The following is a 72,089-nucleotide window of genomic DNA, read 5'->3' on the forward strand; positions in this document are numbered from 1 at the left end:
TGCCAATAAAATGGACAACCTGGAAGAAATGGGCAAATTCTTAGAAATGCACAATGTTCCAAGACTGAACCAGGAAGAAATAGAAAATATGAACAGACCAATCACAAGCACTGAAATTGAAACTGATTAAAAATCTTCCAACAAACAAAAGCCCTGGACCAGATGGCTTCACAGGGGAATTCTATCAAACATTTAGATAAGAGCTAACACCTATCCTTCTCAAACTCTTCCAAAAAATAGCAGAGGGAGGAACACTCCCAAACTCATTCTATGAGGCCACCATCACCTTGATACCAAAACCAGACTAGGATGTCACAAAGAAAGAAAACTACAGGCCAATATCACTGATGAACATAGATGCAAAAATCCTCAACAAAATACTAGCAAATAGAATCCAACAGCACATTAAAAGGATCATACAATATGATCAAGTGGGGTTTAATCCAGGAATGCAAGGATTCTTCAATATATGCATATCAATCAACGTGATACACCATATTAACAAATTGAAGGAGAAAAACGATATGATCATTCCAATAGATGCAGAGAAAGCTTTGGACAAAACACAACACCGATTTATGATAAAAAACCCTCCAAAAAGTAGGCATAGAGGGAACTTTCCTCAACATAATAAAGGCCATATATGACAAACCCACAGCCAACATCATCCTCAATGGTGAGAAACTGAAAGCATTTCCACTAATATCAGGAACAAGACAAGGTTGCCCACTCTCACCACTATTATTCAACATAGTTTTGGAAGTTTTAGCCACAGCAATCAGAGAAGAAAAGGAAATAAATGGAATCCAAATCAGAAAAGAAAAAGGAAAGCAGTCACTGCTTTCAGATGACATGATACTATACATAGAGCATCCTAAAGCTGCTACCAGAAAGGTACTAGAGCTAATCAATGAATTTGGTAAAGTAGCAGGATACAAAATTAATGCACAGAAATCTCTGGCATTCCTGTACACTAATGATGAAACATCTGAAATTGAAATCAAGAAAACACTCCCAATTACCTTTGCAACAAAAAGAATAAAATATCTAGGAATAAACCTACCTGAGGAGATAAAAGACCTGTATGCAGAAAATTATAAGACACTGATGAAGAAATTAAGGATGATACAAATAGATGGAGAGATATACCATGTACTTGGACTGGAAGAATCAACATTGTGAAAATGACTCTACTACCCAAAGCAATCTACAGATTCAGTGCAATCCCTATCAAATTACCACTGGCATTTTTCACAGAATTAGAACAAAAAATTTGACAATTTGTATGGAAACAGAAAAGACCCCGCATAGCCAAAGCAATCTTGAGAACGAAAAATGGAGCTGGAGGAATCAGGCTCCCTGACTTCAGACTATGCTACAAAGCTACAGTAATCAAGACAGTATGGTACTGGCACAAAAACAGAAATATAGATCAATGGAAAAGGGTAGAAAAACCAGAGATAAACCCACGCACATATGGTCACCTTATCTTTGATAAAGGAGGCAAGAATTTACAGTGCAGAAAGGACAGCCTCTTCAATAAGTGGTGCTGGGAAAACTGGACAGGTACATGTAAAAGTATGAGATTAGATATCTCCCTAACACCGTACACAAAAATAAGCTCAAAATGGATTAAGGACCTAAATGTAAGGCCAGAAATTATCAAACTCTTAGAGGAGAACACAGGCAGAACGCTCTATGACATAAATCACAGCAAGAACCTTTTGGACCCACCTCCTAGAGAAATGGAAATAAAAACAAAGATAAACAAATGGGACCTAATGAAACTTCAAAGCTTTTGCACAGCAAAGGAAAGCATAAACAAGACCAAAAGACAACCCTCAGAATGGGAGAAAATATTTGCAAATGAAGCAACTGACAAAGGATTAATCTCCAAAATTTATAAACAGCTCATGCAGCTCAATAGCAAAAAAACAAACAACCCAATCCAAAAATGGGCAGAAGACTTAAATAGGCATTTCTCCAAAGAAGATATACAGACTGCCAACAAACACATGAAAGAATGCTCAACATCATTAATCATTTGAGAAATGCAAATCAAAACTACAATGAGGTATCATCTCACAGCTGTCAGAATGGCCATCATCAAGAAATCTAGAAACAATAAATGCTGGAGAGGGTGTGGAGAAAAGGGAACACTCTTGCACTGCTTGTGGGAATGTGAATTGGTACAGCCACTATGGAGAACAGTATGGAGGTTCCTTAACAAACTAAAAATAGAACTACCATATGACCCAGCAATCCCGCTACTAGGCATATACCCTGGGAAAAACATAATTCAAAAAGAGACATGTACCAAAATGTTCATTGCAGCTCTATTCACAATAGCCCGGAGCTGGAAACAACCTAAATGCCCATCATCGGATGAATGGATAAAGAAGATGTGGCACATATATACAATGGAATATTACTCAGCCATAAAAAGAAACGAAACTGAGCTATTTGTAATGAGGTGGATGGACCTAGAGTCTGTCATACAGAGTGAAATAAGTCAGAAAGAGAAAGACAAATACTGTATGCTGACACATATATATGGAATTTAAGAAAAAAAAATGTCATGAAGAACCTAGGGGTAAAACGGGAATAAAGACACAGACCTACTTGAGAATGGACTTGAGGATATGGGGAGGGGGAAGTGTAAGCTGTGACAAAGCGAAAGAGAGGCATGGACATGTATACACTACCAAACGTGAGGTAGATAGATAGTGGGAAGCAGCCGCAGAACACGGGGAGATCAGCTCGGTGCTTTGTGACCGCCTGGCTGGGTGGGATGGGGAGGGTGGGAGGGAGGGAGATGCATGAGGGAAGGGATGTGGGAACAGATGTATATGTATGACTGATTCACTTTGTTATAAAGCAGAAACTAATAAAAAAAATTAAAAAAAAATGAAGTGGTAATAATGTGACAGGATGGAGGTGTTAGCTAATGTTATTATGGTAATCATTTTGCAATATATAAGTGTATCAAATTAACACATGTACACGTTAACCTTGCGCAATGTTATATGTCAATCATATCTCAATAAATTGGTTAAAAAATCTGGTTTCATGCCATTATGTCTTATGCAGTACAATATTCCTGAAATTTATTAGAGGAAATGTGTTCAGTAGTGACAAGCAGGTAGTCTTTGGGGAACATAGAATATGAGTTTGAAAGAAGTTTCAGAGGATGTTTAACTCACAGAGAAATAAAATGTTTAAATGTTATGGCACCAAAATATTTTTGTAGTAAAACACCCTGCTTACTGCCCTCAAAAACCCCCTTTTCCTACATCAGTAATTAGTGTTAATTACACATTAAAGTCCTCTGGAGACTTTTTTTTTAATATACTGATGCCAGAACCTCAACTTTAGACATTATGATGTAATTGGTATGGGATATGGCCTGAGCACTATTTTTCTTTTAATTTTAGTAAATCCTTAATAATTATAATAGGAAGCTCAACTTAAGAGCCACGGACCTACAGCATACTCTAATATTTCATGTGAGGGTCATTTTGGTCAGCTGTTGACTTCTAAACTATTATTTACTGCTCTGCAGGTCTCTGAGCAAACACATCCTGATCATTTTTCCTTCTATTCCTTTGTACATGTTCTTCTCTAAGCTTGTCATGCTTTTCCAGCTTTCTTTCTCTGGGCTGTAACTCTTTGCCAAGTTTAATAAATATGCATTTCCCTTGAGGAATCTTCTTTTGTCTGTCAATGCAAAAATACACACTTCCTTGTTTATTTTTCTTATAGTGTCTTTTAAGGTAGTGATCACATTGTGATGATTTACTTTGGGCTTCCTGAACTAGACTGTAACTCCTTGAAGAGAATTTTGTTGTATTTATATCTCTAACATCCAATGGTTTAGACTCTCAGTCAATGCTCAACAAATGCTTGGTAAATAAATGAATATTGAATCTTTCTAATTATGGGCAATTTAATATTACCCAAGATAGACCATTCTATATTTTCAATCACTTTATTGGGATATAATTCAGATATTATCAAATTCACACATTTAAGTGTATTATTCGGTGTTTTTAGTATATTTACAAGGTTGTGCCACCATCACCACAATACAATTTTAGAACATTTTTATCACTCCAAAAGGAAAGACCACATTCTTTAGCAGTCATTTCCCATTCCCACCTCTCTACCTGAGCCACAGATAGCTATTGATTTACTTTCTGTATGTATAGGTTTGCCTATCCTGGACATTTCATATAGACTCATAAAATAAGTGACATACAATATATAACTGGCTTCATTTTCAAAGTTTATGTGTATTGTAGAATGTATCAATAATTCATTCCTTTTTATTACTGAATGTTACTCCATTATATGGATATGTCACAATACATTTATCCATGACTTGAGTCATAAAAAGAGAGTCAAATCTCCTCAACAAATTCCCAGACTTGAGCCAGTTTACAGACTTGAACCCCTTGAATAAAGGGGAAGTCATGTTCCCTTGAAGTAAGAATCTGCTATACTGCAAAAAATTACACTGTTAAATTTTATCTCAGTCTTCCCCAAAGCAACTTATGTTTTCTTACAGGGTGCCTGTGCATTAAGGAAAAGAAAATCAGAGTTTTTGTGGGTTAGTGGACACAGGCTCTAAACTGACACTCATTCTAGGAGACCCAAATTGTCACTGTGCTCCACCATTCAAACTAGAGGCTTATGGAGGTCAAGAGATCAAGTCCATCTCAAAGTGGGTCCATTGTGTCCCTGAAACCATTTTCTGGTTATTTCCAAAGTTTTGGAATGCATAATTGGAATAAACATATTCAGCAACTGGCAGAAACTTGACATTGGTTCCCTAACCTGTGGAGTAAGTACTATTATGGTAGGAAAGACAAAGTGGAAGCCACTAGAAATTCCTTCCCCTAAGAAAATAGTAATTTAAAAGAAATAACATATTCCTAGAGGGATTACAGAAATTAGTGCCAACATCAAAGACTTGATGAATGTAGAGGTGGTTATTCCCACCACATTCCCATTTAACTTGCCTATTGGGCTTGTGAAGAAAACAGATGGATCTTTGAGAATGTTAGTGGATTATTATAAACTTAATCAGGTGGTCATTCGAACTACACCTTCCGTTCCAGTGTGATTTTGTTCCTTGACCAAACTGACATATTACCTGGTACTTGGTATACAGCTATTGATCTGACACAAGCTTTTTTCACAATAAATATTACTAAATACCACTAAACACACTTGCATAGCCAGCAGTGTACCTTCACTGTTCTACCTCAAGATTATATCAACTCTCTAGCCCTATGTCATAATTTAGTTTGCAGGGATCTTGATCACCTTTCACTTCCACAATACATCACACTGGTGCATTTATATTGATGATATTATGCAGATTGGACCTAAAGAAGCAACAAGTAGAAACTACTCTAGATTTACTGGTATGACATTTGAATGTCAGAGTGTGAGAAATAGATCTGACAAAAATTCAGGGGCCTTCTACCTTAGTGAAATTTACTGGGGCCTAGTGGTGTGGAGCATGTTGAGACATCCCTTCTAAGGTGAAGGATAAGTTGTTGCATCTGGCCTTGTCTAACAACAACAACAAAAAGAGCACAATGCCTAGTGACTCAAACAGTGGAGTATTTAATAATCAAACTGATAGGATAACTCATTCTGTGGCTATGCAATCAGCCTCTAACCCACACACCCCCAAATTGTCCAATGGGTTTGTTAAAAATGTGGTCATGGTGGCAGGGATGGAAGGGATCCCTGGGCTTAGCAACATGAATATGCACTCACCAAGGCTGACTTGGCCACAGACACTACTGAGTGCCCAATCTGCCAGCAGTAGAAACTAACACTGAATCTTCAGGATGGCACACTTCCCTAGGATGATCAGCTAGTTAGTTGGTGGCAAATTGATTACATTGGACCACTTCCATCATGGAAACAGCAGCATTTTTTTTCTTACTGGAATAGACACTCTGGATAATTATTTGCCTTCCCTGCATGCAAAGATTCTTCCAATATTACCCTCTGTAAACTTACAGAATGTCTTTTCCACCATCATGGTATTCCGTACAGAATTGCTTTTGATTGAGGGACTCCCTCACAACAAAGCAGTGTGACATTAGGCCCATGCTCATAGAATTAACTGGACTTACAATTTTCCTCAGCATCCTGAAGCAGCTGGCTTAATTGAAAGGGGAAATGGTTTTTTGAAGACTTAGTTACAATACCAGATAGATGGCATTACTTTGCAGGACCAGAGCAAGGTTCTCTAGGAGGCTGTATGTGCTTTGGGTCAGCTTCTAATATGTGGTACCATTTGTCTTATAGCCAGGATTCACAGGTCCAGGAATCAAGAGGTGGGAATGGTAATGGTACCACTCATTATTACCACTAGTGATCGACCAGCAATTTTTTTCCTCTTGTTTCTTGACCTTATGCTATGCTGACTAAGAGGTCTTAGTTCCAAAGGTAGAAGTGGTTACATCAGGAAACACAACAATGATTCCATTGAAATGGAAATTAAGATAGCCACCTTGCCTCTTTGGGTTCTCATGCCTCTGAAGCAACAGACAAAGAAGGGAGTTATTTGCCTTCTGGGGTGATTAATCCTCATTACCAAGGAATTCAGATACTACTACACATGGAGATAAGGAAAAATATTTGGTACACATGAGCTCCTTTAAGATGTCTCTTAGTACTACCTATAGTAAATAATGTCTTGTGGTTGTACACCTGAAACTAATATAATACTGTAAATCAGCTATACTTAAATTAAAAAACAATAGAGTCAATAGAAAACTATAATGACCCAATTCAGGCAAGACTACTAATGGCCCAGACCCTAAAGGAATGAAAGTTTGAGTCATGTCATAAGAGACATGACCAGCTAAATTGCTGGTGGAAGGCAAAGGGAATAGGAAATAAATAGTGAAAGAAGGTAGTTGCAAATACCAGTTATGACTATGTGGCCAGTTACAGAACCACAGACTATATTTGTTATAAGTATTTCTGCCTGCCTGCAGATTTCAAACTTGTCAAACCACATAATTGTATGAAGAAATTCCTTAACAATCTCTCTCTCTCTCTCATAGAATATATATTACATGATATGAATATTATCTATACACCAATTGGATATATTTTACCTTCACTTATTCCTTCCTTAAAGTTCTTCCATACTTTATGTAGATCTGAGTTTCTGACCTATATTATTTTTCCTCTCTCTAAAGAACTTTTTAAAACATTTTTTGCAGGGCAGATATACTGGCAATAAATTACATCAGTTTTTGTTTGTCTGAGAAAATTTATTCCTCCATCACTTTTGAAGAATAATTTTGCAAAATACAGAACTTTAGGTTTGTGGGATTTTTTTTCTCTTAACATTTTAAATATTTTACTTTACTTTCTTCTTGCTTGCACTGTTTCTGAGGAGAAGTTGGATGTAATTCTTATCTGTTTTTCTGTGGGTAAGGTGATTTTCCTCCTCTGGCCTCCTTCAGAATTTTTTTCTTTATCTTTAATTTTCGGTATGATATGCCTAGGTGTATATTTTTTGACAATTTTCCTGCCTGACATTCTGTGAACTTCCTGGATCTGTGATTTGATGTCTGACATTAATTTGAGAAAAAAATTTAGTCATTATAGTTTCAAATATTCCTCCTATTCATTTTTCTCTTTCTTCTCCTTCTGGTATTCCTATCACAAATATCTTACACCTTTTGTAGCTATCCCACAGTCCTTGTACATTCTGGGTTTTTTGTTTGTTTGTTTGTTTGTTTTTTCCAGTCTTTGTTCTCTTTCATTTTCAGTTTTCAAGATTTCTATTGATATACCCTCTAGCTAATAAATTCTTTCCTCAGCTGTGTCCAGTCTACTAATAAGCCCATCAAAGGCATTCTTAATTTCTGGTACATTATTTTTTATCTCCAACATTTCATTTGGTTCTTTCCTAAGACTTACATCTCTCTGCCTACATTGTCCATCTGTTCTTACCTGCTATATCTACTTTATCCATTAGAGATCTTAGTACATTAATCATAGTTGTTTTAAACTCCCAGTCTGATAATTCCAAAATCTCTGTCATGTCTTCTTCTCCTTGTTCTGTCTCTTCAAAATGTGTATTTTGACTTTGGTATTTCTTATAACTTTTTTTTTCTTGGTTGCTGAACATGTTGTACAGGCTAAAAGGAACTGCTATAGCTAGAACACTAAATTTAAACATGGTACCCTTGCAATCTTGGGGTAGTTACCAAATATAAATAAAGAACAAATAGTCATGCCTTACTTTAGCCATCAGAACTATTATATCCACTAAATTCCCCTTAGTCATAGCACCAATTGCATAAAATATCACATACTGGGTATGGATGCTCTGATACAATAAATAACAAATTAAAATTAAGTATTTGGCACTTACAAACTGGCTTGAGAAAATGGGACTCCCATGCCTGCCTAAGTTAAAATAATTAATTGGCCAAGTAAAATTAAAATTACAAAAGACCTCAAATAGCCAAAGCAACCTTAAGAAGAACAAAGCTAGAGGAATCATAATCCTTGATTTTAAACTATACTACAAAGCTATAGTAATCAAAATATTATGGTATTGGCATAAAGAAAGACACATAGATCAAAGGAACAGAACCCAGAGTTAAATCCATGCATATACAGTCAATTCATTTATGACAAAGGCGCCAAGAATATACAATCGAGAAAGGACAGTCTTTTCAATAAATGGTGTTGGGGAAACTGGACAACTACATGCAAATGAATCAAACTGGGCCATGATCTCACACCATACACACAAAAAAATAACTCAAAATGGATTAAAGACTTGAATGTAAGACCTGAAATCATAAAATTACAAGAAGGAAACATAGGCAATAACCTCACTGACATTGATTTTGACAAGGATTTTTTTTTTGGATTTGACACCAAAAGCAACAAAAGTAAAAATAAACAACTTGGACTACATCAAACTAAAAAGATTCTGCACAACAAAGGAAGCCATCAACACAAAGAAAAGGCAACCTATGGAATAAGAGAAAATATCTGCAAATTATGTATCTGATAAGAAGCAAATATTCCAAATATATAAAGAACTCACACAACTCAAGGACAAACAAAATAGACAATCTGATTTAAAAATGGGCAAAAGATACAAAGAAGGCATAGAGATGTCAAATAGATACATGAAAAGATGCTCTAACATCAATCTTCATCAGGAAAATGCAAATCAAAACCACAGCGAGATATCACCTCACACCCTTTTGAATGATTATTATCAAAAAGACAATAAACAACAAGTGTTGGTGAGGGTGTGGAGAAAAGGGAACACTTGTGCATTATTAATGGGAACGTAAGTTCATGCAACTACTATGGAAACAATATGGAGGTTATTCAAAAAATATAAAATAGAACTACTGTTAGATCCTGTAATTCCACTTCTGGTTATCTATCTGAAGAAAATGAAAACACTAATTCAAAAATGATATGCACTCCCATGTTCCTTGCATTATGTACAATAACCAAGACATGGTGGGATCAACCCTGGTGTCTACTGATGGATGAATGGATAAATAAAATGTGAAATACACACACATACACACACATACACAGACACACACAGAGGAATATTATTCAGCCATAAAAATAATAAAATCTTTCCTTTTACAACAATATGGAGGGACCTTGAGGACATTATGCAAAGTGAAATATGTCAGACAGAGAACGACAATACTGTATGGTCTCACTTACATGTGGGATCTAAAAAAATTAGCTTATAGAAGTGGGCAGTGGAGGTGGGAAAAATGGGTGCAGGGGGTCAAAAGGCACAAATTTACAGTTATAAAATAAATAAATCATGGAGATGTAATGTACAGCATTGTGACTATTTAAAAAAACAAGAGTGTCTTTGAGGATTGAAACATAATATATACAACCTAATGAGTGAAGAGATAATTATGACCACTCTTCCATTTAACAGTCCAACATTACCTCTTTTAACTCTGGAAAGAATGAGTGATGTCTCACAGTGTATTACTGAAACCTTAATGTTGTGGTCCCATCCATTAAAGTCCCCATACCAAATACTCAATAATATGAAAATTACTTACTCCATCTAAATAGCAACTGGCAAATATTTTGTTATTAAAAATTTGGCTGAAGTTTTATTCATTGCTTATTTCAACAGTCTCTCAGTTGCAGTTTACCTTAACCTCTGACAGGAAAAAAAATACCTTTTTGCCAGGCTACCTATGGGGTACATCAACAGCCTTGCCATCACACACAGTCTCCGCAGGCAAGATCCTAATTCTCTCCACCTTCCTCCAGAAGCACAGGTATGACATTACACTGATGACATCTTCCACCTAGGGGATTCACTTGACACACTCATTAAGGATGAACAAATACAAAATTGCTTGCAAAAAGGGGATGATCCATTGCTCCACACACAGTGCAAGGACATGCTATCTTGATTAAATTCCTGAAAATTATTTGGTAAACCAATGGTTGTTTCATCCCTGATGCTGTCAAGAAACAGTTATTGAATCTCAGAACCCCCAACATATTTTAGGCTTATTTAGTCTATCAAGGCAACATATTATTCATTTGCAAATTTCATTTAATCTCACTAATGCACTTGCAGATTGTCCCACTTTGGGACTCCCTCCAATGAAATAATACAAGAGGTACTCTTATTAGTGCCCCCAGAGACTCCTTCATTTTAGAGATTTTAGCAACATTTTCATATGCCTCATGATATCCTTACATTGTCCATGGGCTTTTGATGTAAGAAACTGCACTCCTCAGTTTGATCTATACATTACAGTGGGAATTACTAGATACATACTTGACTCTCCTGGAAATGTAGGCTCTCACAGACCCTGAGCCTGAGAACCTTCACACCTAGCTCCCTCTTATGCTTTAGGTCACAGAAACAGTACCTCACAAGCTTAGCACAACTACTTAGTCATCTTTGGTACATGATGGAACCCAAACTGGACCCTCTGGCATATCCCACATGCAGAAGGGAGTATCCTCAGCTATATTTAGTGCCTTGCCAAATGCCACAATGATGGAGGAGGCCACCCTATTCCAGGTCCCCTGGTTATTTGGGGAGCCCCTTGGGGGCAACCAAGTAAACAGTAATAGGAGTTCATATGTGATGTAGCTCAGTAAAATATTACTGCTTTCCATCTCTTAACTAAAATGTCCCTGATACAGGTTAGGACCCAAAGGCCAGCACAACTGGCCAAACTTCAGGCAGTCATCTTAATACTAGATGCCTTGGCAACAAATGGTCCCATTTGCACATATTTACAAACTCTTAGGCCATTTCCGAAGTTTCCCCCTTTTTTGTTAAATAACTCTGGAAAGTTCTTGCTTCACAGATACCCAAATATAAATAAAGATAATACATTTCTATACTTACTGAAGCCAAAATATAAGGTCCCATTAGGTCAATCTTCATCCATTTCAGAGTTCCAGATAGTATTGATGTGACCAAGTCACATTCTCAGTTCCTGGAATACAGAATGCTGGGCTATTGAACAGGCATTCAATGTAACATTCACCTTCCTTACAGGTCTCAAGCTGCAGGCCTCAAAAATTATAATAATGCCTTCCTCAAACAAGTTTAAATGAAATTAAATGAAACAAGTTGTGCTTCAGTTATCAGTTAAACATAAAGGATGAATTGTAATAAGAAATTTGACACCATTTTTTGATTATGACTACTGACAGCTTTTAGACTTCACTCCCTCTCCCTCACCTGGTACTCTACCTCGGGACAAACTGATAAGAATGCTTCAGTGCTTCTTTCTTAGGGACCAATGTGAGATTTAAACCATGAAATCCCCTTCCCATACACAGGAACACTTACCCCTATTGCTAATTGCAAAAAAGGCCTCTAGCCAGTCTTTTTTCTTTGCCCTCTCAAGCCATTTTTAACCTCCTTGAGAGACCTGTCTTAGTCTCCCCAGAGATCACAATTATTTAAGTAATAAGTCTTTTCATATCTTTGTATCTGTGTGTGTGGTCTCTCAGTCTCCACATCCAAAGCAAAACTTGGGTGGGGAGCCATCTGCCTCTGCCGATGGTCATAACACATGTGGATGCTAGATTTGAACTACCTGTGTTCAAAACCCAGCTCTAAGATTGACTAGCTACATAATCTTGGGCAAGCTTATTAATATTGCTGAGTCTTGGTTTTCTCATCTGTAAAATGAAGATGACAAAGATGCTTATTCCAAAATGTTCTTCTGAGAATACAATGAGAAAAATGTATATATGTATATCATGTAGCATAATTTCTCAAACACAGTGAGGACTCAAGAAATGCAAACCATTACAGCTATTATTTTTGTTGTTATAGAAAAAAAAAACAGACTTTCTCCTTCCCTCAAAATATCATGCATGGATTTTTTGTGAGCACTTTCTTTGTTTATCTAGAAATCATTCAACTTCTACCCTTAGAATGTAAGCTGGAGGTTAAGATAAAGCAGGTTTATACCATTCAATCAGTCATTTAGCAGCTAGAAGTGGGAGTGGACAAAGAGATAGGACATGTGGGTTTTTATACATACATATATTACTTTTTATAAGCACTCCATTGGAATCAGCCATACTGAATCAGGAAAACAGCCTAGCGCATTTGGAGAATTTCCAAATGCTATATTGATAAGTCAAGTTAGAGGACCTTGCTCTCTTAGAAAGAATAATTAGCTTCCTCTACCTTTCTTATATTTGGCTTAAAATATATCATATTTGGAAAGAATTTTTCAAATTTTTTTAATGTTTTTATTATTTTTTTTCTTTACTGTCAGCCAGATTTACTGGTTTGATTTTATGCCTTATATTTTTATTCATTGTTCTGCTGGCAAGTTGACCTAAGAGACTTTATACATACTGCTTTTCTGCTTTTTAATGTTGTAGAAAGACCTGAAAGTAGCACTTTACAGATCATGTTTTTATGTTACCAACCTGTTTATGTAATTTTATTTTATCTTGAAATTCAAATATTTATCAAAATGTGTGAAATCAGTATTATTTGGTCTTAAACAATTTGTATTTCTGGATTCAGAACTTTGTAAACTATAGAAAATGTTCTTCTATTGTATTTGTGTTATTGTCTTTATTATTTTATTATTGGACAGTTCTTGTGCAATATCCTTAGTTCTTCTTATTTTTTTTAAATTAAACTATACTTGATTTACAATGTTCTGTTAGTTTCTGGTGTACAGCAAAATGATTCAGTTATGTATATATATTCTTTGTCAGATAGTTTTGCATTATAGGTTATTACAAGGTATTGAATATAGTTCCCTGTGCTATAGAGTAGGTCCTTGTTGCTTATCTGTTTCATATAGTACTGTGAATATGTTAATCCCAGACTCCTAGTTTATCCCTCCCCCTCCCCTTTCCCCTTTTGTAACCATAAGTTTATTTTCTATGTCTGTGAGTCACTTTCTGTTTTGTAAATAAACTCATTTGTATCATTTTTAAGATTACACATATAAATGATATCATATGATATTTGTCTTTCTCTGTCTGACTTACTTCACTTAATCTCTAGGTCCATCCATGTTGCTGCAAATGTCATTATTTCATTCTTGTTTGACTGAGTTATATATATATATATATATATATATATATATATATATATATATATATATACCACATTTTCTTTATCCATTCATCTGTCGATGGACATTTAGGTTGCTTCCATATATTGGCTCTTGTAAATAGTGCTGCTATGAACATTGTGGTACACATATCTTTTCAAATTAAAGTTTGCTCTACATATATGCCTAGGAGTGGGTTGGTAGGATCATATAGTAACTCTGTTTTTAGTTTTTAAAGGAGCCTCCATACTGTTTTCCATAGTGGATGCACCAGTTTACATTCCCACAAACAGTGTAGAAGAGTTCGTTTTTCTACACACCCTCTCCAGCATTTATTATTTGTAGATATTTTAAAGATGGCCACTCTGACTGGTGTGAGGTGATACCTCATTGTAGTTTTGATTTTCATTTCTCTAATAATTAGTGATATTCAGCATCTTTTCATGTGCCTGTTGGCCATCTGTATGTCTACTTTGGAGAAATGTCTATTAGATCTTCTGTCCATTTTTTGACTGGATTTTTTTTCTTTTTGATAATATCTTTAATTCTTATGAGGGCTTTTATTCTTATGTGTATCTAATATAGTCTCTCAATGTTTTAATCTCTTCGTATATTAAGGAGAGCAAACTTTTTTTAACATCTTTATTGGAGTATAATTGCTTTACAATGATGTGTTAGTTTCTGCTTTATAACAAAGTGAATCAGTTATACATATACATATGTTCCCATATCTCTTGCATCTCCCTCCCTCACACCTCCCTATCCCACCCTTCCAGCTGGTCACAAAGCACCAAGCTGATCTCCCTGTGCTATGCGACTGCTTCCCACTAGCTAGCTATTTTATGTTTGGTAGTGTATATATGTCCACGCCACTCTCTCACTTTGACACAGCTTACCCTTCCCCTCCCCATATCTTCAAGTCCATTCTCTAGTAGGTCTGTGTCTTTATTCCCGTCTTGCCTCTAGGTTCTTCATGAGCTGTTTTTTTTTTTTTTTCCTTAGATTCCATATATATGTGTTAGCATATGGTATTTGTTTTTCTCTTTCTGAGTTACTTCACTCTGTATGACACACTCTAGGTCCATCCACCTCACTACAAATAACTCAATTTCGTTTCTTTTTATGGCTGAGTGATATTCCATTTTATATATGTGCCACATCTTCTTTATCCATTCATCCAATGGTGGACCCTTAGGTTGCTTCCATCTCCTGGCTATTGTAAATAGAGCTGCAATTAACATTTTGGTACATGACTCTTTTTGAATGATGGTTTTCTCAGGGTATATGCCCAGTAGTGGGTTTGCTGAAGAAGAGCAAAAATTTGATAGCAGTATATATTAAATAGCTTTTTTTTCTGTTTATGATTTAATTTTGCATATTTTTTGAAATGTAGAATAGTTAAATTTTTATTAGTCTAATATTTATGTTTCTATACTATGGCTTTTTCTTTTCCTTCATGTTTTACTTCTCTACAAGTTATGTATTAAAACTTTGTGTGTGTGTGTGTGTGTGTGTGTGTGAGATGACAAAACACTATAAATAAATTAAGGATAAATCTGTAGAAGACTGGTTAAAACTATTGCACATCTACTCAGTCAGATACGCTGCAGTTACAAAAAAATAATGAGAAATATATCTATGCACTGATATGAAAATATGTCCAGAATATACTCAGGAAAAAGTCATAACAAAAATACCAAAACACTAATGTGTAATAGAGTGTATAATATCCTTAATTTGGGAAAGAAAAGGGTGAAAATAAAATATAGATTTGTATTTGTATAGGCATAAAGAAGCACTGCAGTAAAATGAAAACTAATAAATGTAGTTAGACAAGGGTATCAGGAAAAATGAGGTAGAATGAGACAGAGGTGGAAACAAAGCTTCTCATTATTATTTCTCCTTATCATTCTTATTATTTTTTTAATTTTTAACCATATGAATATACTACCTAATTAAAATAAGAAAAAAAATAATTAATTATACATTTAAAAAATTCCTTCAATGTGTTCAAAATTGAATTCCTGAGCTGCTCCCAAACCTGATCTTCATGAGTTTTTTTCCATTTCAGTTAATGGCCACTCCATTCTTCCAGTTTCTCAAGTAATTTATTTTTTTTTTTTATTTTTATTTTTTTTGTGGTACGCAGGCCTCTCCCTGTTGTGGCCTCTCCCATTGCAGAGCACAGGCTCTGGACGTGCAGGCTCAGTGGCCATGGCTCATGGGCCCAGCCGCTCCGTGGCATGTGGGATCTTCCCAGACCGGGGCACCAACCCATGTCCCCTGCATCGGCAGGTGGACTCTCAACAACTGCGCCACGAGGGAAGCCCTCTCAAGTCATTTTGAGTGTCGTCCTTGATTCCAATGTCTTGTCTACCAACAAATCTCCTAGATTCTACCTTCAAAATTGTGGGTTCCAGCTCCTTGTTAAAAAACCTGTGTGTGAAGAGACTGATCAAGATGGCGGAGAAGTAGGGCTTGGAGTTCACCTTCTTCCATTAAAACACTGAAAATACATCTATTAGTGGAAGTATTCACACAGAACGTCTACTGAGCAGTGACAGAAGACCTCAGACGTCAAAAAAAAAAAAAAAAACCAAGAAAATCTCCATGTAACCGGGTAGGACAAAAAGAAAAAAAAAAAGGAGTCTGGATGGGACCTGCACCCCAGGGAGAGAGCTGTGAAGGAGGAAATGTTCCCACACCCTGGAAAATCTCCTCACCAATGGGAAGGTCAGCCTGGATGGAGGGCGAGCTTCAGAGCCTAGGAGGAGAGAGCAGCAATTGGTTTGTGGAAGGCAAAATGAAGAGTAACCTGCACAGACGGTCAGCACCACCACCCTGTGCTCCCCAACCTGAAATATTCCTCTGTCAGTGGGGATGGTGGCTGGTGGAGGTTCTGCTAGTGAGACCCATGGAGTGGACCAGGGTTAGATGTGCAGAAACAGCCTGAAGAGGCTGGGCTGTGGCAACTGAGGGTGTACTCAGAAGTCTGGGCCCACCAGAGAGACAGGGCACCATTATTGGGAGGTGCATGAGGAGAAGGGTGGGACCACCAAAAGAACTTCTTTCCACGTGAGTTCTCCCAGGCAACAGGACACTGCCGACAGGAGCTCCGGGGGCAAGCACGAGTGACTGCCACCATTTTGAGCTCCAGAGACAGGCACTGGTGACCTCTTCCACACCCACAGGCAGACACCAGGCACCACACCCTTTGTCCTGGGATGGCATGTAAAGCATCCTCCACTAGGAAATCCACCAGTAGGTGCCAGGACCTGCCCCCACTGACCTGGTAGGGCACAGACAGCTCTGGCCACTAGGAAATCTTCCAGCGGGCCCCAGAACCTGCTCCCACTGACCCAGAAGGGCCATGATAACTGCTGTAACTAAGAATTTTGCCACCGGACCCCAGGACCCACCCCGGCTGACACTGTAGAGTTCAGATAGCTCCTGCCACTAGGAAATCCACCAGTTGGCCCTGGGACCTGCTCCCACTGTCCCAGGAGGGTGCAGATCACTCTGGCCACTAGGAAATCCACTAGTGGGCCCCAGGATCTACCCCCACTATCTCTGGGGGGCACTGATAGCTCCCACCACTAGGAAATCTGCCTTCAGGTGCTGGGACCTTCCCTGCTGTCCTGGGAGCATGCAGAGAGCTAGCACCACTAGGAAATCTGACTAGAGGTGTGGCAGAAAGCACAGCTGAGCCCCTGAGGCTGTGTAACTACAGAAAAATAACTGAAATGTCTCCTCGTGGCTGCATGAATAGAGGAGTTACACCTCCACTGACAACTTCCTAAATTCAGTGCCTGCAAAACATCTGAACAGAAAACAAGTGCTCCTACAGATGAGACAGTTCTGGCTTTAGAAGCTATGGGCTTTATGGGCACATACACATGGGGGTTGGGTCAGGCTAGAGTATGAGATGCAGTTTATGACTACTGCAGTCCTGGGACCTGACTTCAGTGGCTCTGTGCCAGTGGCCTAGTGAAAACATTGCCTGAGAGTCAACAAGAACAATTGCTGGCATACACATGGTTAAGGTGAGATTGAAAGCAGCACCAACAACAGTGTAATTTGTGTGCCCACACATTGGGTGAAAGGGGACACAACACAGCACACTCACATGTGAACAGTTCCAGAAGGGGAATACTCAGTGGCTTCACTCCCAGTGGGAGTGATCCAATACCACATACCTCACAACACAGATCAGAAACACAGCTAAGAAACAGATCTGGGGGCCTCTACTTCAACAATTAGGGAACAGACCCTGCCCCTGACAGGGCAATGACAACCACAGAGCAAAGGGGAGACCCTGCTCAATATCTAGGGCAGGCTCTGGTCACCACAACACCAGTCAAACCGCCTATCAAGGGGAAAATGGCCAGCATACAGTGAGGAAAGTGGTGGCAGTCATCCATACTAAAATAGACCTCGCACCAAAAAAAAAAAATTAAACCTACACAGGTCACAAAGGGACATTCCCACATAAAAATTGCCCTCCAAGACAGTCTGAGGGTCTGGCAATGGGAGGAAGAACCTCCAGAGCACTTAGCCTATAAGGCCAGTGGGGCTTGAGTGAAGGAGCTCCACAGAGTTGGGGGAAACAGAGATTCCACTCTTGGAGGGTGCACACAAGGTCACACATACACTGGGACACAGCACAGAGAAACACTTCCATAGGAACCTGAGCTAGACCTACTTAGGGGATTTGAGGGGTCCCCTGGGGAGGCAGGAGTTGGCTGTAGCTCACTGTGAGGGCACAGGGACTGGTAGCAGATATCTCAGCATATATGGATTGGTGTGAGCTCTCCTGAACATCCCCACCTTGGCACAAAATCCTGGCCCCACCCAACATCCTGCAGGCTCCAGTACTGGAGTGCCTCAGGCCAAACAACAAGGAACACAGAAACACAGCCCCACCCATCAGAAGACAGGCTGCCTAAAGTCATACTAAGCTCACAGCCATCCCAAAACATACCACCTGACACAAACCTGCCCACCAGAGGGGCAAGACCCAGATCCACCCACTAGAGGATAGATAAATGTCCCTCCCACTATGAAAGCTGTACAAGCCCCTGGACCAACTTCAACCACCAGAGGGCAGTCATCAGAAATAAGAAGAAAAATGATCCTGCAGCCTGCCAAAAGGAGACCACAAGCACAGTATGTTAGACAAAATGAGATGACAGAGAAATATTTTGTAGATAATGTAGCAAGATAAAAACTTACAAGAAAAAATAAACAAAGATGAGATAGGCAATCTACCTGAAAAAGAATTCAGAGTAACGAGAGTAAAGATGACACCAGATCTCAGAAAAAAATAAAAAAATGGAGGCACGGATCAAGAAGATACAGGAAATGTTCAACAAGGACCCAAAAGAACTAAAGAAAAAACAAACACAGGTGAACAATACAATAACTGAAATGAAAAATACACTAGAAGGAATCAATGACAAAATAACCATGGCAGAAGAATGGATGAGTGAACTGGAAGACAGAAGTGTGGAAATCACTGGTGTGGAATAGAATAAAGCAAAAAGAATTAGAAGAAATGCACATAGTCTCAGAGACTTCTGGCACAACATTAAATGCACCAACACTTGAATTATATGGGTCGCAGAAGGAGAAGAAGAGGGAGAAAGGGCCTGAGAAAATATTTGAAGTGATTAAATTGAAAATATCCTTAACTTGGGAAAGGAAATAGTCACCAAAATCCAGGAAGGGCAGAGAGTCCCATACAGAATAAACCCAAGGAAGAACATGTCGAGACACATATTAATCAAACTAACAGAAATTAAATACAAACAAAAATATTAAAAGCAACTAGGGAAAAGCAACAAATAATGTACAAGGACATCCCCATAAGGTTATCAGCTGACTGTTCAGCAGAAACTCCGTAGGCCAGACAGGAGTGGCACAATATATTCAAAGTGATGAAAGGGAAAAACCTACAGCCAAGAAACCCTACCCAGCAAGACACTCATTCAGATTCAATGGAGAAATCTAAAGCTTTACAGACAAGCAAAGGCTAAGAGAATTCAGCACCACCAGACCAGCTTTACAACAAATGCTAAAGGAACTTCTCTAGGCAAGGGGGGAAAAAAAGAGACCACAACTAGAAACAAGAAAATCACAAACAGGAAAGCTCAATGGTAAAGGCAAACATACATTAAAAGCAGGAAATCATCTATACACAAAGATGATATCAAAATATGCAACTATGAGAAAATGAGAGTGCAAATGTAGGAAATGGGAATTGCATTTGAAATTATGAGACCAGTAACTTAAAACAACCTGGTGTATATAGAGACTGATTTATCAAAATCTCATGGGAAATGCAAACAATTAAAACTACAATAGATACACACACAAGAAAGAAAAATCAACCCAGACACAACACTGAAAATGGTCACCAAACCACAAGAGAAGAGAACAAAAGAGGAAAGGACGAAAAAGACCTACAAACACAAACTCAAAACAATTAAGAAAATGGCAATAGGAACATACATATTGATAGTTACCTTAAATGTAAATGGATTAAATGCTCCAAACAAACGACACAGACTGGCTGAATGGATACATAAGCAAGACCTGTATATATACTGTCTACAAGAGACCCACTTCAGACCTAGGGACACATACAGACTAAAAGTGAGGGAATGGAAAAAGGTATTCCATGCAAATGGAAATCAAAAGGAAGCTAGAGTAGCAATACTAATGTCAGTCAAATTAAACTTTAAAATATATAAAGAGATAAGGAATGACACTACATAATGCTCAAGGGATCAAGCCAAGAAGAAGATATAACAATTGTAAATACATATGCACCCAACATAGGAACACCTCAATATATAAGACATATGTTAACAGCCATAAAAGGGTAAATCGACAGTAACACAATAATAGTGGGGGACACTAACACTACACTTACACCAATGGACAGATCATCCAGACTGAAAATTGATAAGGAAACACAAGCCTTAAATGGCACATTAGACCAGATAGACTTAATTGATATTTATAAGACATTCCAACCAAAAGCAGCAGAATATACATTCTTCTCAAGTGCACATGGAATATTCTCCAGGATAGATCATACCTTGGGTCACAAATCAAGCCTCAGTAAATTAAAAAAAATATTGAAATCATATCAAGCATGTCTTCTTACCACAACACTTTGAAATTAGAACACAATTACAGGAAAAAAATACTGTTTAAAACACAAACATATGGAGACTAAATAATATGTTACTAAACAACCAAAGGATCACTGAAGAAATCAAAGAGAAAAAAAAAATTAGAGACAAATGACCATGAAAACACAATGATCCTAATCCTATGGGAGGCAGCAAAAGCAGTTCTAAGAGGGAAGTTTATAGCAATACAATCTTACATCAGGAAACAAGAAAAATCTCAAATAAACAACCTATCCTTACAACTAAACCAACTAGAGAAAGAATAAAAACAAAACCAAGATTTAGTAGAGGAGAGAAACCATAAATATCAGAGCAGAAATAAATGAAATAGAGACAAAGAAAACAGTAGCAAAGATCAATGAAACTAAAATGTGGTTCTTTGAGTGGATAAAAAAATTGATAAACCTTTAGTGAGATTCATCAAGAAAAAAAGGGAGAGGACTCAAATCAATAAAATTAGAAATGTAACAGGAGAAGTTACAATGGACACCACAGAAACACAATGCATCATAAGAGACTACTACCAGCAACTATAGGCCAATAAAATGGACAATGTAGAAGAAACTGATAAATTCTTAGAAAGGTACAACCCTAAAGAGTGAACCAGGAAGAAATAGGAAATAACAGAGCAATCACAAGTACTAAAACTGAAACTGATTAAAAATCTTCCAACAAACAAAAGCCGAGGATCAGATGGCTTCACCGGCGAATTCTATCAAACATTTAGAAAAGAGTTAACCCTACCTTTTGGAAACTCTTCCAAAAATTCGCACAGGAAGGAACACTCCCAAGCTCATTCTACAAAGCTACAATCACCCTGATACCAAAACCAGATAAAGATACCACCCTCCAAAAAAAAGATATTACAGGCCAATATCACTGATGAACATAGACACAAAACTCCTCAACAAAATACTAGCAAATTAAATCCAACAACACATTAGGGCTTCCCTGGTAGTGTAGTGGTTGAGAGTCTGCCTGCCGATGAAGGGGACATGGGTTCGTGCCCTGGTCTGGGAAGATCCCACATGCTGTGGAGCGGCGGGGCCCATGAGCCATGGCCACTGAGCCTGCGTGTCCGGAGTCTGTGCTCTGCAATGGAAGAGGCCACAACAGTGAGAGGCTTGCATACAGCAAAAAAAAAATAAAAATAAAAATAAAAAAATTGAATCAAACAACACATTAAAAGGATCATACACCATGATCAAGTGGAATTTATCCTAGGGATGCAAGGATTCTTCAATATGCACAAATTAATCAAAGTGATACACCATATTAAGAAATTGAAGAATAAAAAGCACATGATCATCTCAATAGATGTAGAAAAAGCTTTTGACAACATTCAACACCCATTTATGATAAAACCTCTCCAGAAAGGGGGACTGGAGGGAACCTACCTCAAAATAATAAAGGTCATGTACGACAAACACGCAGCAAACATCATTCTCAGTGGTAAAAACTCAAAGCATTTTCTCTAAGATCAGAAACAAAAGAAGGATGTCCACTCTCACCACTATTATTCAACATAGTTTTGGAAATCCAAGCCATGGGAATAAGAGAAGAAAAAGAAATATATAAAAGGAATCCAAATTGGAAAAGAAGAAGTAAACTGTCACTGTTTGCAGATGACAGGATACTAAACATATAGAATCCTAAAGATGCTACCAGAAAATTACTAGATCTCATCAACAAATTTGGTAAAGTTGCAGGATACAAAATTAATACACAGAAATCTCTTGTTTTCCTATACCCTAACAACTAAAAATCAGAAAAAGAAATTAAATAAAAAATCCCATTTACCACTGCATCAAAAATAATAAAATACCTAGGAATAAACCTAACTAAGGAGGCAAAAACCTGTACTCAGAAAACTACAAGATACTAAGAAATAAAAAAGAAATAAAGAAATAAAAGGCAACACAGATGGAGAGATAAACCATGTTATTGGATTGGAAGAATCAATATCATCAAAATAACCATACTACCCAAGCCAATCTACAGATTCAATGCAATCCCTATCAAATTACCAATGGCATTTTTCACAGAATTAGAAAAAATTTTTACAATTTGTATGGAAATAAAACAGTCACCCCAAATAGCTAAAGCAATCTTGAGGAAGAAAAACAGAGCTGGATGAATCAGACTCCCTGACTTCAGACTATACTACAAAGCTACAGTCACCAAAACAGTATGGCATTGTCACAAAAACAGAAATATAGATCAATGGAACAGGATAGAAAATCCAGAGATAAACCCACATACCTATGGTCACCTAATGTATGACAAAGGGGGTAAAAATATACAATGGGGGAAAGACAGTCTCTTCAATAAGAGGTGCTGAGAAAACTGAACAGCTACATGTAAAAGAACAAAATTAGAACACTCCCTAACACCATAAATGAAAATAAACTCAAAATAGATTAACGGCCTAAATGTAAGTCTGGATACTATAAAACTCTTAGAGGAAAACATAGGCAGAACACTCTTTAACATAAATTGCAGCAATATCTTTTTTGATCCACTTCCTAGAGTAATGAAAATAAAATAAGCAAATGGGGTCTAATTAAACACATTTTTACAGCAAAGGAAACCGAAAACAAAACAAAAAAACAACCCTCAGAATGGGAGAAAATATTTGCAAATGAAGCAACTGACAAGTGACTAATCTCCAAAATATACAAACAGCTCATGCAGCTCAATATCCAAAAAACAAACAACCCATTCAAAAAATTGGACGGAAGTTCTAAATAGACATTTCTCCAAAGAAGACACACAGATGGCCCAAAAGCACATGAAAAGTTGCTCAACATCACTAATTATTAGAGAATTGCAAATGATAACTTCAATGAGGTATTACCTCACACTGGTCAGAAGAGCCATTGTCAAAATATCTGCAAACAATAAATTCTGGAGAGGGTGTAGAGAAAAGCATAGCCTCCTACACTGTTGATTGGCATGTAAATTGATAAAGCCACTATGGAGAACAGTGTGGAGGTTACTTAAAAAACTAAAAATAGAACTACCATATGACCTGGCAAACCCACTCCTGGACATATACCCCGAGAAAACCAGAATTTGAAAGATACATGCCCCCCAATGTTCATTGCAGCACTATTTACAATAGAAAGGACATGAACACACCCTAAATGTCCATCACTGGAGGAATGGATAAAGAAGTTGTGGTACATATATACAATGGAATATTACTCAGCCATAAAAAAGAACTAAATAATGCCATTTGCTGCAACATGGATGGACCCAGAGATTATCATACTGATTGAAGTAGTCAGAGAAAGACAAATATCATATGATATCACTTATATGTGGAATCTAAAAAACGGTACACATGAACTTATTTACAAAACAGATATGGAATCACAGATGTAGAACACATACTTATGGTTATCAAGGGGTAAGGGAGGGAGAGATAAATTGTGAGACTGGGATTGAAATATACACACTACTATATATAAAATAGAGAACTAACAAAGACCTACTGTATAGCACAGTTAACTCTACTGAGTACTCTGTAATGGCCTATATGGGAAAAGAATCTAAAAAAGAGTAGATATATGTATATGTATAACTGATTCACTTTGTTATACATCTGAAACTAATACAACATTGTAAGTCAACTATACTCCAATAAAAATGTTTTAAAAACAATAACATATTGTACACATAAAATTTGTTTAAAAGTAGATCTCATGTTAAGTATTCTTTCCACAAGAAAATAAAATAAAAATAAGTATTAAAAAGAAAAATAAAACCTACGTGTGATTTTTTTTCAGGCTTAACTGTAGGCAATTATAAAGGCTTTTCCTGGCAGGTCTCATGTGGACACTGCCTTCTTTATGCCAGACTTGGTGTACTAACAATGCTTTGCAGTCTCTGAGGAGAGTTGTAGTCAAGGTTTCAGGCCCTCTGACCTGTCATGCTCTTTCACACATTTACATGTCTACCTTGGGCAACTTCATTTCTATAAATCTTTATCTGATCCCATGCAATCTGGTGCTGTTCAGACACTCTGCTGAGACCTCCTCAACAGCGAAGACATGAATATACTTTTTCCCACTCTGATTCACTCCACTCTTATCCCTACCCTCTCATCCTTACCAATCTCACCTGCCCACATCCTCAAGGTCCATGAAACTGTGGAAGCCTTTTGTTGGGACTTCCTCAATTGTGACACAAGCTCTACATCAGTGCTGATACAACTATTACCAGTGGGTTATTCCATGGGGAAAAAAGGAAAAGGGGGAGTTGGCACTTCCTCCAGCTTTAGCTTTATGCTTATACTATTAAATAAGTGATTAAAAGACTTAACTCTTTCTTTTTTATTGTTTTTTGGGTTTGTCTTTTTTGTGTGTTTTAAATTTTTTTCCAGCTTTATTGAAGTCTAATTAACAAATAAAAATTGTATATATTTAAAGTGTACAATGTGATTTTTTATATATGTATACATTGTGATTGATTACCATAATCAAAATAATTAATATATCTATCACCTCACAAATTTCCTTTTGTGTGGGTTGGGTGGGGGCAAAAATATTTAAAATATATTTCGTTAGAAAATTCCAAGTATACAATACAGTATTATTAAATATAGTCACAATGCTGTACTTTAGATCTTTAGAACTTATTCAACTTGCATAACTGAATGTACCATGAGACCAATTTTTCCCAAACCCCAGTAGCTGGTAACCACCATTTTATTTTCTGCTTTTATAAGTTTGATTTTTTTAGATTACACACATAAATGAGATTATGCAGTACTTTTCTTTCTGACTCTGCCTTATTTCACTTACCATAATGTCTTCCAGGTTCATCCATGTTGTTGCAATGACAGAATTTCCTTAAAGACTGAATAACATTCCATTATATATACTGGAGGTTAAGATAAAGCTATATACTAGGACATAGTGTGATATATATAGATATCATATTTTCTTTATGCATTCATTTGTCCACAGAGACTTAGGTTGTTTCCATACCTTGGATGTTGTGAATAATGTTGCAGTGAACAGAGGCAGATATCTTTTCAAGACACAGATTTTATTTCCTTTGGATATACACCCAGAAGTGGGATTCCTGTGTCATATAGAAGTTCTATTTTTTTAATTGTTTGAGGAACCTCCATAGTGTTTTCCATAATAGCTATACTAATTTACATTCCTACCAACAGTGTATAAGAGTTCCCTTTATATTTTTTGTAATTCTTTTATTTTTTCCAGCTTTACTGAGGTTAAATTAAATTATAAGATATTTAAAGTGTACAATATGATGGTTTGATATACATATACATGATGAAAGGGTTCCTCCTATCAAGCTAATTAACACATTTATCATCTCACAAATTTAAATTTCTGTGACATTTTGTTCCACTCTCTTAGCAAATTTCAACTATACAATACAGTGTTATCAACTATAGTCATTAGGTTATACATTAGATCCTCAGACCTTATTCATTATAACTGAAACTTTATACCCATTTACCAACCTATGTCTATTTCCCCCAACCCTCAGACTCTGGTAACCACTTTTCTATTCTCTGTATCCATGAATTCAACTTTTTTTTTTAGATTCCACATATAGATGATATAATGCAGTATTTGTCTTCCCCTGCCTGGCTTATTTCACTTAGCATAATGTACTCAAATTCATTGCAAATGACAGGATTACCCTCCTTTTAAGGTTGAATAATATTCCATTGTACATATATATTCATCCATTGATGGACACACTTAGGTTGTTTCTGTACCTTGACTATTGTGAATAATCTGCTATAAATTTGGCAATACAGTCACATCTTTGTGATAATGATTTCCTTTCATCTGGCTATTTACCCAGGATTGGAATTGCTAGATCATATGGAAGTTCTATTTTTAATTTTTTGAGGAATCTCCACACTGTTTTCCATAGTGGTTATACCAGTTTACAATGCCTCCAACAGTGCACAAGTGTTCCCTTTGTGCCACATCCTCATAAATACGTGCTATGTCTTGTCTTTCTATAATAGTCATTCTAACCAGTGTGAGATGATATCTCATTGTTGTTTGATTGCATCTCCCTGATGATTAGTGATTTTGAGCACTTTTTAATGTATCTGATGGTCATTTGTATGTCTTAGCAGTGTCCCATAGGTTTCTGGTAGGTTGATTTTTTTTAATTTGTTCTGAGATATTCTTTGATTTCCCTTTTGATTTCTTCTGTGACCTATTAGTTGTTCAGAAATGTGTTGTTTAGTTTCCACATGTTTGTAGATTTTCTAACCTTCCTCTTGTTGTTGATTTCTAGTTTCATATTATTGTGATCAGAAAAGATACTTGGTATAATTTTAATTTCCTTAAATTTGCTAAGACTTATTTTGTGTTGCATCATATGATATATCCTTAGGAATGTTCTGTGTGTACTTGAGAAGTATGTGTATTCTGCTGCTGTTGGTTGGAATAACTGTTATGTCCATTTCGTCTACTCTATGATTCAAGTCCATCATTTTCTTGTTGATTTTCTGTCTGAATGCTGTATCCATTGTTCAAAGTTAGGTATTGAAACCCCCTACTATTTTTGTATTATTCTCTATTTATCCCTTCAGATCTGTTAGCATTTGTTTAATATATTTAGGAGCTCCAAAGTTGGGTGGGTATATATTTATAATTGTTATATCTCCTTGATGGGTTGATCCTTTTTCATTATATAATAGCATGCCTTGTCTCTTTTTACTGTTTTTGGATTTAAGTCTATTCTTTCTGATATAAGTATAGCTAACCATGTTTTCACTTGCATGGAATATCTTTTTCCATTCCGTCACTTTGTCTAAGTGTGTCCTGAAATTGATACGGGTGTCTCATAGGCAGCATAGAACTGGGTTGTTTTTATCATCAATTCTGCCACTCAGTGACTTTTTGTTGGTGAGTTCAATCCATTTACATTTATTGTAATATTGGCATGTAAGTATATACTAATGTCATCTTATTAATTTATTTCTGGTTGTTTTGTATTTCTATTGTTTCCTTCTTCCTCTGTCTCTGCCTGCTTTCATAAATTGGTTGATTTCTGTGGTGGTGCATGCTATTTCACCTTTCCTTTTTCACTTGTGGGTCTACTTTAGGTTTTTCTTTTGTGGCTACCTTGTGAATTACCCAAAACACCTAATAGGTAAAACAGTCCTTTTTAGGACTATAGCAAGTCATCTTCAAATGCTTAAAAAGCTCCACCATTTTACTTCTCCCTTTAATGTTATTGATGTTATAATTTACCTTTTTTTATGTTGTGCATTTGTTAACAACTTGCAGTAGCTATAGTTATTTTTACTAATCATTCCCTTTAACTTTTACACTATATTTAAGTGGCAAACACACCATCTAATATATAGTTACTGCTTTCTAAATCTGTCTATTTTTTACCTTTACCAGTGTGTTGTGTACTTCTATATGTTTTTATGTCATTGATTAGTGTGTTTTCATTTCAGCTTGAAGAACTCCTTTCAGCATTTCTTGCAAAACAGGTCTAGTGGTGATAAACTCCCTCAGCTTTTGTTTGTCTATGAAAGCCTTATTTCTCATATCTGAAGGATAACTTTAACAGATAAAGTATACTTGGTTGGCAATTTTTATCTTTCAACACTTTAAATTACACTCTTTCCTAGCCTGTAGAGTTTCTGCTGAGAAAACCACTCTTAGCATAATGGGAGTTTCTTTGTAGGGCACTTTCTTTTTATCCCTGGCTGCCTTTATGTTTCTTTCTTTGTTGACCTTGATATTTATTATAATGTGTAATAAAGAAGGTCTTTTTGCATAGAGATAATCAGGTGTTCTATCAGCTTCGTGGACTTGTATGTCCAAGCCTTTCCTCAGGTTTGGGACGTTATCAGCTATTATTTCTTTAAATAAGCTCTCTGCCCCCTTACCCCTCTCTTCTCTTTCTGGAACCCCTATATTCAAATATTTGCCTTTCTGATAGAATCAGATAGCTCTCACGGTCTTTCTTCACTCTTTTTAAACCTTAGTTTCCTCTCCTCTTCTAACTGTATCATTTCTACATTCCTATACTCCAAGTCATTTATTGTCACTTCCATCTGGTCTGCCCTACAACAGATGTTCTCTATTGTATTCTTCATCTCGTTCATTGAATTCTTCACCTCTAAAATTTCTGTTCCTTTATTTTTTTATTTCAGTCTCTTTGGTAAAGAATTCTCTCTATTCATTAATTTTATTTCTGATTTCATTGAATCATATTTTGAAATTTTCTTGTAGTTCACTGAATTTCCTTATATCAGCTATTTTCAAATATTTATCAGTTATATCACAATATTCTATGATCTTGTGTTTAGTTGCTGGAAAGTTATAATTTTCTTCTTATGATGCCACATTTTCTTGATTTTTCCTATTGCTTCTAGTCATGCATTCTGCTTCTGCATTTGAGGTAACAGATACCTCATTAAATAAGCTTTTATGTGTTCTTTAGTTCTTACAGTTCTCTAGGTTGTCTATTAGGAACCTCTCTTTTGTTTTCCAGAAGGTGGCATTATAGCTCAAGTTTACGGTTTCTCCCTTGGTTACCAACTGTGTCTTGTTTTTGGCCATGTTCATTGTCTACCAAAGCTCTCAGGATCTTGCTCTCTCAGATGCACCTGATTTCACACCCAAGAAGAGGTTAGCAGAGTGGGAAGAAGTGTGGGTGTAGCACTCAGTGTGTTTGGCTATTGTAGACATGGTAAGAAATTCCCCAGAGATGGTACACCCAGAGGCATGTGGGAGGACTTTCTACTGAGAAGAATTCTTTTAAAGCCATTTGAAATTCTTATATGTATTTTCTCAAGTATCCTCCCTCCCCCCAGTCACAGTGCTCCCACCTTAGTACTTTAGATGCTGGTGGAGAGAAATGGGTTTCTGCTGCTGCATCCCATCCAGCTGGAATAACCAGACCCTCTCTCACTGCTCTCTTGTTTCCCTGAAGGATAGTTTCTGTTAGATGAATCAGCCCCAATCAGGGCCTTCTTGGGGGTGAAGAGTTTTATGAAAGTTTTCTCTTACCACCTTTGCTGGAACCAAACTTATCTTCACTGTGGCAAAATGTATATTTTTCTTTACTTTTTCCTCTAATGGTGTGTTGGAGTCTCCCTTCAGGAGGGCTGGTGTTCTGAAAAAAATTCTCTTTCATGGGTAAGTGCTGCCCAATTCAGCACTTACTCAATCCTTGCCAAACAGCAGCAAGAGCGGTCCAGACAGTCCTGCTGCTTCTGTTGGTTCTGCAGAATGTATGGAGGTTTGACTATTTACTACCACCTGCACTGATGGGCAAGATTCTTCTTGATTCCCTTGGAGCTAAATGCAAAGTCTGGAAACTCCCACAAAGTCGTCTTTGTTCACACATGGATGTCTATTTTATTGACTAAAAAGGAGTATATAAAAGAGGAATGTCTTATGCAAGTTACAGCCATCACTTTTGATCCATTTAGAGTTTATTTTGTTTATGGCTTAAGATAGGAGTCTAGTTTTACTCTTATTCATGTGGCAATACAGTTTTTCCACCACTGTTTATTGAAGACACTATCCTTTACTGATTGTATAGCCTTGGCACCTTTGCAGTAAATTAATTGATCATATATGTATGGGTATATTTCTAGGCTTTCCATTCTGTTCCATTGTTCTATGTGTCAGTTTCTATGCCAATATCATACATTTTTGAAGCATAGTTGATTTACAATATTACATTAGTTTCAGGTGTATGGCAAAGTGATTATACAAATATTTTTTCAGATTATCAGCCATTATAGGTTATTACAAGATATTTAATATTGTTGCCTGAATTATATGTTAAATCCTTGTTGCTTATCTATTTTATATATAGTCATGTGCATCTGTTAATCCCATACTCCTAATTTATCCTCCACTTTCCCCTTTGGTAATCATAAGTTTGTTTTCTATGTCTGTGAGTCTGTTTTTGTTTTGTAAATAGGTTCATTTGCATTATTTTTTAGATTCCAACATAAGTGATATCATATAATATTTGTTTTTGTCTGACTTACTTCACTTGGTATGACATTCTCTAGGTATATCCATGTTGCCACAAATGGCAACATTTCACTCCTTTTTATGACTGAGTAATATTCTATTATGTATATATGTGCCACATCTTTGTTTTTTTATTTTGTTTCATTTTGTTTTGCGGTACACGGGCCTCTCACTGTTGTGGCCTCTTGCATTGTGGAGAACAGGCTCCAGACGTGCAGGCTCAGCACCCATGGCTCACAGGCCCAGCCATTCCACGTCATGTGGGATATTCCCACACCAGAGCACGAACCCGTGTCCCCTGCATTGGCAGGCAGACTCTCAACCACTGTGCCACCAGGGAAGCCCCACATCTTCTTTATTGATTGATCTTCCCACGGACTTTTAGGTTGCTTCCATGAATTTGCTGTTGTAAATAGTGCTCCTATATTGGATTGCATGTATCTTTTCAACCTAGAGTTTTCATTTTTTTTCAGATATATGCCCAGGAGTAGAATTGCTGGATCATATCATACCACACTTTTGTGGATTACCATAACTTTCTAATATATTTTGAACTCAGGAAGTGTGATACCTCCAGCGTGCTTTTTTTTAAAGACTGCTTTGGTTATTCACTGTCTTTTTTCTTATTTAAAGTATAGTTGACTTACAATGTTGTGTTACTTTCTGGTGAACAGTAAAGTGATTCAAAACCAATGGGTATTTTGCAGTTCTTATTTTATCTTATTTCTATACAGCATTTCATATAGTGGATTGTTCCTTTCTTGAAATATTCATTCTCTGTATTTCTAGAAAGAGTCTTACTTCCCAGATTACTTATTCCTCTCCTAGCTATATGATCATTTAGCTTCAATCTTATCTGAGAACTCTCCACCTTTCCAATAACTTTAACTTTTAGAAGTTCTTAAGGTCCAGACCTTGGCTCTCTCTTTTAAATTCTTTCCTTAAGAAAACTCACCCAGACCCCTGAATTCAATTGACTTGTAAAGTAATTTACTAAAACATATTTTAATATTATGTGATCAAAGCTATTAATTCTGAATATTTCATTTAGAAACTTTAAGCTCTTGGAGATAGGTCAATTTAGCTAGGTAACAAGGCCACCTAAAAAAATGAAAAGCTGGCAGATGCAGTTGGCCCTGCTGGCAGTTGGATGGGTGAAGGAGCAATACTTCCATCTGCGGGGACATGGGCCCCAATTCCAAAGTCTTCCAGCATGACAGTGGCTCAGAGCAACACCTGGGATGTCACAGAATCCTGTGGATACTACTCTGAATGAAAGCAAAAGTAAAGAGCATCCAATGTGAGAGAAAAAAGTTTTACGCCTACACAACCCACTGAACCAACATTAGCCACTGGAGGCAGACACCAAAAACAACAGGAACTATGAACATGCAACCTGTGAAAAGGAGACCACAAACAGAGTAAGTTAAGAAAAATGAGAAGACAGAAAAACACACAGCAGATGAATGAGCAAGGTAAAAACCCATCAGACCAAACAAATGAACAGAAAATAGTGAGTCTACCTGAAAAATAGTTCAGAGTAATGACAGGAAAGATGATCCAAAATCTTCTGAAAAGAATGGAGAAAATACAAGAAACGTTTAACAAGGACCTAGAAGAACTAAAAAGAAAACAAACAGTGATAAAGAACAAAATAAATGACATTAAAAATTCTCTAAAAGGAATCAATAACCAATTAACTGAGGCAGAAAAAATGAATAAGTGACCAGGAAGATAAAATACTGGAAATAACTACCACAGAGCAGAATAATAAAAAAAAAGAATGAAAAGAATTGAGGACAATCGCAGAGACCTCTAAGACAACATTAAACACACCAACATTCGAATTATAGGGGTCCCAGAAGAAGAGAAAAAGAAAGGGACTGAGAATATATTGGAAGAGATTATAGTTGAAACTTTCCCTAATATAGGAAATGAAATAGTCAATCAAGTCCAGGAAGTGCAAAGAGTCCCATACAGGATAAATCCAAGGAGAAACATGCCAAGACATATATTAATCAAACTATCAAAAATTAAATACAAAAAAATTATAAAAGCAGCAAGGGAAAAACAACAAACAATATACAAGGGAATCCCGATACAGTTAACAGCTGATCTTTCAGAAGAAACTCTGCAAGCCAAAAGGGAGTAGCAGGACATACTTAAAGTGATGAAATGGAAAAAAATGCAACCAAGATTACTCTACCCAGCAAGGTTCACATTCAGATTCGATGGAGAAATTAAAATCTTTACAGAAAAGCAAAAGCTAAGAGAATTCAGCACCACCAAACCACCATTACAACAAATGTTAAAGGAACTTCTCTAGGCAGGAAATATAAGAGAAGGAAAAGACCTAAAATAACAAACCCCAAAGAATTAAGAAAATGGTAATAGGAGCATACATATTGATAACTACTTTAAATGTAAATGGATTAAATGCTCCAACCAAAAGACACAGACTAGCTGAATGGGTACAAAACAAAGACCTGTATATAAGCTGTCTACAAGAGACAGACTTCAGACATAGGGACACATACAGACTGAAAGTGAGGGGATGGAAAAAGATATTCCATGGAAATGGAAATCAAAAGAAAGCTGGAGAAGCAATTTTCACATCAGATAAAATAGTATTTAAAATAAAGACTATTACAAGAGACAAAGAAGGACACTACATAATGATCAAGGGATCAATCCAAGGAGAAGATAGAACAATTGTAAATATTTATGCACGCAAAAAAGGAGCACCTCAATATACAAGGCAAACACTAACACCCATGAAATGGGAAATCGACAGTAACACAGTCATACAGGGGATTTTAACAACACACTTTCACCAAAGGACAGATTATCCAAAATGAAAATAAATAAGGAAACACAAGCTTTAAATGATACATTAAACAAGATGGATTTAATTGATAATCGTAGGACATTCAATTAGGAAAAAAAAAAGCAGAATACAATTTCTTCTAGAGTGCTCATGGAACATTCTCCAGGGCAGATCATGTCCTGGGTCACAAATGAAGCCTTGGGTATACTTAAGAAAATTGAAATATTATCAGGTATCTTTTCCAACCACAATGCTATGAGACTAGATATCACTTACAGGAAAAAATCTGTAACAATAAAATTGCATGGAGGCTAAACAATATACTACTAAATAACCAAGTGATCACTGAAGAAATAAAAGAGGAAATCAAAAAATACCTAGAAACAAATCACAGTGAAAACAGGACAACCCAAAACCTATGGGATGCAGCAAAAGCAGTTGTAAGAGGGAAGTTTATAGCAATAAAATCCTACCTCAAGAAACAACAGACATCTCAAAAAACAACCTAACCTTACACCTAAAGCAATTAGAGAAAGAAGAACAAAAAAAAAAAACCCAAAGTTAGCAGAAGGAAAGAAATCATAAAGATCAGATCAGAAATAAATGAAAAAGAAATGAAGGAAACAAAAGCAAAGATCAATAAAACTAAAATCTGATTCTTTGAGAAGTAAAACAAAATTGATAAACAATTAGCCAGACTCATCAAGAAAAAAAGAGAAGACTCAAATCAATAGAATTAGAAGTAAAAAAGGAGAAGTAACAACTGACACTGCAGAAATACAAAGCATCATGAGAGATTACTACCAGCAACTATATGCCAATAAAATGGACAACCTGGAAGAAATGGACAAATTCTTAGAAAAGCACAATGTTCTCAGACTGAACCAGGAAGAAAGAGAAAATATAAACAGACCAATCACAAGCACTGAAATTCAGACTGTGATTAAAAATCTTCCAACAAACAAAAGCCCAGGACCAGATGGTTTCACAGGTGAATTCTATCAAACATTTAGAGAAGAGATAACACCAATCCTTTTCAAACTCTTTCAAAATATAGCAGAGGGAGGGACATTCCCAAACACATTCTATGAGGTAACCATCACACTGGTACCAAAACCAGACAAAGATTCCATGAACAAAATAAACTACAGGTCAATATCACTGATAAACATAGATGCAAATATCCTCAACAAAATACTAGCAAAGAGAATTCAACAGCACATTAAAAGATCACACACCATGATCAAGTGATGTTTATCCCAAAATGCAAGGATTTTTCAATAAACACAAATCAATCAATGTGATACGCCATATTAAGAAGGATAGAAACCATATGATCATCTCAATAGATGCAGAAAAATCTTTTGACAAAATTCAACACCCATTTAAAATAAAAACCCTCCAGAAGGTAGGCATAGAGGGAAATTTCCTCAATATAATAAAGGCCATATATGAAAAACTCACAGCCAACATCATTCTCAACGGTGAAAAATGAAAACATTTCAACTAAGATCAGGAACAAGACAAGATTGTTCACTCTCACCACTATTATTCAACATAGTTTTGGAATTTTTAGCCACAGCAATTAGAGAAGAAAAAGAAACACAAAGAATCCAAGTCAGAAAAGAAGTAATTCTGTCACTGTTTGCAGATGACATGATACTAAACATATAGAATCCTAAAGATGCTACCAGAAATCTATGAGAGCTAATCAATGAATTGGTAAACTAGCAGGATACAAAATTAATGCACAGAAATCACTTGCATTCCTATAAACTGATGATGAAATATCTGAGAGAGAAATTAAGGAAACACTCCCATCTACCATTGCAACAAAAAGAATAAAATACCTAGTAATAAACCTAACTAAGGAGACAAAAGACCTGTATGCAGAAAGCTGTAAGACACTGATGAAAGAAATTAAAGATGATACAAACTGATGGAGAGATACACCATGTTATTGGATTGGAAGACTCAATATTGTGAAAATGAATATACTACCCAAAGCAATCTAAAGAATCTATGCAATCCCTATCAAATTACCAATGACATTTTTCACAAAACTAGAACAAACATTTCACACTTTGTATAGAAACACAAATGACCCCAAATAGCCAAAGCAATCTTTAGAAAGAAAAATGGAGCTGGAGGAATCAGGCTCCCAGACTTCAGACTATATTACAATGTTACAGAAATCAAGACAGTATGGTACTGGCACAAAAACAGAAATATAGATTAATGGTACAGGATAGAAAGCCCAGAGACTAACCCACACACATATGGTCAGCTTATTTTTGATAAAGGAAGCTAGAATATACAATGGAGAAAAGACAGTCTCTTCAATAAATTGTGCTGGGAAAAGTGGACAGCTACATGTCAAAGAATGAAATTAGAACACTCCCTAACACCATACACAAAAATAAACTCAGAATGGATTAAAGACCTAAAAGTAAAGCCAGACACTATAAAACTCTTAGAGGAAAGCATAGGCAGAACACTCTATGACATAAATCACAGCAAGAATCTTTCTGACCCCCCTCCCAGAGAAATGGAAATGAAAACAAAAATAAACAAATGAGACCTAATGAAATGGACATTTTTTCACAGCAAAGCAAACCATAAAAAAGCTCAAAAGACAACCCTCAGAATGGGAGAAAATATTTGCAAATAAAGCAACTGACAAAGACTCATCTCCAAAATATACAAGCAGGTCATGCAGCTCAATATCAAAAACCAAACCACCCAATGCATAAATGGGCAGAAGACCTAAATAGACATTTCTCCAGAGAAGATACAGAGATTGCCAAAAAACACTTGAAAGGATGCTCAACGTCACTAATCATTAGAGAAATGCAAATCAAAACTACCATGAGGTATCACCTCACACGAGTCAGAATGGCCATCATCAAAAAATCTACAAACAATTAATGCTGGAGAGGGTGTGGAGAAAAGGGAAGCTTCTTGCACTGTGGGTGGGAATGTAAATTGATACAGCCACTATGGAAAGAGTATGGAGGTTCCTTAAAAAAAAACTAAATATAGAACTACCATATGACCCAGTAATCCCGCTACTAGCATATACCCTGGGAAAACCATAATTCAAAACAGTCATGCACCACTATGTTCATTGCATCTCTATTTACTATAGCCAGGGCATGGAACCAACATAAGTGCATCAACAGATGAATGAATAAAGATGATTCGACATCTATATACAATGGAATATTACTCAGCCATAAAAAGAAACATAATTGAGTTATTTGAGGATGGACCTAGAATTTGTCATACAGAGAGAAGTGAGAAAGATAAAAACAAATACCATATTCTAACACATATATATGGAATCTAATAAAAATAAAATGGTTCTGAAGAACATAGGGACAGGACAGGAATAAAGATGCAGATGTAGAGAATGGACTTGAGGACACAGGGAGTGGGAAGGGTAAGCTGGGAGAAAGAGAGTGGCATGGACATATATACACTACCAAATGTAAAATAGATAGCTAGTTGGAAGCAGCTGCATAGCACAGCGAGGTCAAGTCGGTGCTTTGTGACCACCTAGAGGGGTGGGATAGGGAGGGTGGGAGGGAGGGAGACACTATAGGGAAGAGATATGGGAACATATGTATATGTATAACTGATTCACTTTGTTATAAAGCAGAAACTAACACACCATTGTAAAGCAATTATACACCAATAAAGTGTTTTTTTTTTTTTTTTTTTTTTTTTTTTTTTTTTTTTTTTTTTTTTTTTGCGGTACGTGGGCCTCTCACTGTTGTGGCCTCTCCCGCCGTTGCGGAGCACAGGCTCAGCGGCCATGGCTCACGGGCCCAGCCGCTCCGCGGCATATGGGATCCTCCCAGACCGGGGCACGAACCCGTATCCCCTGCATCAGCAGGCGGACTCTCAACCACTGCGCCACCAGGGAGGCCCAATAAAGTGTTAAAAATAAAATAAATTAAAAAATGAAAAGTTGATTGTTCCCGCCCCTTGATGTAAACTTAGAACTATAAATTATTTATGCTTACTAAATACATTCATGTAATTGAGACAGAGATTCTTAAAGCTTGAGTTAAACTATATTTGAAATGGAATAAATGGCCTTGATAAGTTCAGAATTTCAATATTAATTGTCTTCAAGAAAATTTGTAAAAGACTAGCATAAGGGCTATCTGTGCTTAATATTCAGTAGTTTTGGTTTATTTGAGCAAATTAAGAAAACTGTAAAATATTTAGGGTGGAGCATGTGCTGACAGTTTTCTTGGAAAAAATATAGTGTTTAATTCTAAAAAAAATAAAAAAGCCAAATATTATAAATTAGTTAATTAAATAGAATAAGACAATAGACATTTATTTTTACTTTAGTTGTATTTATTTGTTTACTTTTCATCCATCTAAACAGCCTCACCGTCTGATTCAGCAGAACTATATCCTGTAGCTTTACGATGGATCAGGATACTACTTGCTTCAATTTCAGGAATCTCCATTTTGGCTTTGGGTACGCATTGTTCTTTAGTTTTGCATAGCAGAGCACGTTTTCTAATTGCTTCCATCAAGGCCCTCCTTGCTTTATTGATCATCCATAGAGTTGATGGAGGAAATTGCTTTAAACCAGGACAAACTAGAGCTGATGAAGATCAAGAAACTGATAGAGCCCAAGGGCTTGATATGGAAGATGGTGATTGTACGAAAGTAAACAGTGATGGTAGAGTGGAAGATTTTGTTGACTTCAAACTTGGTGATCTTGGGTATGGTGTAATCAAATGTCCTGTTGGTTGTGCAACTGAAGATCTTGGCAAATGTACAACTGAAGATCTTGATGACTGTGTATCTAAACATCCTGATAATTGGACAAATGAACATCTTGTTGACTGGGCAACTGAATGTTTTGATTATGGAATTAAAGATACTGAAGTTTGTGGACTTGAAGATACTGATGATAGTGGAACTGAACTTTGTAGTATTTGTAGAGTTGAAGATATTGGTAATGGTGCAATTGAAGATGTTGATGTTGGTGGAACCACATATTTTGGTGGTGGTGGAAGTGAAGATCTTAGTCTTGATGGAACTGAAGATGTTGGTGATTTTGAAATAAAAAGTCTTGAGTTTGCAAATGAAGATCTCACAGCTTGAAAAGCTGAAGATCTTGGTGATTGTACAACTGAAGCAGAGTCAGTTAGATTTGCAACTTCAGCCCTTGATTGAATTCTAGGTGAAGTTACTGAAGAAGGAGATAAAGGTGGAGACATTTCCTGATATTCACTTTGTGGGACTAGATCATCTGGTATCAGTTCATTATATTGGAAAATTTCAGGTATTGGAGGATAGAACTCTGTTTGAGGTGGTGTAATTAGAAGAGCTGCATCAAGAGTAGTCTGCAGGCAATAAGGAGGTGGTGATGCTTCTGGATTCCTGACAACAGTTGATGTAAGTTGAGTTGGGGAATGTATTATTGAGGGAATACTTATCCTCTTTGAAGCTCTTAATAGAGCTAACCAATCAGGTAGTATTGGAGGTGGTGAATTTGGTGCTGTGGGACTCACAAACACCTCTGTTTTAAGATGAGTTTGAGGTTGGGATTGCAACTATTCTCCCATTCCAGTTCCATAATTGATATAGCTCTGTGAATTCTTAACATCACCAGCTCCATTCGTTGGCTGTTGTAGAGGGCAGGATAACACATTTCCTACAGGTCTTGTTAGAAGTTTACTGATTTCACTAAATGCGAAACTGGAAAATGTACTTTCAGCTGGTTGATCTACATATGAATGAGAGGTCTCACCACAAGCATCTGCGATATGGTCCACTGTAATATTATCTTCTATCAATTGACTTTGAGGCACACATTCTATCTCAGAGGGATAATATAGGTGCTTCTTCTTTTGCTTGAAATTCCCTCCCTTTAGTTTTTCTTTCTCAGATATAATCTTTTTCTAGAAATTTCAAAACAATATGAAGCAGGATAAATCTTTAAACTTTCTCTATCATCTTGGCAGTAATGAGCAGGCATAGTAAGAGTTGATGTCTGTACATAAGCATCATGTTTTTCACATATTTTAACAGGTATGGAAGAGTATACCGGCTGTGTTTGAAAAACTGTACTTCGAAACATTTTCCTTGATTTTCTAACTTGCAAGGACACTCCTTCATTTGGATCCTTGTGGGTAATGCCATCAGTTAACAGGATAATGCACTGTTGTAAAGTCTTAAGTTTGTAAGAGACCCTATCGATCTCTTCAGTTAGTTCCCCAAATACATATTCAGCATATTTATTTAGATCATTTACTTGTCTAGCTATATTGTTTAAAGACGTCTGGATTACATAAACTAATTCATCTTGAATTTTTCTGGGCATTGCTGATTGATTCAGATGCCCTTCATCTTTTTCTTCATTTAATGACATTTTAGATTAGTGTTAGTTCAATACAAAGGTTGAGGGAGCACCCCTGCCTCCCACCCTTTTGAGCATCCAGAGTGCTTTTCAGATCCGCTGCAAGCTTCACCGGGTTTTGAACTTCGCCAGCAACATCTGGCAATTGGAAGACACTGACTGTATGTGAAAATAAAAGCTCTTGCCTCCAGTTTTTGAGCAGTAGTAACCTGGCAACCAAGCTCTGTGTCAGAATCTTAAGGTTGCACTAGCAGTGAGAGAACAATGTCTGCAAATCATTGCCACGGCCCTCTGGTCACCCTCTCTAGAACTAGTTTTACAAAGATGGGGATAGACCAGCTGGAGAGGAAGAAAAAGGCTATTACCTAACCTCTCACTTAATATTTCTCTAAGTGTGACCCTAGAGTTGAGAACAGACTATCAAATGTGACCACCAGCTTATTTCACTGACTTCAAGTAACATTTTGCTCTCATCTGATTCCAAAAATTATCTTCCAGTTGAAATGTTTATTCTGAGCCCCGTTTGGATATCACACAGCCATCTCAATCTTGTACTTTGTTCTCTTATTCTACCCACCCCTGCCTCTCCTCCCTCCATCTCTTATTCCTGAATACGGCAAGTCCATCAATCCAGTTACTCATGTCAAAAAACTGGTAATTAACTCTGTTCTTGACACTTTTCTTATTTCCACACCCAGTCTACAATATGGTCAGTTCTATTCCAAATTACATCCCGAAATGTATCCACTCCTCTCCAACTACCTTACCACTAGTAGAGTAAATTTCACACCATCTTCCACCAGAATGACCAGAACAGTCTCCTAAATAGTTTTCCTGATACTCTCTTTTCCTCTTCCAATCTGCTTTCCTTCCTCATTCCATCCATGTGTCCATGCATCCATCTATTCATCATCTATCAGAGTGATCCTTTAAAATATTCAATCTGGAAAGACCTCTGAGTAAGATGACAGAGTATAGTCAAATGACAAAAAAAAAACTCCTTGAAAAATAAGTGATATGAACAAAAATGAATATTAAAATGAAAAAAAAATACTTCAGCACTATAAAAATATAAGGGGCATAATCTCCTACCATGCATTCTGTAAATTTTTGTCCAAGGATATATGGACCAGGGATTTTAGATACTGGCACATAACTTCTATCCACATTGCTTGAGGAGTGGTTCGATGATGGGGCTGAGGGTGGTATTGGCTGCAAGAAAGTGGACTGCATTTGGAAAAGTGTCACTCATACCTCCTAATTTATAAGGAAAGGGACTGAAAAAGGCAAATGAGTTTCCTGGGTGAAAGGTAGAAAGTGTCTCTCCATCCTCCATACTTCCACACTGACACAGAGTTTAAAAAAAAAAAAAAAAAACTTCCAGGACTCTCTAGCTGGGAGAAATATGGGAAAGAGAAAGCAGAAGGTCTTAAATAATCAGACCTAATTAGCTGTAACAATAAGAGATTTACCAAATTTGAAGATATAATACAAATAACTATGAAGTGAGTGGGTAGCAATTTGGGAAAAGGCAAAAAGAAAGTGTCAGTATAAATCTGTCTCCCCAACTGTGGGCTAATAGTGCCTTGGCCAACCACCAAATCTATAACATCATGGCTTCAGAACAAAATATTAGTATTACAAACTTGAAAATATACATTTAATACTATAAAGAAAAAAATTGGGAGATAAAGCACAAAGGTTTAAAAGTTGTGATCATGTTAATTTTCTTTTTCATTTTATAGCAAAAATCGAATAGATACCTAAATCTAGAGACAGAGGTTCAAATATAATATAAAATGATAACTATAACAATTCATTTATGCAGCAATGTTTTTAAGCGCTACCATGTGCTATTCACGGGAGAGAGAAATTTCCACCCAGACATAAAAGCATATGCAAATACTCTGAGGCAAAACCCAAAATATCCTGAATGAGACACTGCAAGAGGGCCTGTGGTTAGGACATGGTATGAGGTGAGATTTGAAGGATTTATAAATCTTATACTTAAAGACATGATAAAAAGTTTGGGTTTTAATCTGAGGATCAAGGGAATCCATTGAAGGATTTAAGCAGAGGAGATATGTGATCCATATTATTTTTTGAAAGCTCACTGTAGCTCCTGGGCACAGAGTGGATTGTGGAGTGCTAAGAGTGGAGTCAAGGAAACCAGTTGCAGTAATCCATGCAAGAGATGATAGTGGATGTATCAGGACTGTGTTAGTGGTAGAGATGGTGAGAATTGACTTCATTCAAGGTGTATTTTGGAGAGGAAAAGCAAGTTTGTGACAAAGGATGTGGAAATAACATGTAAGCAATAAGAATAGTCAGGTGTTCTGAGGAAAATTTAGGCCTGCAAATGAGCATTTTGTAGTTATTAGCACGCAGATTGTGTTTAAACCCATGGAACAGAATGAGAAAATCTAGGAGGAAAGTACAGGTAGAAAAAAATAGTTACATCCTTCAATTATCATAAGGCATAAAAACATACATTTAAAACAAATCATAAAATATGTAGCAAAAGCTAAAAAGCTAAAGTATAAAGAACAGTAATAACATATAAAATCATGTTAGAATTATGAAAAGAGTATATTTCATATCAACAAATTTCAATGGTATAAACTCATTTATTAAAATCAACAGTGACAGGGACGAGGGGAAGATGACTGAAGAGTAAGACGTGGAGATCAACTTCCTCCCCACAGATACACCAGAAATTCATCTACATGTGGAACAACTCCTACAGAACACCTACTGAACGCTGGCAGAAGACCTCACACCTCCCCAAAGGCAAGAAAGTCCCCACGTACCTGGGTAGGGTAAAAGAAAAAAGAATAAACAGAGACAAAAGGATAGGGATGGGACCTGCACCAGTGGGAGGGAGCTGTGAAGGAGGAAAGGTTCCCACACACTAGAAGCCCCTTCACGGACGGAGACTGTGGGTGGCGGAGGGGGAAAGCTTCGGAGCCGCAGAGGAGAGCACAGCAACAGGGGTGCAGAGGGCAAAGCAGAGAGATTCCCGCACAGAGGATCAGTGCCGACCGGCACTCACCAGCCCGAGAGGCTTGTCTGCTCACCCGCCGGGGTGGGCGGGGCTGGGAGCTGAGGCTCGGGTTTCCGCTTTCGGTCGGAGTGCAGGGAGAGGACTGGGGTTGGTGGCGTGAACACAGCCTGAAGGGGTTAGTTCACCATGGCTAGCCGGGAGGGAGTCTGGAGAAAAGTCTAGACCTGCCAAAGAGGCAAGAGACTTTTTCTTCCCTCTTTGCTTCCTGGTGCTCGAGGAGAGGGGATCAAGAGTGCTGCTTAAAGGAACTCCAGAAATGGGGGCGAGCCGCAGCTGTCAGCGCGGACCCCACAGACGGGCATGAGACACTAAGGCTGCTGCTGCCGCCAACAAGAAGCCTCGTTGCGAGCACAGGTAACTATCCACACTCCCCTTCTGGGGAGCCTGTGCAGCCCGCCACTGCCAGGGTCCTGGGATCCAGGGACAAATTCCCTGGGAGAATGCAGCACGGCACGCCTCAGGCTGGTGCAACGTCACGCTGGCCTCTGCAGCCGCAGGCTCGCCCTGCACTCCATACCCCTCCCTCCCCAAGCCTGAGTGAGCCAGAGTCCCTGAAGCAGCTGCTCCTTTAACCCCGTCATGTCGGAGTGAAGAAGAGACGCCCTCTGGTGACCTACATGCAGAAGCGGGGCCAAATCCAAAGCTGAGCCCGGGGAGCTGTGAGAACAAAGAAGAGAAAGGGAAATCTCTCCCAGCAGCCTCAGAAGCAGCGGATTAAAGCTCCACAATCAACTTGATGTACCCTGCATCTGTGGAATACGTGAATAGACAAAGAATCATCCCAAATTGAGGAAGGAGGTGGAATTTGAGAGCAAGATTTATTACTTTTTCCCCTTTTCATGAGTGTGTATGTGTATGCTTCTGTGTGAGATTCTGTCTGTATAGCTTTGCTTCTACCATTTGTCCTAGGGTTCTATCTGTCCATTTTTTTGTTTGTTTCTTTGTTTTGTTTTTCTTTTTTTAAATATAATTCTTTTTCTTAATAATTATTTTTTATTTTAATAACTTTTATTTTATCTTATATTATTTTATTTTACCTTCCTTCTTTCTTTCTTTCCTTCCTTCCCACCTTCCTCCCTTCCTCCCTCCCTCCCTCCCTACTTTCTTTCTTTCTTTTTCTTTCTTTTTTCTTTCTTTCTTTTTTTCTTTCTCTCTTTATTTCTTTTATTTCCACTTTTTACCACTTTTATTCTCAGCCATGTGGATGAAAGTCTCTTGGTAGTGCAGGCAGGAGTCAGTCCTGTGCCTCTGAGGTGGGAGACCCAACTTCAGCACACTGGTCCACAAGAGACTTCCCAGCTCCACATAATATCAAATGGCAAAAATCTCCCAGAGATATCCATCTCAACATCAACATCATCACCAAGCTTCACTCAACGACCAGGAAGCTAAAGTGTGGACACCCTATGCCAAGCAATTAGCAAGACAGGAACAAAACCCCACCCATTAGCAGAGAGGCTGCCTAAAATCATAATAAGGCCACAGCCACCCCAAAGCACACCACCAGACGTGGATCTGCCTATCAGAAAGACAAGATCCAGGCTCAAACACCAGAACACAGGTATTAGTCCCCTCCACCTGGAAGCCTAAACAACCAATTGAACCAGCTTTAGCCACTGGTGACAGACACCAAAATCAATGGGAACTACGAACCTGCAGTTTGCAAAAAGGAGGCCCCAAACACAGTAAGGTAAGCAAAATGAGAAGACAGAAAAACACACAGCAGATGAAGGAGCAAGATAAAAACCCACCAGAATTAACAAATGAAGAGGAAATAGGCAGTCTACTTGAAAAAATAATTCAGAATAATGATAGTAAAGATGATCCAAAATCTTGGAAATAGAATAGAGAAAATGCAAGACACATTTAACAAAGACCTAGAAGAAGTAAAGATGAAACAAGCAATGATGAACAACACAAAAAATGAAATTAAAAATACTCTAGATGGGATCAATAGCAGAATAACTAAGGCAGAAGAACAGATAAGCAACCTGGAAGATAAAATAGTGAAAATAACTAATAATGAAAAAAGAATGAAAAGAACTGGGGACAGTCTCAGAGACCTCTGTGACAACATTAAGTGCACCAACGTTCAAATTATAGGGGTTCCAGAAGAAGAAGAGAAAAAGAAAGGGACTGAGAAAATATTTGAAGATATTATAGTTGAAAACTTACCTACTATGGGAATGGAAATAGTTAATCAAGTCCAGGAAGCACAGAGAGTGCCATACAGGATAAATCCAAGGAGAAACACGCCAAGACACATTAATCAAACTGTCAAAAATTAAATACAAAGAAAACATATTAACAGCAACAAGGCAAAAACAACAAATAACACACAAGGGAATCCCCATAAGGTTAACAACTCATCTTTCAGCAGAAATTCTGCAACCCAGAAGGGACTGGCAGGACATATTTAAAGGGATGAAGGAGAAAAACCTGCAACCAGGATAACACTATGCAGCAAGAATCTCATTCAGTTTTGATGGAAAAGTTAAAAACATTACAGACAAAGAAAAGCTAAGAGAGTTCAGCACCACCAAATCAGCATTAAAACAAATGCTAAAGGAACTTTTCTAGGCAAGAAACACAAGAGAAGGGAAAGACCTACAATAACAAACCCAAAACGATTAAAAAATGGGAATAGGAAAATACATATCGATAATTACCTCAAATGTAAATGGAATAAATGTTCCCACCAAAAGACACAGACTGGCTGAATGGATACAAAAACAAGACCCATATATATGCTGTCTAAAAGAGAGCCACTTCAGACGTAGGGACACATACAGACTGAAAGTGAGGGCATGGAAAAAGATATTCCATGCAAATGGAAACCAAAAGAAAGCTGGAGTAGCAATTCTCATAGCAGACAAAAGAGAAGTTAAAATAAAGACTATTAGAAGAGACAAAGAAGGACACTACATAATGGTCAAGGCAATCATCCAAGAAGAAGATATAACAATTGTAAATATTTATGCACCCAACATAGGAGCACCTCAATACATAAGGCAAATACTAACAGCCATAAAAGGGGAAATTGACAGGAACACATTCATAGTAGGGTACTTTAACACCCCACTTTCACCAATGGACAGATCACCCAAAATTAAAATAAATAAGGAAACACAAGCTTTAAATGATACATTAAAGAAGATGGACATAATTGATATTTATAGGATATTCCATCCAAAAAGCACAGAGTACACAGTTTTCTCAAGTGCTCATGGAACACTCTCCAGGATAGATCATATCTTGGGTCACAAATCAGGCTTTGGTAAATTTAACAAAATTGAAATTATATCAAGTATCTTTTCCGACCACAATGCTATGTGACTAGATATCAATTACAGGAAAAGATCTGTAAAAAAAAAAAATACATGGAGGCTGAACAATACATTACATAATAACGAAGTTATCACTGAAGAAATGAAACAGGTAATAAAAAAGATACTTAGAAACAAATGGCAATGGAGAAACGATGACCCAAAACGTAAGAGATGCAGCAAAAGCAGTTCTAAGAAGGAAGTTTATACCAATACAATCCTACCTTAAGAAAGAGGAAACATCTCGAATAAACAACCTAACCTTGCACCTAAAGCAATTAGAGAATGAAGAAGAAAAATCCCCCAAACTTAGCAGAAGGAAATAAATCATAAAAATCTGACCAGAAATAAATGAAAAAGAAATGAAGGAAATGAGAGCAAAGATCAATTAAACTAAAAACTGGTTCTTTGATAAAATAAACAAAATTGTTAAACCATTAGCCAGACTCATCAAGAAAAAAAGGGAGAAGACTCAAATCAATAGAATTAGAAATGAAAAATGAGAAGTAACAATTGACACTGCAGAAATACAAAAGGTCATGAGAGATTACTAAAAGCAACTCTATGCCAATAAAATGGACAACCTGGAAGAAATGGACAAATTCTTTGAAATGCCCAACCTGCCAAGACTGAATCAGGAAGAAATAGAAAATATGAACAGACCAATCACAAGCACTGAAATTGAAACTGTGATTAAAAATCTTCCAACAAACAAAACCCCATGACAAGATGGCTTCACGCGTGAATTATATCAAACATTTAGAGAAGAGATAACACCTATCCTTCTTAAAATCTTCCAAAATATAGCAGAGGGAGGAACACTCCCAAACTCATTCTATGGGGCCGCCATCACCCTAATACCAAAACCAGACAAGGATGTCACAAAGAAAGAAAACTACAGGCCAATATCACTGATGAACATAGATGCAAAAATCCTCAACAAAATACTAGCAAACAGAATCCAACAGCACATAAAAAGAATCACACACCATGATCAAGTGGGGTTTATACCAGGAATGCAAGGATTCTTCAATATACGTAAATCAATCAACGTGATACACCATATTAACAAATTGAAGGAAAATAAAAACATACGATCATCTCAGTAAATGCAGAGAAATCTTTTGACAAAATACTCATTTATGATAAAAACCCTGCAGAAAGTATGCCTAGACGGAACTTTCCTCAACATAATAAAGGCCATATATGCCAAACCCACAGCCAACATCGTCCTCAATGGTGAAAAAATGAAAGCATTTCCACTAAGATCAGGAACAAGACAAGGTTGCCGACTCTCACCACTCTTATTCAACATAGTTTTGGAAATTTTAGCCACTGCACTCAGAGAAGAAAAGGAAATAAAGGAATCCAAATTGGAAAAGAAGAAGTAAATCTGTCACTGTTTGCAGATGACATGATACTATACATACAGTATCTTACAGATACTACCAGAAAACCACTAGAGCTAATCAATGAATCTGGTAAAGTAGCAGGATACAAAATTAATGCAAAGAAATCTCTGGCATTCCTATATAATAAAGATGAAAAATCTGAAAGTGAAATAATTAAAAAGCACTCCCATTTACTATTGTAACAAAAAGAATAAAATACCTAGGAATAAACCTATCTAAGGAGAAAAAAGACCTGTATGCAGAAAATTATAAGACACTGATCAAAGAAATTAAAGATGATACAGATAGATGGAGAGATATACCATGTTCTTGGATTGGAAGAATCAACATTGTGAAAATGATTCTACTACCCAAAGCAATCTACAGATTCAATGCAACCCCTATCAAACTACCAATGTCATTTTTCACAGAACTAGAACAAAAAATGTCACAATTTGTATGGAAACACAAAAGACCCCGAATAGACAAAAGAGTCTTGAGGCTGAAAAATGTAGCTAGAGGAATCAGGCTCCCTGACTTCAGACTATACTACAAAGCTACAGTAATCCAGACAGTATGTTGCTGGCAAAAAGAAACAGAAAGATAGATCAATGGAACAGGATAGAAAGACCAGAGAGAAACTCATCCCCCTATGGTCATCTTATCTTTGATAAAGGAGACAGGAATGTACAGTGGAGAAAGGAGAGCCTCTTCAATAAGTGGTGCTGGGAAAACTGGACAGGGACATGTAAAAGTATGAGATTAGATCACTCCCTAACACCGTACACAAAAATAAGCTCAAAATGGATTAAAGTCCTAAATGTAATGCCAGAAACTATCAAACTCTTAGAGGAAAAAATAGGCAGAACACTCTATGACATAAATCACAGCAAGACCCTTTTTGACCCACCTCCCAGAGAAATGGAAATAAAAAGAAAAATAAATAAATGGGACCTAATGAAACTTAAAAGCTTTTGCACAGCAAAGGAAACCATAAACATGACCAAAAGACAACCCTCAGAATGGTAGAAAATATTTGCAAATGAAGCAACTGACAAAGGATTAATCTCTAAAATTTTAAGCAGCTCATGCACCTCAAAAACAAAAAAAAAGACAAACAACCCAATCCAAAAATTGGCAGAAGACCTAAATAGACATTTCTCCAAAGAAGCTATGCAGACTTCCAACAAGCACATGAAAGAATGCTCAACATCTTTAATCATTAGAGAAAAGCAAATCAAAACTACAATGAGATATCATCTCACACCAGTCAGAATGGCCATCATCAAAACATCTAGAAACAATAAATGATGGAGAGGGTGTGGAGAAAAGGGAACACTGCTGGTCAGAATGTGAATTGGTACAGGCACTATGGAGAACAGTATGGAGGTTCCTTAAAAATCTACAAATAGAAGTACCGTATGACCCAGCATTCCCACTACTGGGCATATACCCTGAGAAAACCATAATTCAAAAAATGTCATGTACCAAAATGTTCATTGCATCTCTATTTACAATAGCCAGGAGATAGAAGCAACCGAAGTGTCCACCATCAGATGAATGGATAAAGAAGGTGTGGAACATATATACAATGGAATATTACTCAGCCATAAAAAAACGAAATTGAGCTATTTGTAATGAGGTGGATGGACCTAGAGTCTGTCATACAGAGTGAAGTAAGTCAGAAAGAGAAAGACAAATACCATATGTTAACACATATATATGGAATTTAAGAAAAAAATGTCATGAAGAACCTAGGGGTAAGACAGGAATAAAGACACATACCTACTTGAGAATGGACTTGAGGATATGGGGAGGGGTAGGGTGAGCTGTGACAAAGCGAGAGAGTGGCATGGCCATATATACACTACCAAATGTAAAATAGATAGCTAGTGGGAAGCAGCCACATAGCACAGGGAGATCAGCTTGGTGCTTTACGACCACCTAGAGGGGTGGGATAGGGAGGGTGGCAGGGAGGGAGATGCAAGAGGGAAGAGATATGGGAACATATGTGTATGTATAACTGATTCACTTTGTAATAAAGCAGAAACTAACACACGATTGTAAAGAAATTATACTCCAATAAAGAATTAAAAAAATAATCAACAGTGAAGTGTTTGAAACATCAGGGATACAATAGTGAATAGTACAGGTAAAGTCTCTGTCCTCATGGGGTTCACATTCTACTGAATGAGAGTAAAATAAACAAAATAAACAAGTAAATAAATTGATATATAATATAACTTCAGATGGTGAGGAGATAGATTACTATTAAATTAGGCCTCTCTGAGGAGATAATATTTGTAGAGAATATTAAATTCAAGTTACAAGAGGGGTCCAAAGCAATGGCTCAGAAAGATGACAGTAAAAGTATAGGTATCAACATAAAGAAATTTGTAGGTATAATACTGATGTCAACCAAAATTGAATTTATATACAGTTAAGCAAAACATAGGATAAATGCTTCATTAAAAGTATAATTCGAAATGAATTTCTAAAGGTTATGATATTTTATAGAAAATAGCACATTAAAATACATAAAGAAAAAATGGAATAAATACCAAAAAAATAGAAACACAATTGACAAAATTTAGCAAGTTTGGAGAGAATCCAAATAAATTAACTGAATACAGTTGGTCTTATAGTTCTATATCAGGGCTTCCTGCCTGATATCAGAAAATGAACCTTTTTAATTATTTTTAAATTTATTTATTTTTTTAATACAGCAGGTTCTTGTTACTTATCCATTTTATAAATATTAGTGTATATATGTCAATCCCAATCTTCCAATTCATCACACCTTTTTTACTTAATAATGGAATATTTACATATATGGCTGTATATTGGGCCATTACAAAAACCTCAATAATTAAAAAAGTATAAAAACAATAAAGACTACATTATTTTGAATATTTTCTTATTATGTAATCACGAGTATTTATTTTCTATATTTTAATCCCATTATTTTCTCATATACATTTTTGTCAGTTACAGCTTCACTGTGCAGTTAACACTAAAATATTATGGATTGACCTGTAGCCCCATATAGTGCTTTCTCCCTTTAAATCATTTTTCTGATGTTAATGTGATTATTTCTGGGTTCTTTTGTATCATATACTTTATATTTTTCCTTTGAGAGCCTATATAACATAGTGATTAAGAGCATATGTTTTGAAAGCAGTCTGCCTGGATTAAAATAAATATTATGACCCTTGATAGTCCTGAGACCTAAGAAAAGTTTCTCATCCTTTCCATTCCTCAGTTCTGATTTGTTAAATGATATAAAAATTGAACCAATCTCATAGAGCTGTTGTGAGAATTAAAGTTAATTAATTCATGGAAAGCATTTATGAAGAGTGTCAGCCACATAATGAGCCCATACTAAATGTTAGCTATTATTATTACTTTCATTCTTTATGAGTCATAGTGTGTCTCTTGATAGAATGAAGTAATATTTTTTGACCATGTAGGATCATTTTTTCTTATAATTGAGGTTTCAAAGATTTATATTTATTTTTGTAAAACTTATATGGTTAGACTTAATTGTGTTAGCTTTTTCAATATTTTCTGTTGATGAATAACTTCATTTGAGTATTATCTCGTGTCCTTTGATTTCAAATTTGAAGACTACTTTAATATTTCTTATACAACATATTTGCTAAAAATGAATTATCCCAGGTTTTTTATTTTTATTTTTATTTTTTATTTGAGAACTCTTAGTTTCTCCTTCAGAAGGAGAAATTTGGTATGGAATTATTTGTTGGCATTTTTTTTCTGTCAGTATTTTGAATGTTATCTGGCCTCCACTGTTTCTGATTACAAATCAGCTGTTGGGCCTCATCCAAGAGAGGACAAAGAGCAGAAGCAAGAAGAATTATAATTGTGCAGCCTGTGGAATGTGACCCACATTCACATAAAGACAGACAAAATGAAACAGCAGAGGACTATGTACCAGAGGAAGGAACAAGATAAAATCCTAGGAAAACAACTAAATGAAGGGAAGATAGGCAATCTTCCAGGAAAATAATTCAGAATAATGATAGTGAAGATGATCCAGGACCTCGGGAAAAGAATGGAGGCAAAGATTGAGAAGATGCAAGAAATGTTTAATAAAGACATAGAAGAATTAAAGAACAAACAAACAGAGATGAACAGTACAATACCTGAAATGAAAAATACAATAGAAGGAATCAATAGCAGAATAACTGAGGCAGAAGAATGGATAAGTGACCTGAAAGACAGAAGGCTGGAAAACACTGCTGCAAAACAGAATAAAGAAAAAAGAATGAAAAGAAATGAAAACAGCCTGAGACCTCCAGGACAACATTAAACACACCAACATTCACATTATAGGGGTCCCAGGAGGATAAGAGAGAGAAAATTGACCTGAGAAAAATAGTTGAAGACATTATAGTCAATAACTTCCATAACATGGGAAAGGAAATAGCCACCCAAGTTCAGGAGGCACAGGGAGTCCCATCATGATAAACCCAGGGAGAAACACACCAGGACAAAAAGTAATCAAATTGACAAAAAATTATTAAAAGCAACAAGGGAAAAATGACCAATAACATACAAGGGAACTCCCTTAAGGATAACAGCTGATTTATCAGCAGAAACTATACAAGGCAGAAGGGAGTGGCATGATATATTTAAAGTGATGAAAGGGAAGAGCATACAACAAAAATTACTCTACCCGGCAAAGATCTCATTCCGATTTGACAGAGAAATAAAAAGCTCTACAGACAAGCAAAAGCTAAGAGAATACAGCACCACCAAACCAGCTCTACAACAAATGCTAAAGGAACTTCACTAAGTGGGAAACACAAGAGAAGAAAAGGATCTACATAAAAAACCAAAACAAGTAAGAAAATGGTAATAATAACATACATATTGATCAACACCTTAAATATGAATGGATTAAAGGTTACAACAAAAAGACACAGGCTACCTGAATGGCTACAAAAACAAGACCCATATACATGCTGTCTACAAGAGACCCACTTCAAACCTAGGGACACATACAGAGTGGAAATCAAAAGAAAGTGGGAGTAGCAATATACATATCAGATAAATTAGACTTTAAAATAAAGACTACTCACAGTTTCAATTTCACTGCTTGTGATTGGTCAGTTCATATTTTCTATTTCTTCCTGATTCAGTCTTGGCAAGTTGTGCATTTCTAAGAATTTGTCCATTTCTTCCACGTTGTCAATTTTACTGGCATAGAGTTACTTGTAGTAATCTCTCATGATCTTTTGTATTACTGCAGTGTCAGTTGTTGCTTCTCCTTTTTCATTTCTAATTCTATTGATCTGAGTCTTCTTCCTTTTTTCTTGATGAGTCTGGCTAATGGTTTATGGATTTTGTTTACCTTCTCAAAGAACCAGCTTTTAGTTTTATTGATCTTCGCTATCGTTTCCTTCATTTCTTTTTCATTTATTTCTGATCTGATCTTTATAATTTCTTTCCTTCTGCTAAATTTGTTTTTTTTTCTTCTTTCTCTAATTGCTTTAGGTGTAAGGTTAGGTTGTTTATTTGAGATGTTTCTTCTGTCTTGAAGTAGGATTGTATTGCTATGAACTTCACTCTTAGGACTCATTATGCTGCATCCCATAAGTTTGGGTCATCGTGTTTCCTTTGTCATTTGTTTCTAGGTATTTTACTGATTTCTTCAGTGATCTCTTGGTTCTTAATTAGTGTATTGTTTAGCCTCCATGTGTTTGTATTTTTTACAGATTATTTTCCAGTAATTGATATCTAGTCTCATAGTGTTGTGGTTGGAAAAGATACGTGATAAAATTTCAATTTTCTTAAATTTACCAAGGCTTGATTTGTGACCCAAGATATGATCTATCCTGGAGAATGTTCCATGAGCACTTGAGAAAAATGTGTATTCTGTTGTTTTTGGATGGAATGTCCTATAAATATCAATTAAGTGCACCTTGTTTAATGTATCATTTAAAGCTTGTGTTTGCTTATTTATTTTCATTTTGGATGATCTGTCCATTGGTGAAAGTGCGGTGTTAAAGTCCCCTACTATGAGAGTGTTCCTGTCGATTTCCCCTTTTATGGCTGTTAGTATTTGCTTTATGTATTGTGGTGCTCCTATGTTGGGTGCATACATATTTACAATTGTTATATCTTCTTCTTGGATGGATCCCTTGATCATTATGTAGTGTCCTTCTTTGTCTCTTGTAGTAGTCTTTATTTTAAAGTCTATTTTGTCTGATATGAGAATTGCGACTCCAGCTTTCTTTTGATTTCCATTTCCATGGAATATTTTTTCCATGTCCTCACTTTCAGTCTGTATGTGTCCCTACGTCTGAAGTGGCTCTCTTTTAGACAGCATATATATGGGTCTTGTTTTTGTATCCATTCAGCCAGTCTGTGTATTTTGGTGGGAATATTTATTCCATTTACATTTAAGGTAATTATTGATATGTATGTTCCTATTCCCATTTCTTAATTGTTTTGGGTTTGTTATTGTAGGTCTTTTCCTTCTCTTGTGTTTCTTGCTTAGAAAAGTTTCTTTAGCATTTGTTGTAAAGCTTGTCTGGTGGTGCTGAACTCTCTCAGCTTTTGCTTGTCTGTAAACTTTTAATTTCTCCTTCAAGTCTGAATGAGATCCTTGCTGGGTAGAGTAATATTGGTTGTAGGTTTTTCTCCTTCATCAATTTAATTATGTCCTGCCACTCCCTTCTGGCTTGCAGAGTTTCTGCTGAAAGATCAGCTGTTAACCGTATGGGGATTCCCTTGTGTGTTATTTGTTGTTTTTCCCTTGCTGCTTTTAATATGTTTTCTTTGTATTTAATTTTTGTCAGTTTGATTAATATGTGTCTTGGTGTGTTTCTCCTTGTATTTATCCTATATGGGACTCTCTGTGCTTCCTGGACTTGATTAACAATTTCCTTTCCCATATTAGGGAAGTTTTCAACTATAATATCTTCAAATATTTTCTAAGTCCCTTTCTTTTTCCCTTTTTCTTCTGGGATCCCTATAATTCTAATGTTGGTGGGTTTAATGTCCCAGAGGTCTCTGAGACTGTCCTCAGTTCTTTTCATTCTTTTTTCTTTATTTTGCTCTGCAGTAGTTATTTCCACTATTTTATCTGCCAGGTCACTTATCCGTTCTTCTGCCTCAGTTATTCTGCTACTGATCCCATCTAGAGTATTTTTAATTTAATTTATTGTGTTGATCATCATTGCTTGTTTCATCTTTAGTTCTTCTAGGTCTTTGTTAAATGTGTCTTGCATTTTCTCTATTCTATTTCCAAGATTTTGGATCATCTTTACTATCATTATTATGAATTTTTTTCCAGGTATACTGCTTTTTTCCTTTTCATTTGTTAAGTCTGCTGGGTTTTTATCTTGCTCCTTCATCTGCTGTGTGTTTTTCTGTCTTCTCATTTTGCTTATCTTACTGTGTTTGGGGTCTCCTTTTTGCAGAAAGGACACTACATAATGATCAAGGGATCAATCCAAGTAGAAGGTATAACAATTACAAATATATATGCATGCAATGCAGGAGCACTTCTCTACATAAGGCAGATGTTAACAGCTATAAATGAGGAAATCAACAGTAACACAATAATGCTGGGGGACGTTAACAACTCACTTTCACCAATGGACAGATCATCCAGACAGAAAATAGATAAGGAAACACAATCTTTAAATGACACTATAGACCAGATACACTTAAATGAAATTTATAGGACATTCCATCTGAAAAGAGGAGATTATACTTTCTTCTCAAGTGCACACGGAACATTCTCCAGGGTAGACCTCATGTTAGGTCACAAATCAAGCCTTGGGAAATTTAACACTATTGAAATGATATCAAGCATCTTTTCTGAGCACAACGCTATGAGAATAGACATAAATTACAGGAAAAAAACGTAAAAAATGCAAACAGATGGAGGCTAAATGATACGTTACTAAATAACCAAGAGATCACTGAAGAAATCAAGAGAGAAATAAGAAAATACTTAGAGAAAAAAGACAAGAACACTATGATCCAAAACCTGTGGGGTGCAGCAAAACAGTTCTAAGAAAAAAGTATATAGCAATACAGTCCTACCTCAAGGAACAATAAAAATCTCAAATAAGCAATCTAATCTTTCACCTAAATGAACTAGAGAAAGAAAAACAAATAAAACCCAAACTCAGTAGAAAGAAAGAAATCATAAAGACTAGAGCAAAAATAAATGAAATAGAAACAAATAAAACAATAGCAAAGAACAATAAAAATAAAAATGGTTGTTTGAGAAGATAAACAAAAGTGATAAACCATTAGCCAGACTCATCAAGAAAAAGAGGGAGAGAACTCAAATCAATAAAATTAGAAATGAAAAAGAAGTTACAACTGACACTGCAGAAATACAAAGCATCATAAGTGACTACTACAAGCAACACTATGCCAATAAAATGGACAACCTGGAAGAAATGGACAAATTCTTAGAAAGGTATAACCATCCAAGACTGAACCAGGAAGAAATAGACAATATGAACAGACCAATCACAAGTAATGAAATTGAAACTGTGATTAAAAGTCTTCCAACAAACAGAAGTCGAGGACCAAATGACTTCCCAGGTGAATTATACTAAACATTTAGAAAAGAGCTAATGCCCATCCTTCTCAAACTCTTCCAAAAATTTGCAGAGGAAGTAACAAACCCAAACTCATTATATGAGGCCGCTATCACCCTGATACCAAAGCCAGACAAACATACTACAAAAAAAAAAAAAAAAGAAAATTACAAATCAATATCACTGATAAGTATAGATGCAAAAATCCTCACCAAAACAGTAGCAAACAGAATCCAGGAACACATTAAAAGGATCATACACCATGATCAAGTGGGATTTATCCCGGGGATGCAAGGATTCTTAATTATGCAAATCAATCAATGTGATATGTTATATTAATTAATTGAAGAATAAAAAAACATATGATCACCTCAATAAATGCAGAAAAAGCTTTTGACAAAATTTAACCCCCATTTATGATTAAAAAAAAACTCTCCAGAAGGTGGGAATAGAGGGAAACTACCTCAACATAAGAAGCCCATATATGACAAACCCACAGCAAACATCATTTTCAATGGTGAAAACCTGAAAGTATTTCATCTAAGATCAGGAACAAGAAAGGATGTCCACTCTCACCACTGTTATTCACCATAGTTTTGGAAGTCCTACACACGGCAATCACAGAAGCAAAAGAAATAAAAGGAATACAAATTGGAAGAGAGGAAGTAAAGCTGTCACTGTTTGAAGATGACATGATACTATACATAGATAATCCTAAAGATACCACTAGAAAACTACTAATCAATAAGTTTGGTAAAGTTGCCAGATAAAAAAATAATGCACAGAAATATCTTGCATTGCTATGCACTAACAATGAAAGATCAGTAAAAATTTAAGGAAACAATCCCATTCACCATTACAACAAAAAGAATAAAATACATAGGAATAAACCTACCTAAGGAAGTATAAGACTTGCACTCAGAAAGCTATAAGACACTGATGAAAGAAATCAAATATGACACAAACAGATGGAGAACTATACCACGTTCTTCGATTGGAAGAATCAATATTGTGAAAATGACTATGATACCCAAAGCAAACTACACATTTAATGTAATCCCTATCAAATTACCAATGGCATTTTTTTACAAAACTAGAACAAAAGTCTTAAAATTTTTATGGAGACACAGAGGACTCCAAATAGCCAAAGCAATCTTGAGGGAAAAACAAGAGCTGGGGGAATCAGGCTCCTTGACTTCAGACTATACTACAAAGCCACAATAATCAAGACAATATGGTACTGGCACAAAAACAGAAATATAGATCAACGGAATGGGATAGAAAGCACAGATATAAGCCCATACACCTATGGTCCACTAAAATATGACAAAGGAGTCAAGGATATACAATGGAGAAAAGGCAGTCTTTTCAATAAGTGGTGCTGGGAAAATTAGAGAGCTACATGTAAAAGAATAAAATTACAACACTGCCTAATACCACACACAGAAGTAAACTCAAAATGGATTAAAGACTTAAATGTAAGACTGGACACTATAAAACTCCTAGAGGAAAACATAGGAAAAACACTCTCTGACATGAATCACAGCATGATCTTTATTTGACCCACATCCTACAGTAATGGAAATAAAAACAAAAATAAACAAATGGGACCTAATGAAACTTAAAAGTTTTTGCACAACAAAGGTAACTACAAACAAGACGAAAAGACAACTCTCAGAATGGGAGAAAATATTTGCAAATGAATCAATGGACAAAGGATTAACCTCCAAAATATATAAACAGCTCATGTAGCTCAATATCAAAAAAACAAACAACCCAATCAAAAAATGGGCAGGAGACCTAAATAGACCGTTCTCCAAAGAAGACATACAGATGGCCAAGAAGCACATGAAAAACTGCTCAATATCACTGATTACTACAGAAATTCAAATCAAAACTACAATGATGTATCACCTTATACCGGTTAGAATGGGCATCATCAGAAAATCTACAAACAACCAATGCTGGAGAGGGTGTGGAAAAAAAGGGAACCCTCTTGCACTGTTGGTGGGAGTGTAAATTGATACAGCCACTCTGGAGAACAGTATGGAGGTTCCTTAAAAAACTAAAAATAGAACTACCATGTGACCCAGCAATCTCACTTCTGGACATATACCCAGAGAAAACCATAATTCAAAAAATTACATTCACCTCAATATTCATTGCAGCACTCTTTACAAAATCCATGTCATGGAAGCAACCTAAATGCCCATCAACAGACGAATGGATAAAGAAGATGTGGTACATATATACGATCGAATATTACTCAGCCATAATAAGGAAAGAAACTGGGTCCTTTGTAGATAGGTGGATGGACCTAGAGACTGTCATACAGAGTGAAGTAATTCAGAAAGAGAAAAACAAATATCATATATTAATGCATGTATGTGGAATCTAGAAAAATGGTACAGATGAACCAGTGTACAAGGCAGAAATAGAGACACAGACGTAGAGAACAAACATATGGACACCAAAGTGGGAAATCAGGGGGTGGGGGGTGTGAGTCATGGTGGGATGAATTGGGAGATTGGGATTGACATATATGCACTAATATGTATAAAATAGATAACTAATAAGAATGTGCTGTATAAATAAATAAATACATAAAATTCCCCCCCAAAAAAGAAACCAGCTGTTAATCTTTTTGAAGATATGTTGCATGTGATGAATCACCTATCTCTTTATGCTTTCAAGATTCTCTGTTTTTGGCTTTCAACAGTTTGATTTTGATGTGCTAGGTTTGCATATTTTTGATTTACTGTATTTCATTGAGCTTCTTGGATGTGTAGATTGATGTTTATCATCAAATTTTGGAAGTTTTCAAACATTCCAATATTCTTTCTGATTCTTTTTCTCTCTTCTCTGGGACTTCTTTTGTGCATATTTAGTATAATTGATAGTGTCCCACAGATCTCTGAAGCTCTGCTTATTTTCTTCATTATTTTTTTCTACGTGGTCCTCACATTGAAATTTTTAAATTGACCTATTTTCAAATTTACAGTATATTATTAAAATCTGCTGTTGAGCTCTCCTGTGAATTTTATACCAGTTATCATTCTTTTTCACTCTGGTATATCTATTATTTAAAGTTTGTATCTCTTTATTCATATTGTCTATTTGGTTAAACATCATCATCATATGTACTTTTAGTTCTTTGGCATGCTCTTTTTTTTAGTTCTCTCTTTATAGCTGATTTAAAATCTTTGTCTAACAAAATTTTAAGTCTTTGTCTCAGGGCTTCCTCAGAGAGTTTCAGTTGTTTGTTTTTCCCTGTGTATAGATTATATTTTCTTATTTCTTTGTATGTCTCCTAATTTTTTGGAAAACTGGACATTTCATACAACATAATGTGGTGACTTTTGAAACCCTATCCTCTCTCCTCATGGGTTGTTATTGTCAGTGTTTTATTTCTTTTGTTGTTGTCATTTTTACAGCTTATGTGTTTAGTGAATTTCTTGGACTAAGTGTTTAAAGTCTGCATTCTTTGTTGTGTGTGACCACTGAAATCTCTGCTCCATTGTCTTAGTAGTTGACTCTTGATGAACTGAAATTTCCTTATATACCTTGAGTCAGTAAGTCTTCTGTCCTTTGCTGACAGGTTCTCTGTGTGTCTTGAGGCAAACCTTCAAAGCAAAGACAGTTTATCATTCTCTCTTACCCTCTATTTCCTGTTTGTGTAAAGCCTCATTGTTAGCCAGAGATGAGAGACTGGGAACCTCCATATTCTTTTCTGGACATACTTACAGTGTGGTACATGTCCACAGCCTTCTAGATCCCCATCAATGTGTCAGAATTTTTCAGAGCTCCCTATGTTTTTTTTCTTTCTCCACATTTTCCTTTTAACTTTTTGGCTGATCTGTTGTTTATGCCAACAAACAGCCTTATGAAGCCAAAATATTATATGATTGTAACTAATTGTTTTCAACCAACACCCTGGGTATTGCGATTTTCCCACAGAGGGGGATTCTAGTCAGATCAAATGACAGCAATGCCCTGTGAGAGGAGCATTTTGAGGGAGCTACAAGACAGTCAAATAATGATAATGCTCTGGTGATGGAATGTTCTATAGAGTTCCAATCTCACTCTGTACCTTTTTAAGGCTAATGCAGCACCAAGGAGAGATGGATCATAATAGGCCAACTCATAACACCTCTAACACTGATGTTCTTTCTGAGGCTTGGTAGTTTTTCTTAGATTGCATAGTTTTCTAAGTTCTGAAAAACAATTTTTGTTTCCATATTTGTGTGCCTTTTCATTAATTTTCAGGGAGAAGAGGATTTAAGGAGCTCTTGAGTCCAACATTCTAAAAATCTCACCTCTCAGAGCATTCCATCTTGATCCCTACTATAATATTTCTTCCAAGTGTTCATTCAACCTGTATTTGAATATCTCTAGTGACACAAACCACAGACTGTAAAAACATCATTTCTGCTTTGAACACCCATTTATATTAGAAAATTCTAACTTAGACTTCCCTGGTGGTGCAGCAGTTAGGATTCTTAGCTCCCAGTGCAAGGGGCATGTGTTCAATCCCTGGTCAGGGATCTAGATACCACATGCATGCCATAACTAAGAGTTCACATGCCACGACTAAGGAGCTCATGAGCTGCAACTAAGGAGCCCATGGGCCACAACTAAGGAGCCCACCTGCCACAACTAAAACCTGGTTCAATCAAATAAATAAATAATAAAAAATTTAAAAAAAATTCTATCTTACATTGAGTTATCTTTCTTTGGCTTCATTCCCTTGATCTAGTTTAACATATGGGACCACTTGAACCACATATTTTCCAATGTTAGTAAGTTCAAGACTCAAGTGCCTTTGATGCCTCTTTCTGTGCTAAATGCAGAAATCTTTAATTGATAATGACATATCACCCCTGAGCCCCAACAGATATCATAATCTAAGCAGGCAAACCATACCAATCAATTGGAGTTGGCCTGGGAAATAAAAACTATTTGTCATCCAGGATTTAATCCTGTTTACATCACTCTCTTTCATATAATTGAAGGATTTATTTATTTATGTATTATTTGTCTTTGCTAACGGTAAGTTGTTACTATGTTCCAGGCATTGTGTTACATACTTTATATACATGATGCCATTTAATCATCACAGTAACCTTATAAGTTAGATATTATATGATTATTTTTAGGCAAGGATATGGAGGTGCAGACTTATTAAGTAATATAGCCAAGGTTCACAATTAGTAATTGGTAATTCCTAGATTCTGAGATCTGTCTAATTTCACATCCCTAGCTTCACCTTTACTATTCAGAAATATAGCCAGTTCCTTTTCAAATTTCATATTTCTAATGCATAGTGGTATAATGATGTTTCTCTATGTGAAATTGCAGAAACTGATAGTCAGAAGTGGGAATTTACAGGATGTCAAAACTGGGACTGAACTACAGGATTTCTAATGATCAAACATATGCTTTCTTTATGACTTAAGGATTCCCTCATGGACCATGCTTTATACGCCATGCTTATCTACCCTCCTCATTTTACACTAGAGGGAACTGAGACCTAAGGAGGAAAAAAGACTAACTCTCGGTCACATAGTTAGTGTAAAAGCCTTGGCTAGACCACAGGGTTCCAGATTGTTCAGTGTTCCTTCTCCATACTACATTTTCTAAGGTTGTCAGAATTAAAATCTTCCAGCCTGTCATGTATGTGGCCTTACTTTCTATAATAGCCCTACATTAATATAGAGCAAGCTAGCTTTCCAAATTCAAAGCTTTTCAGAGTGTGTGTGAAATGAGAAGAGTAACAGTTTGAAAAAAATTACTAGAATCCAGAAGTAATAACCACGTTTGATCCTTCTAAGTTTATTGAGGTTTTTTTTAATATCTGAAAACCTAATCCCAGGTCTCAGGTGACTCTAAAAGACAGAAGTTTTTCAGCTGTGCAAACCTACTCTAAAGGATTTACAATGCAGTCTATATAAACTGACTACCAAGATTTGTTTTGGAAATTATAGGCTTCCTACAAGAACAAGAGATGGCACCACAGGAGGAACAAATTGCATACAAATGCCATTTGTAGCTTATACACAAGGGTCACTCCATCTAGGTTTGAGGCAGACACACTCTCTTAATACTTCCTGGCTACCTATTGAGAACTTTGCTTCTCCATCATCTTTCAGCTCTTTAATACTCGCTTTAGAATCTGACCCTCCTTCCTGTAGTCTTGCCACCAGCCTCATTTATATGTCTCATTTGCCTTTGAACTGCCATGTGGTCTACAAACTCATCATTTTTATCCTCCCTAGCTATTTTATTCCCACACTATTCTTACACTGAACTGTCAACCACTTGAGATTACCAATGTCTAAGGCTTCAGGCTTCAAACTTTACATATACCACCAGGCCTAGCACTTCTCAAGTTCACTGATGTCCTTAAGGATATATCTTTAGTTAAGGACATTTGTTGTTAGAGAAGGAATAAAGGAAAGCAGAACCCTTCCTTGGAATCCAAGTTTCCCTCTTCAGTTCTAGCCTGCATGTAGTGAAGTGATGAGTCAGTAGTATGCATACATGACTCATAATCAGAGACAGGTAGAATGGAACACACAAGGGAAGAAGTGAGAGTCTTCCTTCTTTCCATATAGTGGTTTTACATAACAACATACATAAATATATTAAATATCTGTTTGGTTTGTTTGGTAATATTTTCACCAAACATGGAGTATATGTTTTGGATAGTCTATACTAAGATATAGCCTCTGCAGTACACATGAAACGCAATTTGAGGGACCCTGGGGGACAGATAAATTCCAGAAAAACTGCAAGTGAGAATGTAGTTTTAAGAAATTTGTAAGAGTATATTTTGAATGGTCAGCCAACCATTCTATTTTTGTGAGGGAAAGAGGAGCATCTGGAGCTTCCTTAAAGGGATAGGCATTTTGATACTGGTACCTGGAAAAGAGATATTCTTATTCATACTAAGATACCATGGACAGAAAACACAAATGAATATTCCATATTTGGTTCTCAAATTGAAGATCACAAGGACAGATACTGAATGATGTCTCATTAGGGATTAATTTATTGCTTACAGAAGTAATCCAATGTAATTCAATACTCCTAGATAACTGCAGAGATTGATTTATTTACAAATAGCAAACTAGTGTCTCAGGCTACAGGTAATATCAAGAAGGCCAACTAGAGGAAAATCTAGAGTAAGGTAGAAGGGAGACTTTAACTGATAGAGAAACCAGGAAGTCCATGTCTCCCTTCACACCAGAACATGGTCATTGAATGCAATAGCAGGCAGAACCAGAGGCATTAAAAAAAAATTGTTCTTTCTTTCTAACTGAATAGATACCATTGAATTTGTGTAAGTTCAGTATGCATATGATGCCACTCACTGTACCTAGTTACATTTAGAGTTTGGTGTGCTTTTACCAAACACACCATTAATCAAATTTACCATTTATTTCCCACAACAAAGGATTTAAAGTAAATTTTACTAACCCTAGTAATCTAAATTACATAATCCTAATTTTAGCCTGGCTGTATTGCTTTCACTGTGATCTTGTACTCTAGTTCTGATAACTGGGTTCTTGCCTTATTTCTGTAGCCTAGTGCCTATCTGATCACATTTCTACTCATTGGGCTGTTATGTTGATTTTTTTCTTTTTTTAATTGATGTATATTTGATATAAAATATTATATGCTACAGGTGTACAATATAGTGATTCACAACTTTAAAGGCTAAACTCTGTTTATAGTTAGTGTAAAATATTGGCTATATTCCCTGTGTTGTACAATATAATCTTGCAGTTTATTTTATACCTAATAGTCTGCTTCTCTTATTCCCCTACCCCAATATTGTCCCTCCCCCCTTCCCTTTCCTCACAGGTAACCACTAGTTTGTTCTCTATATCTGTCAGCCTGCTTCTTTTTTGTTACATCACTAGTTTGTTGTAATTTTTAGATTCCACATATAAGGGGTATTATATAGTATTTGTCTTTCTCTGTGTGACTTATTTCACTTAGCATAATACACTCCAAGTCAAACCATGTTGCTGAAAATGGCAAAATTTCATTTATCCTGATGGCTGAGTAATATTCCATCTGTTTACTTATTCATTCATCTGTTGTTGGACACTTAGGTTGATTCCATACCTTGGCAATTGTAAATAATGCTGCTATGAATATTGGGGTGCTTGTGTCTTTTTGAATTAGTGTTTTTGGTTTTGTTGGATATATACCCATGAGTGGAATTGCTGGGTCATATAGTAGTTCTATTTTTAGCTTTTTGAGAAATCTCCATACTGTTTTTCACAGTGGCTGCATCAATCTAAATTCCCACCAACAGTGTACAAGTGTTCCCTTTTCTCCACATTCTTGCCAATCTTTCTTATTTGTGTTCTTTTTGATGATAGCAATTCTGAGAGGTGTGAGGTGATATCTCATGGTTTTGATTTGCATTTCCTTGATGATTAATGATGTTGAGCACCTTTTCATGTGCCTGTTTGCCATCTGCATGTCCTCTTTGGGAAAATGTCTATTTAGGTCTTCTGCCCATTTTTTAACTGGGGTTTTGGTTTTCTTGATGCTGAGTTGTATGAGCTGTTTATATATGTTGGATATTAACCCCTTATTGTCATATCATTTGCAAATATTTTCTCCCATTCAGTAGGTTGTCTTTTCATTTTGCCAATGGTTTTCATTGCTGTGCAAAAGCTTTTAAGTCTAATTAAGTCCCATTTGTTTATTTTTGCTTTTCTTCTTCTTTTTTTGAAGGTGGATCCAAAAATATGGCTGTGATTTATGTCACAGAATGTTCAGCCTGTGTTTTCCTCTAGGAGTTTTATGTTATCTGGTTTTACAATTAGGTCTGTATTTCATTTTGAGTTTATTTTTGTATACAGTGTTAGAGAACATTTTAATTGTATTCTTTTACATGTAGCTTTCTAGTTTTCCCAGCACCACTTATTGAAGAGATTGTCTTTCCCCTACTGTATATTCTTGCCTTTGTCATAGATTAAGTGACCACAGGTGCATAGTTTTCTCTCTGGGCTTTCTATCCTGTTCCATTCATCTATGTGTCTGTTTCTGTGCCAGTACCATACTGTTTTGACTACTGTAGCTTTGTGGTATAGTCTGAACCTTTACCTATGTTATCCTTCTGCAACTTTAGATATGGTTCCAAATACCTCTCATTTGTAGGAAAAGTAGTATATTTATAGATGTAACTACCTATAAAGCCAATTTATGTAATCTCAAGGTTTTAATAACAAAGGGATACTGATACTTGCATAAGAACATGACCAGATGTCTACCTGACTCTGTGAATGACGATCATGGCCGAAAATGAGCAGACAAATTATCTTATACAGAAAACCAAACATGTATGATGCAAAACCTGACACATTTATCAATCATGTATCAAATTAAAATCAGGTTCAAAGTCATAAATGTTGCCACGATGAACAATTCAATATCTACCAAAATAATTGTCACTTTATGGAGATCTGTGGCAACTCTGACATGCTGAATAAAAGAATATACTTACAATATGCTGGGATAAGTCATTATCAAGTAGATTCTAATTTAATTGATCTGGAATTGGGCTCTTGGGATTGGTATTTTTTTAAAGTTTCCTGGGTTAATCTAATGTACAGTTAGGTTGAGAACCATTGGTATTGAAAGAAAAATAGTATGAAGGTGTTTTTAGGAAGGAGCTACACTCATGATGAAATTCTACTTTATGTCAAAAAAGAAGAGTTTCCATACTTATTCTAATCATTTGTAGTTAGTAGAAGAGCAAAAATTATGTATGTTGAAGTTGGGTGGTTGTAGAAATATATTTTATTTTAACATGAGTTTAAGCTTTACACTGGCACATCAGGTCAATCATTTGTCTTGGTTGTCTCTTCTTGTACTTGCTATGACATCTCCGTCTTCTGGACCTTCTGTAGTTATTTGCATGGCCATGACTTTATAGCTATAATCTTTATATTATCTATACTTGGGAGCTTTCCTGAATTGTCCTAAGATATTGTATATCCTGGAGGACAAGGATTTTCACCTTTTCACCTTTTTCCTTTACATAATAAATAATAGGTGCTTAATAAATATTTGTTGACTAAATAGATATAATAGTTAATAATTCAGCTTTTTCAACAATTAAAACTGGTTCTTCCTTATCAGTCAAAACAGTATGACTAGGCTGTAATTGAGGTAAAGCGCTGGTGATTAAAAATATGACCTGATGTCATTTTCACTTATAACCTTTTGAAAAGTTAAAATAAGGTCATGTGAAGAAGTGCCATAAAAAGAATTACATAGAACCTTTGTATTATAGCTGGTTATGTTGCACAGCACGTAAGTGAAATCTATCAGTAAACACTGTTTGTGTATTTCTTTCAATTTAGTTCTTATTTTCCATTCTAACATTTCCAGGATAGATGTAAATGGAAAGGCCATATGCAAAGATACAGAGAAACATTAAAATCCTTCTTGAGAGCTCTATGTAACCAGCAACTTTGACTTATCTTCTCTAGTAGAAAGCCCTGTTACATAAGCTAGGAGGCCCTATGAGTCAGTGTTCTATTTTTGATGAGTTTCCATGGTTATAAGTTACTGAAATAGGAGTAGGTTTAACCAGGCATACTTTTTACCCAAATAACACAGAGCTGTTGAAAGTCCCGTTCATCTCTTTTAGATAGCTATCATTAATTAACTGTGTAATTATGTGCCACTTTCTATGCTGGACACTTCATTTATGTGATCTCATTTTCCCTCAAACAGGTTTGAAAGGTGGGAGTTATTTTCTCCATATTTTTGATGAAGAAACTAAGTCTCAGGGGGATTAAGTGGTTTTTCACGATAGTTCAGTTATAGAATACAATAACTCCTTGAGACCAAAGAGGAAGTTAAATAATGGCCTGTGAATTAAGTTCACAACTAATATTGTTAAGTGCTGACATCTTGCATCTTGAATAGATCCAGTGTTTATAAGGTTAATTTGAGGATACATTAAAATGCATTATATCAATCATCTTATTTAAATTCAAATACTTATGACCTTTCTAGTTTAAGAAAAAAAATAAAGGACCACAAGTAGTTCCGACACCTTACATAATGCTCTTTGAGGCTACGGGTCTCATTGTCTAGAAATAGACTTCTATAATGTTGAATTCTCCAACATAAAGGAGAAATTCAAGCAGTCCTTGATTTTGGAGTCTGTGCCAATATATCATTAGGACTATGAAATACCACTGATGTTTCACTTTATGGTCTTTAGTTGTGTTTAGAAACAAAATGTGAGTGATACTGAGCTCTAGTGTTGTCAAAACTATGTGTGGAAGGTATGGTCATGAGAGAAGCTGCTTGAATAATTACGGTTGTTCACAAAGTATTAAAATTACCTTATTAGTTCCCAATAAAACCTTTTATTTAAAAAAAAAAGCTGTGTTGTCTCAGAATGTAGGTGTTATGTTGCCTTGATCATGCTATATGCAGCACACCTTGCATTGGATAAAAGATATGTCAGGTACCCATGGATGGGATTCTGAAGCAATATGTAGAGAAGTAGAGAGTAGATAATGATGTTTGACACAACAAAAAAAAATGTGCTTATGAAACTTCAGATAAGAATCCAAAATGATGTGACATGGCCAGTCCAGGGAAGAGGTTCCTTCACTAGAGAGAACCTGCTTCTCTGAATCCCTAATAATCACTACTGCAATCATCAGTTGTCTTTTTTTTTTTTTTTTTTTTTTTTTTTTTTTTACAGCTCATGGGTTGCCACACAGAGCATTTTTTTACAATGGGGCTGGGGTTACCTTAGCTGGGCTTAAGGAATTATTTCCAAAAAGGAACCTTAACTGAAAACTGTCTTTATTGCTCTCAACCAAATAGTCAAAAAAAAAATGATGGAGAAACTGTTCGTGTTGCCCAAATATCCCATGCTTTTTCAAATTACCGTGTTTTTGCACATTTTCCACTATTTTTCCCCCTGGCAAAATTCTACATTTCCTTCAAGGTCCACTTTAGTGTTATGTCTACTTTAAAGTATTTTCTTATCTCCTAAGGATAAATAAACCTCTCTTTGCTTTTGGACATTTTGAACACTTTATTGTTACCTTTATTTACAGCAATTATATTACAGCTGATGGTGTTTGGACATGAATCTTCTGTAAGGTTTTAACCTAAATGAGACAACATAACCATAGACCACCTTTTTTCCTTCTGTGTCATACTTCAGTACCTATGATGTACAAAGTTGTGTGTCTTGTAAAATGTCACCTAGTTAATAAATGGAAAAACTGAGATGAGAAACCAAGCCTTTTTATTCGCAGCCTATGGCCATTCTGAAAGACCATGTGACTGATATCATTTTGTTCTATTTCAACCAAATATTTTTTCTTTATAACTGACACATTAATCAAAAACCTCTTGAGCAACTATCATGCTTCCTAGTGGCAATCTGACTTCCAGCTTCCCAAACAATTATCAACAGTTTGGATACAGTATATTCTATTAGATTTAATTGACTTTGTGCTCTTTTCTTCGAGAATGTGCCATTTCTGAGGGAAAGCAAAGTCAATTCTTGGTGAATGGAGAGCTCTATAGTCAATTTCTGATTTTCTCCAATATTAAGTTTCTGTATTCATGTCTGTTTGTATGAATATGCTAGCACGTGTGTGAGTGGGAGGGAGAAATTCTTCGATTACACAGTGAGTCATTCAGATGTTTTAGAAATACTAAAGGTAATTTTCTGTCCAGGATAATTCCTGTTTCATATGAACATAACAGGAAAAATGTAACTAAGTTTCCTTTTTATTTCCTCTGAAAGCAATTCCTCCATGCCAGCACCTTATAAAATAACAACAACAAAAAATCTACCCATTTCCCAAAATCTCAAGAAATCAAAGAAAACTAGGGTTTAGTCATGATCTAATCATAAAGTGTGCAATTTTAAAATTACAAGTAAGTCAAGAAATGCTCCTAGCCACCACTCCAACTAGAATATCCATGACTATTCTATAGAAAAAATATTGATTTGGGAGGTGGCAGAGATCATCCACTAGTTTCTAAAATGTGTGGGGATAAAAAGGCTAAATGAAAGTTATTTTACCACTCATGATCCTGAGCACCTGGATGACTGGAATGTTAGTGAACAAAGAGCTTGAGTCTTTGAAATGTTTTGACAAGACAGGGAAGGTCACCATCTGAGGCTGCACAGAACATAGAGGGCCAGGTTAATGGTTGCTGGCAAGTTTTTCTCAGAGCAACGCAGTCTCAGGATTTAATGAGAGCTCCCTGCTGAGAGTAGGGTAATGTTTACTGCAGATGGAATCAATGAAAACAACATTTTGAGAGAGATCGAAGCTGCCTTGTTTTATTAAATGTTCAAAGCTGATGTGACATTTGCTCTATTATGAATAATCATTGAGTCTCAGCTCATGTCCACAGTATGGAAACACTAAAAATGACACAGACATAAGGAGATGTTATTTTAGACTTTTGCTCTTCAATTATGGGAAGCTGAATATTGGTTATTGTATTCAACAACTCATCTTAAGCCAATTTGAGGTCTAGATAAAGTACTTTTTAAAAAAGATGATGCTTGCATTATGAACAACTAAATTGAATGTTTCTGCTATCCCGGGGAATGCAAAGTAAGTGATAATTCGAGTAGTAAAGGGTTTTATATCAATGCCTGCTTTCTACCCTACATTGCCCCCCTCAAAAACAGCAATATGTGATTCTACATATAACCTTTATGAGGCAGTGGTCATGCCTACTTTGATTCACATCTAGGTCATATCTCCAGCATTCAATAAAAGGTCAAAAGCATAGTAAACTACTCAAAAATTATATGTTGAACATATATGAATGATTAAAAGCTGATAAGGAGGAGGAATCAAGATGGTAGCATATGAAGATCCTGAACTCACCTCTTTCCACAGACACAACAAATCTGCAACTACATATGGGATAAGCCTCACTGAAAGAGACCTGAAAACTGGATGAACAGAGCAACAGAACCTCCACAACAAAGGGTAAAATGACAGTATTGATAAAGATAGGAGAGGAAGAGATATGGTCTTGTCAAGGGGGAAAAAAATCCCAGTCACAGTGATCAACAGTCAGGAGGGATCACAAAGGTAGAGATTTTTACCCTGAGCAACTAAGGATTTGAGCACCACATTAGGCACCACAAATCTTAGATTCTGCATAAATGACATGAACCCTCAAAACACCTGGCTTTGAAAACCAATAAGAAATACAATGAGCAAAATTATAGAACTGCAGGGAACAGAAAAGACACTCTTAAAGGGCTTGAACACTGACTCAACCCGGAAAACAGTGCAAAAACACATTTGAAAAGTGTGCAAACTACAGGTGAAGGGGATCCACTTACCAAACTTGAAGTGTCTGCCAGAGAGGCAGGAATGAGATGGAATGCTCCCCAGGGACTGAAACACTGGTGGGAACCATTTTTGAAACCTCAGGCTACTTTATTAATTCCAGTGCTGGTGTGTGCTATTTTATAACTCTCCCTCTAACCATTTAGCACCAGTGGGCATGCCCCACTGAAAGCCCACCCCTACACCTCAGCCAGTCCTGACAGCTGGCTAGGCAATAAACCAACTCACCAGCATGCTGCAGTAGTTTCAGCCAGATTCCACAGCTGAGCCATAGGAGAGTCCCACCCACCAGGGTGCTGGAGCAGCAGTCAAAGCCCTGAAATAACATGAGGGGGTATGCAGCACACATAAGGAATACACTTTGAGTCTCTGGTTCCATTGGTCAGGCATAATTGTGCTTCTGAACACAATTATAATGTGTCTTGGCATGTGTCTTTTTGGGTTCACAAAACATCTACATAAAGTCACACCTTCAAGACCAAGAGAGGTTACTAATTTACCTAGTACATAGAAACAAAAACAGAGAAGTAGGCAAAATAAGGGGGCATAGGAATATGTTTTGATTGAGAAAAAAACAAGAAAATAATCAGAAAAAGAACTAAACAAAATGGAGATAAGCAATCTACTTGATAAAGAATTAAAAGTAATGGAAAGAAAAGAATTAAAATATATTTTTCCAAAGAAGACATCCACATGGCTAACAGGCAGATGAAAAGAAAAATGCTCAACATTGCTAATTATTAGAGAAATGCAAATCAAAGCCACAATAAGATATCACCTCACACCAGTATGAATAGCCATCATCAAAATGTCTACAAATAATAAATGCTGTAAAGTTTGTGGAGAAAAGGAACCCTCCCAATGTTGGTGGGAATGTAAATTGGTACAGCCACTATGGGAAAAATTACAGATGTTCCTTCAAAAGACTAAAAATAGAGCTACCAAATGATCCAGCAGTCTGATTCTTTGGCATATATCTGGAGAAAAACATGGTTTGAAATTTATGTGCACCTTGAAGGAACATTGCAGTGCTCTTTACAATAGCCAATACATGGAAACAATCTAAATGTCAATCAAAAAAATGAATGGATAAAGAAGATGTGAGATTTTATATATATATATATATATATATATATATATATATATATATATATATATATTACTAAGCCATAAAAAAGAATGAAATACTACCATTTGCAGCAACATAGATGGACCTAGATATTATCATACTACATGAGTCAGGCAGAAAAAGACAAACATCATACGATA

The sequence above is a fragment of the Hyperoodon ampullatus genome (assembly GCF_949752795.1).
Source record: "Hyperoodon ampullatus genome assembly, chromosome: X".
In the NCBI taxonomy this organism is placed as follows: Eukaryota; Metazoa; Chordata; class Mammalia; order Artiodactyla; family Ziphiidae; genus Hyperoodon; species Hyperoodon ampullatus.